The sequence below is a fragment of the Chelonoidis abingdonii genome, chromosome 1 (assembly GCF_003597395.2).
Source record: "Chelonoidis abingdonii isolate Lonesome George chromosome 1, CheloAbing_2.0, whole genome shotgun sequence".
NCBI classification, from domain to species: domain Eukaryota; kingdom Metazoa; phylum Chordata; order Testudines; family Testudinidae; genus Chelonoidis; species Chelonoidis abingdonii.
In genome coordinates, this window is record NC_133769.1 from 791055 (window position 1) to 849837 (window position 58783).

General features: G+C 50.4%; 1 protein-coding gene across 1 annotated transcript; it reads left to right on the forward strand.

Moving 5' to 3' along the window:
- Window positions 1-11351: 11351 nt before the first annotated feature.
- On the forward strand, window positions 11352-50610 carry TSPAN33 (tetraspanin 33). Its single transcript, XM_032780944.2, has 8 exons — window positions 11352-11548; window positions 40025-40082; window positions 40760-40887; window positions 42808-42882; window positions 43586-43681; window positions 44751-44879; window positions 47241-47402; window positions 48173-50610. Exons 1-8 carry the CDS (start codon window positions 11441-11443, stop codon window positions 48272-48274), a joined length of 858 nt encoding a protein of 285 aa, XP_032636835.1. The 5' UTR covers window positions 11352-11440; the 3' UTR covers window positions 48275-50610.
- The last annotated feature ends 8173 nt before the right edge of the window (window positions 50611-58783 follow it).

The following is a 58783-nucleotide window of genomic DNA, read 5'->3' on the forward strand; positions in this document are numbered from 1 at the left end:
CAACCCAGGGAGGCCCACCCCCGCAGCTAACCCCGCCCGGGGAGACACCCGCCTCCGTGGCACCTAACCCTGCCCAAGGAGACACCCCCTCTGCAGCAGCTAACCCCGTCAGGGGAGACTCTTCCACTCCCCTGGCAGCAGCAAATCCCACTTGGGGAGACTCTCCCCCCCCGCGGCAGCTAACTCCGCCCGGAGAGACTCTCCACCTGCCCCCGGCAGCAGCTAACTCCGTCAGGGGAGACTCTTCCACCCCCCCTGGCAGCAGCTAACCCCGCCCGGGGAGACTCTCCCCCTCTAGCGGCAGCTAACCCCACCCAGGGAGACTCTTCCCCCGCCCCTGGCAGCAGCTAACCCTGCCTGGAGAGACTCTCCACCCCTGGCGGCAGCTAACCCAGCCCAGGAAGACTCCCCTCCCCGCGGCAGCTAACCCCGGCCATGGAGCCCACCCCAGCTCACCTCGGCTCTGCCTTCTCCACTGAGCACGTCGGCGCTGCTCTAATTCTCCTCCCCGCCCAGGCTTGCGGGGCTGATTGGTGGAGACTTAGAGCTGGGCTGTGTGCTCAGCGGAGGAGGCAGAGTGGAGGTGAGCTGGGGCGGGGAGCTGTTCCCCTGTGCGCCTCCCCCTCCGTTACTGCGGGCAGCCCTCCCTCGCGTGTGCCCCCTGTACGCCCCCCTACCCAGCTCACCTCCACCTCCTCGCCTGAGGGGGCTTTTAGGTGCCCCCAACCACTAGGCGCCCTAGGCAGCAGCTTAGTTTGCCTAAATGGTTGCACCGGCCCTGGTTGGAGCCCAATCTGTGCAGGCCCTGGCATGCGTTAGAGTTGCCATGGGGTGGCTCAGACTTCTGAAGTCACGGGAGACCTGTGGATTTACACCAAACTGAAAATCTGGCCTCATGTTGTCCTTCCTTTGCCTAAAGTGGGGCTGAATTCATCCGGCGGTTGAAAGGGCTGTTCTGCCACTAGCCAGACACACTCCAGAATCCGTAAGCACCCGTCCCATGCTAATTAAGGATCATGTTTCGAACCGGCTCAGTCAGCTCTTGTGCACTAAAAACTCGTGCGTTTCTAAGGCTGTAGCTACACTAAGCGGCTTTTAGCAGCACGGCGCTGCGACAGTAACACTTCCACTAGGCCACAGACGAGATGGAGGGAACATCGAGCCCCCAGGTGTGACCGTTCTTCCTCTTCCAGTGACAGCCACGGTCATGGGCAATCCTGTCACTGAATAACACAGAGAACAGCCATTTGTGGCTGCGGCATTTAATATTGCTTGGCAATTTGGCTGAAATATGGTATCGCCATGATACATATGCAGCCAAGCCTCCAAATTGTCCACAGGTAGCCAAATGTAGTAGACACTTGCCCCCACCAGCCTGTCCATTACATTGTGTCCTTCATACTATTCCAGGGTCAGTAATTGCCAGCATGAAAATTCAAACATATGAATAGTCAGTGCAGTACAGTATTTGCGCTATGACAAGCATGCAGAAATCAATTGTAAATTGGAACCTGCAGTACAGGATACAGTTGATCCAATAAAAGATATGACCTCAGATTACCAGGTGGTTAGGGGAAACCAAAATTATGCCTTGGATTAGTCCAACCAGGTGTGAAAGTAAAATGAATTATATTGTAAGAATAGAAAGGATTAAAGAAATGTTGTCTGTACCTTTAAGCAAAATTGTTGGAATGTTGCAATCCAGGTGTCAGGAATACAGACATTAACGGAATGTTGCAATCCAGCGTGTCAGGTAATACAGCATTAACCTAAAAAACTAATTTGCACCGTTTAAGTGGCAATTGGTGAAGTATTTAGCGTGTGTGCAATTGGTGAAGTATTAGCCTTAGATCGATAACAGTTAGTAAGGAAGTAGGATATGCATGCTGTGCCCCAGGTGATTTTTACTGTTCAGCTTTCTTTGTCCCTTTGTCTAATTCCCGCTCTTTTATCTGTATAAATAAGACTGTTTGGGCCTTGCATGGCCACTCACATATTCTGAATGTTATTGGCGGAGCGCTGCGCTAATAAACAGAGTGGTCTGCCAAACTGTAAGTCCTGATTCTAACTTTGACACAGGTGACAGGTTTTCTTTTGTGATGATGACAAATCTCGACCGGGGACAGGAGATCAACTTTCACTGGAGATCATATTGAGTGATTGGATCACGGCAACCTGAAAGACTGGAATGTATGGTCCAAATCAATGACACCTGACCAAGGATGGATAAAGCAGAGCAGAAACCAGAGACAGATGGCAAGAACCAGGAAGAATAAAACCCTGTGGAACATGAGCCAAAGTGCTATGTGGAAACCAATACCAGGCTCATAACAGGAGCGGGGAAGATGAATCCCCATTGTTATGGAGTCCTCACAGAAGAATTACCTCCAGCCATTTGGTTCTGCTTGTGTGAACTCCATCACACGCTACTCTGAGTTATTTATAGATGGGGCTGGATTGGGGGATTTCTCCCTTCCCCCTCTGCACTGATTCTAAAGGAGACAGTGATGAAATGAGAGCTGAGGCCAGGTCTACACTACGGACTTACCTCAGTATAACTACTTCACACACCCCCGAGCGACAAAGTAATACCAACCTAACCCGGGGTGTGGACAGTGCTGTTAATGGGAGAGCTTCTCCCCTCGACACAGTTACCGCCTCTCGCGGAGGTGGATTAACGATGCTGACGGGACAGCCCTCTCCCATCAACGTAGGAGCCACTATCTGACCAACCAACCCCCGCGTGAGGACAGTCAGACCCCTACATATACATCTATTCCAGTGACGCTGGGCTGGTGATGGAGGGAACTGAACAGGCCAGTTGTTAAAATCTGATACATCTAAAACACCAGAACATGTGCACAAAATGTTAGAAACCACCACAGGGGCTGAGGGGTTGGCTGCGGTCAGGACTCAACACCGCTGATGGCGTGAGTGGGTCACTTTCCCAAAGTTTGTTTTGCTCCCTGTAAAGGTGCTTTCACCACCAGAGCGGCATGGAACAACTGTACCAGGGCTGAGAATGCAGCCCATTATCTCTGCGGTTAGCACTAGAAGGGGATTTTGCAGGTGTTCAGCTTCTGTTGATGGTCGCTCACGATTTCAGTCATCAACAGCAGCCATCCTCCTGAACAACATGGCAACTCCTTTAGGGCCCGATCCAAGCCCAGTGAAGTCAATAGGAGTCTTTCCATTTCTGGAAAGCCATAAAGCAAATGGCATTAACTGGCCCCCCCGGGATCAGTTCCTGGTCCTGTGTTATTTAACATCTTTATCAGTGACCTGGAAGAAAACATAAAATCATCACTGAAGTTCATCAAGTAAAAGATGTTACCTCACTCACCTTGTCTCCCTTATATCCTGGGACCGACCCAGCTACAGCTACACTGCATACTGTTCCATTGGCAGATGCCACAGACACTGGGGGAGTGGTAAATAACAAAGAGGACAGGTCACTGATACAAAGCGATGCGGATTGCTAGGTAAACTGGGCCCAAGCAAACAAATGTCTACACTGTGAAATTAGGTTGATTTAATAGAAGTCGATTTTTTAGAAACTGATTTGATACAGTCGATTGTGTGTGTCCCCACTAAGCGCAGTAAGTTGGCGGCATGTGTCCACAGCACCGAGGCTAGCGTTGACTTTCGGAGCATTGCACTGTGGGTAGCTGTCCCACCATTCTCGCAGTCTCCGCCGCCCATTGGAATTCTGGGTTGAGCTCCCAATGCCTGATGGAGCAAAAACATTGTTGCGGGTGGTTCTGGGTACATGTCATCAGGCCCCCCTCCCTCCCTCCCTCTGTGAAAGCAATGGCAAAAAATCTTTTTTCACCTTTTTTCCTGGGTTACCCGTGCGGATGACTTGATTACAGTCTATAAATACCTACCTAAGGAACAAATATTTAATAATAGGCTGTGCAGTCTAGCAGAGAAAGGCCTAATGTGAACCAACGGATGGAAGTTGAAGCTGGACACTCAAACAGGAAATAAGGTGTACATTTTTAATGGTGAGAGTAATTAACCACTGGAACAATTTACCAAGAGTCATGGTGGATTCTCCACCACTGACAATTTTAAAATCCAGACTGGACGTTTCTCTAGAAGATCTGCTCTAGGAATTATTTGGGGGAAGATGTATGGCCTGTGTCATGCAGGAGGTCAGAAAAGGATCACAGTTATCTCTTCTGCCTTAGGATAGATGAATCTCTGAAATCCGACAGACATAGGCTGAGATCCTGGCACTGGCTCTACACGGGTTTGGGACAGTAGTCTGGAAATCTCAGCCCAAATAAGGAAAGTTATGTTTTAAATGTGGCATAGAAAGAATTTTCTCCCAGCAGGCAGCTGACCCACCAGGCAATGTCTGTACCTACTGTGGGTGGATCTGTGGTTCCAGAATCAGAATCCTGAGTCATCTCAGGACCCATATGTAAATCTGTGGTAGAGATCACCCTCGAATCAAGGGATTGCCGATGATGATGATGATTTTTCCAACTAAGAGACAGTCAGTAAATGTAGTTATGGTTGATGCCTCTGTGGTAATCTAGCCTCCCAGTCCCAGACCTGAACTTTAGCATTCACAATCTGGTCCTGTCCCAAACCTGGACTTTTGCATCCAAAATCTGGGGGCTTACCTGAAACTCCCCCAAGCTTACTACCAGCTTGGATATTCTCGCTGCCACCAGATCAGGAATTAATGGGGCCTGATCCCCCCTTTCCTCTCTCTGGTGTCCCCAACCCTCCCTTGGGGGGACACCCAGATTCCAAATCCCTTGGATGCTAAAAGCAGGGGAGAAAACCCCTTCCCCCCTCCTTCCCAGGCTTGCCTCTTGGTCTAGCCTGCAAGTATCAAGAAACCGGTTTCTCTGCTTCCCAAGAGATAAGCGTTCTCTACCCTCAGGACAATTGAGATGCAAAATACCAACAGCTTGGCTTTGCCTTTCCCCGTGCCTGCCTTCCCGTGAGGGAGACAGGTACCTGATACAGAGGTGTCACTTTCTCTGCCTTACTAGAAAAAGAAACTTCCACAAGTTTTGAAAAAAAGAAAGCTTTATATAGAAAAAGAGACAATACAGACTAATAACTTGCATAAACATTTATACAGGCTCCTACTTAAGAAAATCTGAATACCCCAGTCTGATTTAAAAAATAGCCAATTTAAATAGACCAGCAATCACACACAGTAAGTACAAAGCAAAGCATATCATAGCCGATTTTACTTTGTTCCCGGTTTGTACTCACTGCCCCTTAGTAGAATGAGAAGAAGATTGGAATCAGCAAGGTAGCTTGTCCCTCACCGCCGAGGAAACAACAAAGACCCAGCAATCCACATCTGTAAATACAACCCAAAGCTCCTCACAGCCGAATTGCTTTGGGTTCCTTTGTACTCACAGACTTTTGGTATAATATTTGAGATAAGAAGGAGTTAGGAGGAAACCTTGTTTACTCACAGCCGAGAAAACAAAAAAGACCCCGAGTATACAAATTCCCGCCCCTGACTTTAAACAATCCAGTTCTCTGATTGGTCCTCTGGTCAGGTGTTTGGTTACCCTTTCCAGGTAAAAGAAACTTAACCCTTACCTTACCTATCTACTTATGACAGCCTCATCCTCTGTAAGTTTCTAGCCTATGATACAGTTACTATTGAGTTAGTAGAACGCAATCTTGGGAGTGTAACTATGTAACTGCTCCTTTAATTTCAAATATCTGCCATTTTGTGTTCTGTTCCTATGCAGCCTGTTGTCCAGAGGTTAATAAACACACTTGCACAGATATAAATGACAACACAAGATGCAGGACAATGAAGACTCAGGCCCCCTAGCACTTAATGGCTGACCTGACCCAAGCCATGAGTCCAATGTTGTGTGTTTCTCTGGAAATAATTGTTGCTGTCACTACAACATAAAGCAATGCAAGGAATTTAGCTCTTTTCCTGCTCTGCGTGTCAGTTGTGTTGTCATTAGTGAATGTATGGGAAACCTAGAATCCTGAAATCAGGGCTCGGTTAGCAGGAAGCTTTCGTTCTTATAGCCCTTTGATCTTTGGAGGGGGGGTAATTCTGGGGTAGACAGTCTAGCCTGATGGAGAGGAGCTGTTTCTCTTCCAGTGGAATCTGTACTGAATGCTGGGTTAACAGTCCCAAGTGACAGCAGACAAGAAGCTGAAATATGGCTGATCTGCAGCCTTTAGTCATAGATTTATGGCTCAAAATGTGAAACAAAAGATCAAACCAGGAGTTATCGTTTTGCACCAGAGCAGAGCCATAAACCATCCTCGGAGACTTTCTTTTGCTGCCTCAGGTTTGTTCAACTTCACGTGTCATCCTTCCCTCCCCAAGAAACTCTCGAATCAGCGGCGCCCGGATTGACTTGGCCCTGTGTGAAAATGCACCAGCCTGGTGTTATGCTGACAGCAATGGAGAAATTCTTAGCTCTAAGCGCTTAGAAAGGTAATTAAAGAAAACCATTAATGCAGCTCTGTGCAAGGTTTAATTTTACTCCAGGTGCAGTAATGGGAATGATTCAGCCATGTATATCCTGGCACAGCGTTTTCAGATGGTGAGGTAACCAGTCCATGTCATCAGGAGGAGCTGGAGTGAGAGCCTGTTTGATACGCACTGAGCCAAAGTTCCTAGATTTAATCCTCAACTGCCCTTACCCCAACCCTCACCCATCTTTTTAAAGCAATCCTCACAAGGTAAAAATTATAGCCTAAAACCTCCAAATTCCTTGTCAGTTACTAATAACACTCCAGATTGTTCAAACTGGGTGGTTTTTAAAACCTAATTTACTTTGCAGCATGCCTCTGCGGTGTTGCTAACTCCAAATCATCCGTCAGACCCCAGACATCTTCATATGGGCTCCAAAATCCTGAGATTTTGAAAAATAATAAACGTGGGGTTCTTTTTATTTTGTCTTCTGATGTCAGAGACTTCAGGGTTCACCCCCCCCGGGGTTTTTATCTGCAGCCAGGAGGGCTGGAAATTTACTTTTTTTGTTTATTGAAAGCTGAGATTTTCAGATAGCAACATGATTTCAGCAATCGAAGGCTTTAAGAAACACACGCCCCACACCCCCGAGTTCCCACCCTAATTGCACAACTCTTGATAACACTGCAAGAGTTGGCAATGCTGCATCTGCAGTTTCTTTACTCTTTTTTGCTTTTTCTCAGCTGGGATACTGAGTCCGGAATGGTAAATGTCATGTTCTTTCTCAAACCAGTTTCACATCCTGGTTCTCAGCCACTGGCATAATGCTGATCCATTTCAGTGCCCGGCGATTGACGTATAAATGTACTTTACATTCAAAGGAATATAAAAACATTTCCCTTCACAATAAGCTTTGTGCCAGTTGGACAACATCTCTGCTTAGGCCATTTCTCCTTTATTAAAGAAAAGGCTAATCAGGATTTCAGATTACAGCAAAGCAGAAGTCATCCCAGCCAAATGCAGCCCTGATACAGCAAAAATCTCTGTCATAAAATTGCTTCCCAAAAGTTTCTGCAGCAGGGACTTTTAGTAAAAAATTCTCACTGGCGCAGCTGACCTGGCGGTAACATCATCTGGACTATTTTGCTAAAATCCCCATGACTGTACAGTGTCCACAAAAGGAAACTCTCCTTTAGCTCACGTCAAGGGCACCGGAACAGAGGGATCAGAGGGCCATGCTAGCCATAACTGTGAGCGATGGGGAGTGAGGGGGCAGAGAGGAGCGAATGGAGATGGGGCCTCGGGGTAGGACCACGGTTTGGGTGCCTGTGCACCCCCCCATACCTTTAGGGTGCTTCTGCCACTCCTGGCTCAGGTCCCAGCGCCCTGAGATGTTGGAGCCGGACAGTCTCTGGCCAGCATCGGGGCATCTGTGAGCCCCAGACAGCAGTGGAGGTGTCTGAGCCCAATTACATTCGTAATAAAGAATGACTGAAGAGAAATACAGAGAGATGGAATTACATTTATTTTAAAAGCTTCCTCAGCCTTAAAAAATCCCCTTGGGCTTATTTGTCTTAGACTCTCAATGGCTCAAGCCCCAGAATTTCTGAAGTCAGCAGCCTCCTAACCCTGTAGTGATTCTCTCATTAACACAGTTCAATTCCAAAATAAAGTTCTACGTCTCAGATCGCTTTCCAGGCCCTGCGTGAAGCGATGGCCTTTGCAGCAAAATGAAGATCTGAAACTTATTTGTACCCATTTTGTATGAAATATCCTTCGGCTACATCCTAAATGCAGCCGTGTCTTAGACGCGGGAATGTACACATCACAACGTGCAGCATGTTGCATCAGGTTTTCTTAAGAGTCTTTACTGATTTTTCAAGGTGCAGTGTCCAGCGTCTGTCTTTATCCCGTTGCAGAAACCTTTCCCTGATTTTGGAAAGTTCAGAGGTACAGTTTGCCAAGAAATGCTCACATGTCCCACTCCCTTACCCCAGTTTTACACCCGTGTAACCCCACTGACTTCACCAGAGTGCCACTGCTGTAGACTGGTGTATACTGAGAGGAGACTCAGGCTCCGTTTGTGGGTTTCCTCCAGGGCTAAATGCAGAAGTGACGGGCAGGGACATGTAGGTTAGAGGAGTTGTAATAATCTGTGGCCACAACAGACCTCATGGCTGCCAGGTGACGCGCACACCACCACCATGTGGACTTTGCAGTTGTCGGCAGGCATGAAACTCAAGTTATTCTGCTCCGTTAACAAGGGAGGCTAATCGTTAGCAGCCATATGCACAGCAAACGTGCCTAAATTGCCGCAGAATCATCATCTGCGATGTAGTGATGCAGATAGCAGAGACAGCAGGGCTAGAACACCAGACTGGGACCTGTATTCTTTGCACAATGTTACTCCATATTTAAGATGATGGTAGCTTTGGTCCCCATGTAAAACTTCCAGGAGAGGAATTTGGCTCATGGGTCTCCCAGTGGCCAATCTCTTGTGTAGAAGAGCACTCTAAATAGCAAATTATCCTGGGGATGGCCGGTGGCTCTCTGGCAGCTGAAATGAATGGGGAATCTGTGGAAGCACGTGAGGATCAAAAGGGGGCGATCTCTTACTCCGGGCATCCCAGGGCACTGCCAGGAGTTGCCATTTATTGCCAGTCATGGTGAAAGTTTGATGTTCTTTAAGCCCTAGCTCCTAGAAGCCTGTGATTATGTGAGACTCACATCTGTTGTTCATTTTTCTTTTAAGTACATTTCTCACCTTGGTCATGGTTGAAGAGCAAAACTTGCAGACATGACCCCCAGAAGCTCAGAAATCAGAAGAATAAAGATTCAAACCTGTATTATTTTTAATGATTTTTAAGCCAACCTCGTGACTTTTTTGAGCCTGAGGCGTGATTTGTTGAACACTTGGGATTGGGGATACAAAGGCAATTCCATAGCCCCCTCACTGTATCGGGGTGACCACTGCTTCTGTTAGACTGTAAGTGTCGCAACGCAGGGATGGTCTCTGCCTGTGTCCTGTACAGCAATGGTTCTCAACCAGGGGTACACATAGTGACTGGCGGGGACATGTCGGGCAGCAGAGGAGAAGCAGAAAGAAGGAAGAAGGAGGGGGAGAGAGAAGAAGCAGAGAAGGGGGCAGACGAAGGGGAGATCTTCCAGTGGGTAAATCAACTCATCCAGATATTTGCCTAGTTTTACAACGGGCTACATAAAATGCACTAGGGAAGTCAGTACAGACTAACATTTCATACAGACAGTGACTCGTTTCTCCTGCTCTATCTACCATGCACTGAAATATAAGTACAGTATTTATATTCAAATCCATTTATTTTACAACAGGGTGGATTTGATTTAAATCACTAGTCAGGAAGACTCAATTTAATCATGGTTTTCTACACAGAAGTGCATTCTTGTTGGTTGTTATAACCTGAATACACATTCTTCATAACTCAGAGGTAGATGTAGGTTTCATTTTTAGAAGGTACATACGATACATTTTTAAACAGTGATTTATTTTAAAAACTTTTCAGATTGGTTTTACAGCTGTATCAGAAAATGAACGATTGTTTGGTTATTTCATTTACCAAAGGTAATTGAAGCAGATATTTATGAAGTCATTGGAAGGTGAACTATCTCCAGTTCAACAGGTTAAACATCAGTATTTGGAGGATTTTCCTGCCATGCTGCATTAGGAGGAGAACATCACCAGGCAGACGCTGAAATTGTTTTAACTAAAGCAACAACGTTAAGTATTCTGGATTTTTTCTACAACAGCAAACATATAATATTTTAACAAAACAAGCATATGTCCCTCGCTTCTCATATTTATCTCCAGACTTCTCCTTGTCCAGATCTATTCCACCCCCAACAACCTTCTATTCATTGAACTTTTTAAAACTTTGCACTTTTAAGAGAATGGTAAGGGATTGACTCTGTGTACACAGATTTTCTGAGGGACAATAGGGTTGAGGTCTGTTATTTCTCACCTCTGTATATTATTTATTTCAAAAGATTTTTGCTGTTAACAGGCATGTTACCTCTGGAGACACAAAAGCACAGTTTGAGAACTGCAAAACTAAGCATCTCTGATGGTCTCTTCTAGACTGAGCACTGAGTCCCATTGGATAGATAGAAAGATTAACCTAAATAATCTATACAGAAGCCCCAGGAACCCCAAAAAATTGGGTCCCTAATCCATAAACTATTGAAACTCATTTACAAAACTTTTCTTAAACATGACATGAATATATCATCTCATACTATAGAATTAGAATTTATCGTCCCTATTCCATGATGAAAGATCTTTGAGCTATAATGTATCAATTAAAACTATCTTTAGCTAGGTTTTTTCCTTAAAAAGCATTTTATCAAAAAATTCCAATTTAAATAAAAAAATCCATGACACTTTTGTATTTTATGTCTGATTTTGTAAACAAGTCATTTTTAAGTGAGGTGAAACTTGGGGTACACAGACTCCGGAAAGGTTGAGAACCACTGCTGTCCAGCTGCCCCGAGATCCCAGTGCACATAGGCAGGCAGAGTTCTGGGCAAAGTGGATCCACAGACTCCAGTGGGGTTCCCCTTTTCCAGCTGAGCTGGTCTGGCACGGGGAACCCCTTCTCCTGGACCTGCAAAGCCAGGACATGTTGCTTCTTTAAGAACTTTCCCCTCCCCCACCCGGGAAGCAGACGCTGCCCCTTTAAGATCTGCCCCTCCCACGGGTCAGAGGCGGGGCGGAGCTCGCCTCGCAGGTGTTGCCAGACGAGATTGATACAGAGCGTTCGGAGCGGGGAGGGGCCGTGGCGAAAGTGGAGTGACGGGGGAGAGCGACCAATAGGAAGGCAGGCTGAGAGGTCGCCAGGCCAATGGGCGGGCGAGGCGGGCGGGACCAGGCAGGGGTCTGCCAGCTGGCGCTGGCGTTCGGGGTCGGTCGGTCGGTGGCAGCGACTGGCCAGGGTGGCTCCGGCTTCCATGGGCCGGCAGTGAGTGAGCGGGCCCGAGGCCATGCCCAGGCGGCTGGCGGGGCCCCCCGCGGGTCCCCACGGGGAGGATTTCTCCTTCGTGAGCCCGCTGGTGAAGTACCTGCTCTTCTTCTTCAACCTGCTCTTCTGGGTGCGTGGGGGCCAGAAGCGGGGCGCGGGGCAGCTGGGGCAGGGGGCGGGCACCTGGGGGGGCACCTGAGGCAGGGGGCGAGAACCGGGGTGGTGGGCACCTGGCGGGTAGTCCCATCCCTTGTCAGAGGTGTGGAGGGTATGAGGGGCGATTCCTCTGTCTGGTGCATGGGGGGTCGGCAGGGCATGGGGCTCCCAGGGTATTGCTATGCCTGGGGAGCCTGGCAGGGATGAACTTTCAGGTCAGAGGTGCTTGGGGATCTGGAGGAGAGGGTCATGAGATGGTCCATGGGTGGAGAAAAATGACCCCATAAAATCCAACCCAGCTAATGTTCTCTTCATCCCAGCTCTGCACAGGGCTCACCGCTCTTTAAGGAGCATGGTCAGTTTCTTTTTATCCATGTAATGGAGGAAACACCCCGTTTTCCCCTCTCTCTCTTTGCCTGCTCATTAATTTTGGCTGGCGGGATCGTGATATTTTTACTCCTAACAAAACCAGGAGCTGAGATGCTGTCCAGACCAAAATTGTACATGTAAAAAACCCTTCTCTGAGTTTCTGAAAGGAAAACCGAAAGAAGGGGAAAACTCTCATTTACTTCACCAGCACCTGAAAGGGGACTGGCTTCACTTTTGCTGTTGTGTTCAAATGTTAAAATCCAGGAAACGAAAAAGAAAATGCGTTTCTAGTCTCAGTAGGTTTCGTAAAACTGTCTGTCTCCCCCACTCCCTCCAACACAGGTGCAAGTATGGTAAAGGTTGTCTCTAACCTGCATTGTGAGATGTATCCCTTTAAGAAGGGAGTGGTGCTTAGAATATCGGAAAGGTCACTGGATAGTGATCACAGTTTGTTCAGCCTGGATACAGTTATAAAGACAGCAACTCTAGCCTGGTATGAACTTGGCTGAGAATTGGGGAACAGCAGATAATGCTACACGTAAAGGGGCCTATCTGTAGTTTTGGTGGTTGTTTAGACTTCGATTATTGTGTGAAATCGGTCAAAAGCGATGGGGGGGACGTGCAAAGGAAATGTCTCACTTGCTCTGAGTAGTTGGAAAGAAATGTGCTTCCTGGACCTTCAGCCGCCATCAGCAGTGGTGTCATGTCAGGGTATGCTGTCCCTTTGGATAACTAGCTGAATGTAAATTTGGACACATTTTGTCTCTGGTGTTTGTTGCTCTATGTATTTCTATTACACAGGGACCTGTGCGGTGCTGCATTGCTTGAGACTGTGGAATGGGGTTGCCAGTCAGCTATTGGGTGACTTCTTCCCATATCTCATATACTTGTCTGGCTTCTTTTTTCCTTCAAAAAAGATCTTTTAATTAAGGGAGGTAAGAGGGGGAAAAAAATAAGTATCCCTGTTCTCCTTGCCCTTCAGAACATGTAGAATTTACTGAGACGTTGACTTTAAAAATCACATATCCTTCTGGCTTTTTTTTTTTTTAAACCCACTATGGAGCTTTGTTCCTGTCTTACACAATCAGTTTCCACTTCTGCTTTATATGGGTTTTCTTGAGACTGGCAGGCCAGAGACAGAGATTCTTTCTTTATTTTTAAAGGAAAATGCGGTTGCTGCGCGGCAACCTTGGGGACGCTCTTTTGAATATTTTTAAATCGACTGTATTTCCAGCTGATGTTGCCTGTTTGATATTAGTAGTAACTTCACTTCGCTGTACTAACTGGAGTAATGTCTTGGGATAAAAAGAAGGGGCTTTTAGAGCTTAGAATGACTACACGTTAGGACTGTATGCCCAGACCTACCCTGTAGGCACCGTCAGGTTGGCTGGCTGTTTCCAGTGCTGCTGAGTGAATTTGTTGCCATGTAGAACATCCTTTGCAGTTCAGCTGCTTTGCTCTCTTTTTCCCAGGTTTGTGTAGTTCAGACAAGTGTTCCGAGCTTACTGGAGTTGCCATAGTCAGAATATCTTTGCTAGGGATAGAGGCAGGCCAGAGAACAAATCAGAGCAGATCTTTCTATCTGGTCAGCCGTGTAAACAGCTCCCTGATCAGATGTGCCTTCCCCAATGAACTTATGAACCTTACAGCTGTGCCCAGCATACAGGGGGGTGGTTGCTGGTTGTCTCCAGCACTGTCCTTCCTCTTAACTGGCGAGTCTTTGTTCGCTGAACTGAACATCAGGTTGTCAGTCTCCGCAGGTAGCATTGTGTAGAGAAGACTTGGAGATAAAAAGAATTCCTGTAAACTAGCAGGGGCTTCAGAGGAACACTTTTGATCTGCATGCCAGTGAGGGGGTCTTGTGCTAGCAATACACACTCATGCACGTACTGTGGTGCTAGTGAAAAGGGTTTGCGTAGCTGCCGAACAGGAACCGCGTGGACAATGGCAGCCTTCCCACAGCCTCCTGCCCATGTTCTCCAACCATGTCCAGGGCCACCTTGGAGTAAAAGCAGTTCAGTCTCCGTGGTACGTTCGTTCCTTGTTGCCTCTGCTGAGATTGTTGGTTAGATAGGTGACTTTTTCTGGGGTGGCCGCCTGCCCCTTGGAAATGAGGCTGAGATCCCATCTCCTTTCCCAGTGGCCTCCCAAATCCATTGGTGGTTGGCTTTCTCTGCCTGTCTTCATGCTGCATTGCCCTCTGCAGTCCTGTGCAGCACCTGTCCCCTCTGAACATTACGGTGTTATCTCCCTGTAAAGTCCCAAGAAGAAGAGGAAGCATCAAATATGGTAGTTCCACAAGTTAATCTCGTACATCTGAATGGACTTGGGCTAGCTCAGTGTAAAAGTAAAATTAACTGACTTCTAGCATAGGATAAATGTACAGCTGTAAATACCTACTGGGTTACCCATTTTTCTCTCTCCACACACTTCGAACCCTTCCTTGGCCAATGGTGTTTTCTTTAATAGCTGAGATCCTTAGAGTGGTCCTCTGACTGGGAAGCAGGACCTCACAGGGTTGTCACTTGTAGCTTGCCAGGAACTGCCCCAAAGCCCCTGTACTTCCAGTCTTGCAGAATTCTCTGCTTCTAGCTTTCTTGCCTTGATCTGTTTGTATTGGCCCCCTCTTCAGTGAGCATCTACATCGCTGTCTAGTGGTCAGAGTTGGGGGGTCTGGGAGTCAGGTGATATTCCTGGATTTGTTACTGGACTCCCAGGCCTTACCTACAGAAGAAGGGGTTTTCTGGTATGCTAGCAAAAGGGCTTGCATCCCCCAATATAACTGCATCTACACGGGGTTTTGCCAGCATGACTGTATTCTGTAGAGATGTATTTATTATTTTGTTCACACTCCGAACCAACATAGCTATTCCAGTTCTAAATACACCTGGCACAGGCCACAGTAGGTCACTTTCCCTGCCTGTAAAACAGGGATTTGACTCCAAGGTTGAGGATTAACTAATTGTCCCTTGCAAAGAACACAGAGTTCTTCTGCCAGGAGGTGCAACAAGGTCAAATGACGCTCGCTCTGATAAAGGCTTCAGACCCAGCCTAGCCAGGGGGACATCTGTCACCCCTGTGGGTGCAGTTTTGGCATGATCGGGACCAGAGGGAACCTGCCACTGGAGAGAATACCGCATCGAGGAGACAGTTTCTTTTCTCTTCTTGTTATAAGGCACGTCCCTATGTGGTGCTTGCTGCTTTGTCTGGTCTGGTGAGCTTTCACCTCGACGCGTCTCTCCGCCCTGATTGCGCTGGATTTAGAGACTGGAACAGTGGCGGCAAAACGTCCAGGCTCAGTATTGTAGTGGGAGGAGGGAGCCAGCAACGTGGTTGCCCTTCCCCTTCACAAAGGGGAACCAGTGTCCCTCAGGGGGGCTCCTTTCAGAGCCCACCAGCCCTGCCCCTTGGTTAGCTGGCACTGCTGCTGTAAATGGGCACAGCAATTCCTGGTCAGAAGTACAAACGCATTCCAAATGCGTGTGCAGGAGCCCCCCCGCCCTGTCTGCCCTCTTGTAATGCTGCAGAAATGCCAGGGGCTGGAGTGGTGCAGAGCAGGCCATGGGCCAGGATGAGCATTGCAGACCTCGCCACCGGCCTTCTGAATTCATGCAGCCCTGTGGAGTCTGTCCTCGCTGCATGCCCCAGAGAATGATGGGAATTCGGGGGCCGCTAGCTGGTGGGGATGGAAAACGTGTGATTTGGGGGATGGCAAAAACCAGAGTAGGGGGAGGCTGCTTCAAAAGCCCCACCCCAAAAGAAATACTATCAGCATGTTTCTAAGCAGAGACCTGCCAGGCTGGGCCAGCCGTGCCAGGGCTTCCTGTGCCGCTTGCACGCACCGTAATTACTGCTGCCTGCGTTATCCAATTACCTGCCTGGCACTTTCCTTTGCAGCTCCTCTAATCTGGTCAGTTGTCGGCGTGATTGTTTTTATTTGGCTTGCCTGGAGAGGAGGGGGAACAGACACGTCCCCCCACTCCCCCGCATGCCCATTGCAAATAGCACAGGTGGGAAGTAAAGAGTTAAATCAGGCTGGGTGGGTTTAGAGGTTAAGCCAAGGGGCACGGCAGGGGGATACATTCATTGGGGGAAGCCGTCCCATACCGGCTGAACTACCCCATGGAGCAGGGCTCTGGTGTGTAACGACTCCTTGGTTCTCAGCAGAGGCGGGCAGAGCCCTGGCCTTGAGTGGAAAACCCGGCTTGTGTTCCCTGCTGGGCCGCTAATTGAATTATAATCCCTCTGGCCACCCAACGGAGAGGGTGCGTCCCAGCCTCGGGATGCAGATTACAGCACTTTATATAGCTAATGAGCAGCGCTGGCGGCTGAGCAGAGAGTGTAATGAGCTCGGGGAAGAGACCGGGCCCCTGGAGGAACATGCTGGGAATGGGGTGATTCCCACGGGTGTGACTCGCTTTCCGCTGACTTTATAATGAGAGACACTGACTGGGTGGCTTTGATTATTTTAACTTCCACGGGAGGGAGCTTTGCTGGTGGTGCAGTGAATATTAATGCAGCTGAGTTCTGGTTTACTGCCCCCAGCCCCACACACAATTCCTGCCCAATCCTGGGCCCTCCACCGCATTGCAGTCCCATCCAGGCACTACTGGCAGTTTGAGGAAGAGGGACCTGCTGTCTTGTGACCAGGCCCCTTTGGGGAAGTGCTGCCACCTGAATGCAGTTAAAGAAATGCAGAAGCAGGAGAGGGAAGCATCTATATAGAATTCCCCTTGCAGAATCTAGCTGTAGAATCTTCCATATATTGCGGGGAGGTGCGGGGACTTGGATGCAGGGGCGGCTCTAGGGGTTTGACGCCCCAAGCATGGCAGGCAAGCTGCCGGGGAAAGCCTGCCTACCACCCTCGCGGTGCCAGCAGAGCGCTCCCCGCGGCTTGCCGCCCCAAGCACGCGCTTGGCGTGCTGGGGTCTGGAGCTGCCCCTGCTTGGATGCAGTTTATAAAACTTAGGGACCTGTATTAAATAGGAAAAATTCCCAGTTTCTCTTGCCCCTAACCCACGCCAAGCCCTGTGTGTAGAGATGTGGCTCTGCTCTCAGCAGAGTATCGGGGGTAGCCGTGTTAGTCTGTATCCACAAAAACAACAAGGAGTCCGGTGGGACCTTAAAGACTAACAAATTTATTTGGGCATAAGCTTTCGTGGATAAAACACCCACTTCTTCAGATGCATGGAGTGAAAACTACAGCTGCAGGCATTATACAATGACACATGAAGAGAAGGGAATTACCTTACAAGTGGAGAACCAGTGCTGACAGGGCCAATTCGATCAGGGTGAATGTAGTCCACTCCCAATAATAGATGAGATGTTGTCAATTCCAGGAGAGGCAAAGCTGCTTTTGTAATGAGCCAGCCACTCCCAGCCCCTATTCAAGCCCAAATAAATGGTTAAATTTGCAAATGAATTTTAGTTCTGCTGTTTCTCTTTGAAGTCCCGTTTCTGAAGGGTTTTTTTTTTTTTGTTCAAGAATAGTGACTTTTCAATCTGTTATAGAATGTCCAGGGAAGCTGAAGTGTTCACCTGCTGGCTTTTGTATGTTACCAGTCCTGATGTGTCATTTGTGTAGCTAATCAGTCACCATCTGCCTTGCAGATTTAGGTGCTTGGAAGAGCAAACCCAGGCGAGAGAATTGCATGCAAAGGATTGACCCCGGCTTAGCGCTAAGTTACAGCAGTAAGGGGGGAAGTTAGGGACTGATTCCCAGACGGTGCCCCCAGCTCTTATGGACTTCAGCTCCTGTGACCTGCCTTTGGGCATTGCTTTCTGAGCAGGTCACAGTGGGTCTGTCTACACGGCAATAAAAGATCAGCGGAAGCAAATCTCCTGACTTTGCCTCGCAGGGCTCAGGCTTCAGGGCTAAAACAGCAATGTAGAAGTTGGGGCTTGCGCTGGAGCCCGGGCTGAGAAACTTTGCGAGAGTGGAGGGTCTCGGATCCCAGGCTCCAGACTGAGCCCAAATCTCTACTCTGCCTTTTTAGCCCTGCAAACCTGAGTCAGTTGACCCTGGTCTGAGTCGCTGTGGGGTTTTTTTTCTTTACAGCGTAGACGTACTCTGTGGTCCATGCATCCCCGTGTGGGCGGGCGGGAGATGAAGTGTGTGAAATTATCTCATCCAGTGGCTGAGGCTTCATATAAAAGAAAGAACCACCCGAACTCTACAGAGTGGCTGTATTTTGTATATTGCAACCAACAAAAACTTTCTCACCAAATGCTCTGAATGTTTAATTGTCTATTGTTTCCTGCGATGCTAGATGTCCACCTTGGGATTCCATTTTTCCAGTGCGTTAGCACGTCAGAGTCCTTGGGGCTGTACAGACACCTAGGAAGACACCGTGCTTGCCCCCAGGAGCTTATGAACTTTACTAGACAAAACAGACTTGCAGAAATAGGCAGGCACCATACACACACTTTGTCTGAGGGGGTGTTAAGGCATGTCTAACCTGTGGGGTTTGGTTTTTGTGTCTCACATCCCTCTCCCCTTTACTGGCCAATAACATCATAGATTTGGGGGGGAGCGGGATGGGGAGGAGAAGCAAAATCATACAAGTCACTTTCAAAAACATTTGCGTGGGTGTCCTCGATGTCTGCACGGCCAACTCCTAACTTCCTAAAGGGTCTTGATTTTTCTGAGCACTTTCCTCTGTAAAGGAATGTTTACGCTGCAGCTCACATTAAGCTACCTGGCCCAGCTAAACAGACTCATATTTCTGGGGTTCGAAATAGCCGTGTGGATGTTGGAGCTCCAGCAGAGACCCCTGAGCCGCCCGAGTTCAAGCCCACCAACCCCTTAGGCTTAGTTCAGTAGCTAACCTCAGTCTCCGCTGGAGCTGCAGCATCCTCGCAGCTAATTTTAGTGTGTTAACATAAGTGGGGTTGAGGTTACAGACATGTCCTCAGGTGTCTTAAACTTCCCAATCCTCCAAAATCGCTAGCTCACTTGAAAATCTCAGCCACTGACATTTTTCTTTAGATCAACTTCCCCATGACGCACTGTCAGAAGGTGGCTTTTTTGAATTTTAAACCCCAGGTCGGCTGACAGTACCACGGCTCTCCTGATTGCAGGTGGGGGCAGTGGGGCATGCCTGTCCCCTGAAAATAATTACAAATAGAGCCGTGTTGCTGAATAGCCCACGTTCAGCACTGGCTTTACCGAAGCTGCTGCTCCCGGATGATAACAAGTCCCCCTGCCCTTTTGGGATGACTTTAAGCACCGGACAGAGGCTGCATGTGTAACTTACATTACTGCCTCCATGGAAGACGTCTTTGTAACCCCAGTAATTTCAGTCTGTTCAAAATATTGGCAAAGAAAACGAATCCTCTAAGGCAGCAGTTCTCAAACTTTATCAACCTGAGGACCCCCATTTTGATTTAAAATTTTTCGTGGACCCCCAACCTGACTTCTAATTCTTCCCGGGGGTGTTCAACCCCCGCTTGGCTCCAGACCCTGCCCCCACTTCACCTCTTCCCCCAAGGCTCCTCCCCCGCTCCTCCACCTCCTGCACCTGCTCCACTCCGACCCTCCTCTTCCCACCTCCTCCCCCAAGCTTGCCCCATCCCCGATCCTCCTACGCTCTCTCACCACCTCCTGCGCACCCCGGAACAGCTGTTCTGCGGCATGCAGGAGTCACTGGGAGGGAAGGGAAGGAGTTGATCAGTGGGACCAGCGGCCTCGGACATGACTTACGGCCCCCCTGGAGCCGGACATGACTCGCAGACCCTTGGTGTAGCCTCATGGACTCCTAGGGGCCCGTGGACCCCAGTTTGAGAACAACCGTGCTAAGGAGATGCGTTAGGAAATAGAACGGTGGTTTTTGGGGGGAGATAGTGAAGAGGGCTGTCAGTAGCATAATGCCCAGCACATTAAAATCTTGTAAAGGATTTTACCAAAAAATGCTGGGTGAATTTCAGTCCCTGCAGAAGACCAGCATATGGTGTCTATATATCCCGTAAGCCCCTTATTGTTTGCAAAAAGAACGAGGAGTACTTGTGGCATCTTAGAGACTAACAGATTTATTTGGGCATAAGCTTTCGTGGGCTCACACCCACTTCATCAGATGTTTGCAGTGTTCCATAAGCACGAACGCTTGTCTGTCTCACTGACAAAAGTTGGGGCAGTAAAAGATGTTTACCTCATCCGCCTTGTGTCTCTCGAGCATAGTGGAGGTAAAGTGACACACAGGAGACCGTGCATTAGGTATCTGTGGGGATGGATTTGATTAATTATAAGTATAAAAGCTCTCATGAAATGAGGAGGAAATGCGTGAGAGAGTTAAAGGCGTGCACATGCACGAGAACGGGCAGCTAGTGACTGCAGTCTATACAATGCAAATGACTAGTTTGCTCTAGTTTAATGCTAAATATGGCATGAAACGCCCCTAGCAAAGTAAATCAGGCTTTGCTAAAATGTTGTTTTAATAATCTAACCAAGGGAAGGACACTCTGTGAAAGGACTTGTATTTAGGCAGTGTCACTTTAAAATTGAAAGCGTGGACTGCCCCGAGCGCTAACGCCACAATGATCTTTCTCCTGCTGAGCGAAGACTGCTGTTGGATGTCTCTCCCCAGCACAGATCTTTCCTCTTCTGAGAGCCATTGTGCAGGCTGAATCGCTCTGGCTGCCTTCTGAAGAACCCTGGCATGTGTGTTTGCCTGCTGCTTCCCCTCCACCACCTCCAGACTAGTTCCTTGTGTTTTCGTCTTCTCTCTGGTTTATAAACGCTCTCTGTGTCGGGGCTGCCTGATATTCCCCGGCAGCTGCAGCGGCCTGCACCCAGGTACTGGAGCTGGGTTGTGGTGTTCACGGGTGCAATGGGGGAGGGGAAGGGTGCCCCACAGAGGTGCTGGGCCCTCAGGCGGTGCCAGGGTTTCTTTGGTCCGAGAGCGTTGAATCCTGGACGTGCTGTGAGCGTGAGGCGGGTGTGCAGCGTGCCAGCACTAGTGAGCCAGGGAGCACGTAGCGTAAAACGCAACGCCCTGGGGGGTAAAATTCTTCTGAATGGGACGAAGAGAGATTGGCACCGGAAAAAGAATCTTGGTTCATACAGGATGAAATGAAACTGCAGCTGGAATTCCTGCTGCAGCTCGGATGCTGTCCTGGCCTCACCCTGGCTGTTCTTCCGGCCTTTCCAAGCTCCCTGCTTGGATTGGAGATGCTTATAGCTCCATCCCCTAGGGAAGCGGTCAAGTCCTGTTGGGGATAGGGCCCTGCCTGCCCCCGCACACGCTCTCGCAACAGGTACCGGCTCCTTTCAGCCACTAGAGCGGGGACAGCTCTAAACTCAAGCCGTGTGGGCCAGTTTCCTTTTCAGCTCTTGTGTTTCTCTCCTGCCTGCTCCTCTTTGGCCAAGAGACTCCAGCCTCGGGCTGCTGTGCCTTGGGGGGCAGACTGTGCCCCTTTGGAGGTCTCCCAAGGGGAGCAGGGCCCCATCCCATGGTCTCCAAGGATGCAGTCGGGCCGTCGCTGCTTCTGAGCTGGGAGCCTGTTGGTGCGTGCAGTGCACCTGGGTGTCAGACCCTGCTGACTTTGGAGGAAGCAGGATCACCCAGAGGATTCAGGGGGCCTGGGGCAAAGCGGGGGAGCTGCAATGCTTATACTAACCCAGTGGCAGTCCAGGTCTTCGGCGGAGGACCCTTTAGTCGTTCCGTGTCTTCAGCAGCACTGAAGGGCCCCCTGCTGCAGAAATGCCGCCGAAGACCCGGACCGCCGCCAGGCCAGGGCTCGTGGGGCCCCTGGGGGGCCTGGGGCAAATTGCACCACTTGCCCCCCCTCTGGGTGGCCCTGGGGGGAAGCGGAGGGGACTGTGTCACTAGCTGCCTATGCATCCCACCTCGCTTGTCACCCCTAGGAGAGTTCGTGAAGTGCCTCTGAGTTGCTGCCACAAGCTCCATTCACTTCACTGGCCCTGGGTGTGATCCGCCCTATGACTCTTGTGCCAGCACCTGGGGTCTCTGGTTTATCCCTCTCGTGGCCTATGGGGCCATCTGGGGCTGGAGACGTACATGGGTTCCTGCACCGAAATCAGCAAGGGCCATCAGGGGCTCCGAGCCGTGTTGCTTTGTCAGTGAGTTTGGCTGGAGGTAGTGGGCGAGGAAAGAGAACGGAAGATAAAGGGCGCCCGGGCACGGTCGCACCGCAGCAGGCTGGCAGAAGCATCTGCAGTTCAGACTGGGTAGCTGAGCCCATGATCCATCACTCAGCCATGTCTGTATTGGAGCATTAAAGCAGGCACCGTGTGCAGTTATCCAGAACTCAGTACGTGAATGGCTGGGGCGAGGGCTGAGTCATTTACATACATTTAAATGTCACTTGTCCCTGACGTAACTTTGCATCACTCCAGTGGAGTTGGGATTTCTTCTGACCTGGGTTCAGATAGCTCCACTGCTACAGGAGGCGTCTGGTACGGGGTAGGCGCAAGACAGCCTTCCCCGGCATTTTAACCCCCATGTGCCCCAGGCCTGCTCTCTGCAGGGTTAGCTGCTGAAGCGCCGGTGGATGCTGATGCAGATGAAGGCACTAGGGGATTTTTAGGGAGGGGAACGGCCTGGCGCAGATACAGCCCACAGTGTGACTTGCGTGTGAAATGACTGGCAGTCTGGAGGCATGGGGAGCTCTCAGCATCTGTGGGTCTGTGTAAAGGGCTCTAATGATCAAGAAAAGATGGCACTGTGGGGCTCTGCATTTTTTTTTCTTTCTATTAGGAAATTGCTTCTACTTGGAGGTCTTCAACTGATTCTTTTCCCCCCGTTGCCTCCCCTGTCATGTGAAAACCCAGCCGTTCTCTTTGCCTCGCACATGATCCCAAGTAACCTGCCGTCTGAACCTAGCTAATGCTTCAATCGATTTGATTATTCACTTCTATTTAATAGCCCAATGTACTGCATTGCATCCTAGTGCTAAACGAACATGTGCTGTGCGAAGCCAGCTCTGACTGCTGTCCTGGCAGCCCAGCTACGCCGTTGCTGGGTAGGTCATTGGCACCAGAGATCAGACCGAAGACTCTGGATCTAAAAGCCTGGGCCTAACGGACCTCAGGTGTGTAAGCTAAGGCTGTGACAGGCTCGTCAGTGTCTATATATTGCCCAGCCATCAGCAGAGGGGAGCAGACCACCGCATTGAGTAGGTGTGGATAACGCTAACACTAATTCAGGTGGAGCTGAACCAGTGGGAACAATGCTGAGAAAGTCGTGCAAAAATCTGTCTAGTGTAGCACAGACTCCGGTGCCGCCTTACCGAGCAGGTGGGGTTTGCGTGGCAATTGCAAGGAGCAGAGAGCTTGATCTAAACTGTGTGTGTTCCAGTTGTACAGGCCATAGGGGCGCAAGCAGGGAAAACTTACTGGGGTAGGAAGCAGAGCAGATTTCCTCCTCTAGCTGTCTGGGTTCTGCAGGGCTGACAGGGATAAATACATGTATGAAAACCAATACAGCTGAGAGGCTGTGTGAAAAAGGTCCCTTTTCTCTTCTGCTTGTAGCTGCACTTCAGATCAGACTTAAGTCAAAATTTAGACTCTGTAAAAGTGTGTGTGTATATTTCTTATTTTCCTAATTGCCTAGTGGCCCCAACCAAGATCGAGGTCGTGTTACAGTAGGCGATGGCCTTTGTGCTGAAGAGCTTGCAAGCTAAATGGACACGACAGGAGAAGTGTGGGAGGGGAAATGGAGGCGTGGAGCAGGGTTGTGTTACACCTGTGGTTGCACAGAGGCTCAATGGCAGAGCTGGGGGGTGGTAGGATTTTTTTTAAAGTCTGCGCTCCTCCAGGCAGCGACCCTGTCCATCGTGATATGGGGCTGAGTGTGTAGATGGTGCTCAGATAATAAAGGGTGTTTAAAACACCTAGATTAAGGTTTAACATGAGGCTGTCCTGTTTGAAATGTAAACACTGAAGGCTGTTTTTACTTCCGTGTTGCTCTCAGAAGCAGCAGCAAAGCGTAGCCCCTGGGGTGAGGTGGGGGTTCCTTCTAGGGTGCTTTAAACCCCCAGGACCTGTTAGTCTCCTAACTCCACCTTAGGCTTCCCAGGAAAGCTGTCCCACTTGCACGCAACTGCCCAAGGGCCTCGGTGCTTGGCTCCTGCCCGTTCAGCCGGGCTGCCTGGCGTTACTGCTGGTTTCAGTATAAGGCCGGGCAGTGAGCTCTCGGGCTTCATCTAGCCCCCTGTCCCATGTGCCCGAGGGCTGGGTTGGCTATTTACCAGGGCTCAGGTGGCCGGGAGGTGTCTGAGCCCTGGTCTATGCTATGAGTTTACGTTGAATTTAGCAGCGTTAGATCGATTTAACCCTGCACCTGTCCACACGATGAAGCCGTTATTTTTGACTTAAAGGGCTGTTAAAATCAATTTCTGTACTTTTCCCCCAACAAGGGGATTAGCGCTGAAATCAACCTTGCCGGGTCGAATTTGGGGTAGTATGGATGCAATTTGACAGTATTGGCCTCCGGGAGCTATCCCAGAGTGCTTCATTGTGACAGCTCTGGACAGCGCTCTCAACTCAGATGCACTGGCCTGGTAGACAGAAAAAGGCCCGCAAACTTTTGAATCTCATTTCCTGTTTGGCCAGCGTGGCAAGGTGCAGGTGAGTGCAGATCTTATCAGCAGAGGTGACCATGATGGAGTCCTAGGATCACAAAAGAGCCCCTGCATGGACCAAATGGGAGGTACGGGATCTGATCACTGTATGGGGAGACGAATCCGTACTATCAGAACTCCGTTCCAAAAGACAAAATGCCCAAACATTTGAAAAAATCTCCAAAGGCATGAAGGACAGGGACTCTCAGCAGTGCCACTTGAAACTTAAGGAGCTGAGGCAAGCCTACCAAAAAATCAGAGAGGCAAATGGCCGCTCCAAGTCAGATCCCATACATGCCACTTCTACGCTGAGCTGCGTGGCATGCTAGGGGGTGCAGCCACCACTACCCCACTCCTGTGCTTTGACTCCGTCAGTGGAGTAGCACGCAACATGGAAGCAGGTTTTGGGGATGAGGAAGATTACTCACAGCAAGGAAGCGGAGAAACCATTTTCCCCGACAGCCGGGAAAGTTTCTCCCCTGGGCCTGGAGTAGGTACCCCCTGAACCCACCCAAGGCTGCCTCCTGGACCTGCCAGGCGGAGAAGGGATCTCTGGTGAGTGTACTTTTGTAAATATTATACATGGTTTAAAAGCAAGCGTGTTTAATGATTAATTTGCCCTGGCATTCGTGGCCAGTACAGCTACTGGAAAAGTCTGCTAACTTGTCTGGGGATGGAGCAGAAATCCTCCATGGACATCTCCATAAAGCTCTCCTGGATGTACTCCCAAAGCCTTTGCAAAAGGTTTCTGAGGAGTGCTGTTTTATTCTGTCCTCCATGGTAGGACACTTTACCACGCCAGGCCAGTAGCATGTAGTCTGGAATCATTGCATAACAAAGCATGGCAGCATATGGTCCCGGTGTTTGCTGGCATTCAAACAGCATCTTTTCTTTATCTCACTGTTATCCTCAGGAGAGTGATATCATTCATGGTCACCTGGTTGAAACAAGGTGATTTTTATTAAGGGGACATTCAGAGTTGCCCACTCCTGCTGGGCTGTTGCCTGTGGCTGAACAGAGATGTTCCCTGCTGTTAGCCACGTGGTGGGAGGAGTGAAGCAATCATCCCAGAGAATTGGGCGTGGGGGAGGGAAGGGGGCTTAGTTGAGTTTGTGCTGCACATTAACCTGAAAACCGCAGCCCCTCCTCCTTTTAAATGGCCAACGGCTGCTTGGTATGTGGAAACCATTCCCACAGGTTATGAAGGTTAAAGAAACCAGAAGACTGTGTCTTGTCTTGGCTGCCTGCAAGCCAAATTCTGTTGCCTGGCCCTGCGTAAAAGATCTCTCACACCAAACAAGAATACTCTCAGTAAGAGGCAAAAAGCGACCTTGTACTGAAAGCACATGTGCTATGTAATATTAACAGCAAGGTTTACCATGAAAGTGTCTACCCATTGTTCTCTAAAATGTCTTTTTAACTACCACTCTCCCTTTTTTTTTTTTTTCTCCACCAGCTGCAAATGTTTCAACGCTCACACTATCTTCTTCCCAGAGGCTAGCGAAGATTAGAAGGCAAAACGCATTTGCGATGAAATGTTCTCTGAGCTCATGCAGTCTTCTCACACTGAAAGAGCCCAGCAGAATGCTTGGAGGCAGACAATGTCAGAGTCCAGGAAAGCACAATATGAACGCGAGGACAGGTGGTGGGCTGAAGAGGATAGGTGGTGTCGGCTTGGTGACAGAAGGCAAGAGGCAATGCTGAGGCTACTGGAGCATCAAACTCATATGCTCCAGCGTATGGTTGAGGTTCAGGAAAGGCAGCTCGAGCCCAGACCACCGGTACAGCCCCTGTGTAACCAACCACCTTCCTCTCCAAGTTCCACTGCCTCCTCACCCAGAAGCCCAGGAACACGGTGGGGGGGCCTCCGGCTATCCAGCCACTCCACCCCAAAGGACTGCCCAAGCAACAGAAAGCTGGCATTCAATAGGTTTTAAAGTGCAATGTGGCCTTGTCCTTCCCTCCTCCCCAACCCCTCCTGGGCTACCTTGGCAGTCATCCCCCTGTTTGTGTGATGAATTAATAAAGAATGCATGAATGTGAAACAATAATGACTTCATTGTCTCTGCAGGTGATGAGCAAAAGAAGGAGGGGAGGGTGTTTAGCTTACAGGGAAGTAGAGTGAACCAAGGTGCAGTGGAGGGGGAGTTCATCAAGGATAAACAAACAGAACTTTCACACCGTAGCCTGGCCAGTCATGAAACTGGTTTTCAAAGCTTCTCTGATGCGCAGTGAGTCCTGCTGTGCTCTTCTAACTGCCCTGGTGTCTGGCCGCGTGTAATCAGCAGCCAGGCGATTTGTCTCAACCTCCCACCCTACTATAAACGTCTCCCCCTTACTCTCACAGATATTGCGGAGTGCACAGCAAGCGGTAATAACAATGGGAATATTGGTTTCACTGAGATCTATCTAAGTCAGTAAACTATGCCAGCGCGCTTTTAAATGTCCAAATGTACATTCTACCACCATTCTGCACTTGCTCAACCTAGAGTTGAACAGCTCCTGACTGCTGTCCAGGCTGCCTGTGTATGGCTTCATGAGCCATGGCATCAAGGGGTAGGCTGGGTCCCCAAGGATAACTACAGGCATTTCAACATAACAATGGTTACTTTTCTGGTCTGGGAAGAAAGTCCCTTGCTGCAGCTTTTGAAACAGACCAGAGTTCCTGAAGATGTGAGCGTCGTGTACCTTTCCTGGCCATCCCACGTTGATGTTGGTGAAACGTCCCTTGTGATCCACCAGTGATTGAAGCACCATGGAAAACTACCCCTTGTGGTTTATGTACTTGCTGGCGTGGGGCTCTGCTGACAAGATAGGGATATGGGTTCTATCACCCCACCACCCTTAGGGAATCCCATTGCAACAAAGTCGTCCATTATGACCTGCACATTTCCCAGAGTCACTACCCTTGATAACAGCAGCTCTTTGATTGCATTGGCTGCTTGGATCACAGCAGCCCGCACAGTAGATTTACCCACTCTAAATTGATTCCTGACTGACTGGTAGCTGTCTAGCATAGCCCTCTGGAAGCTTGCAATCTCCACTCACTTGTGAACTGTGAGGACTGCCCTCATCTTGGTATTCTTATGCTTCAGGCCAGGGGAAAGCAAGTCACAAAATTCCATGAAAGTGCCCTTACGCATACGAAAGTTTTGCAGCCACTGTGAATCGTCCCAGACCCGCAACACTATGCGGTCCCACCAGTCTGTGCTTGTTTTCCGCATTCCATAGCGTGAACCTGCCCCATTAACACCATGATGTGCACGTTGCCGGGGCCCGTACTTTGAGAGAAGTCTGTGTCCATGTCCTCATCACACTCGTCACCGCGCTGCCTCTCCTGGTTTTGCTTTTGCAGGTTCTGGTTCTGCATATACTGCAGGATAAAGTGCGTGGTGTTTACAGTGCTCATAATTGCGGCGGTGACCTGAGCAGGCGCCATGCTTGCTGTGCTATGGTGTCTGCACTGAAAAAAGGCGCAAAACAATTGTCTGCTGTTGCTCTGATGGAGGGAGGGGCAACTGACGACATGGCTTACAGGGTTGTCACACAGACTGGCCCCTTCAAGGATTGAACTCACAACACTGGGTTTAGCAGCCCAGAGCTCAAACCATTGAGCTATCCCTCCCCCCATTATTCATGGGGGTGGGGGGGCTCGAGACAAATGAATACAAAACAAATCTGGTCTCTTTATTGTTTTGATCCACTCCATCTCTCTTGTACATCTTAGGCTGGCAGCAGACAGTGCAGTGCGACTGCTGGCCATCGTCATTTCCTGGCTGCTTACCAGAAGACGGTGAAGTACGACTGCTGGCCATTGTCGTCTCCCATTGTGTCCAGGCGCCCCTGACCAACCTCACTGAATTCTTCTAAAAGAGCACCCAGGAGACGACGACGACGGCTACCAGTCATAATGCACCATCTGCTGCCAAAAGGCAATGAGCTGCTGCTGTCTAGCAACGCAGTCCCACATCTGCCAGCACAGGAGATGTACAGTGATGGTGAGCTGAGCAGTCTCCATGCTTGCCGTGGTATGGCATCTGCATGGATAACCCAGGAAGAAAGGCGAGAAACAGTTTATCATCGCTTTCATTGGCGGGGGGGACTGATGACATGTACCCAGAAACCCGCGACAACGTTTTTGCCCCATCAGGCAATGGGAGCTCAACCCAGAATTCCAATGGGCGGTGGGAACTGTGGGACAGCTACCCACAGTGCAATGCTCCGAAAGTCGACACTAGCCTCGGTGCTGTGGACGCAATCTGCCGACTTAATGGTCTCAAGTGGGGACACCACAATTGACTGTATAAAATCAATTTCTAAAAAATCAACTTCTATAAAGTTGACCTAATTTCATAGTGTAGACATACCCTATGTGATGCACAGAGCAGCTCTGGCCTTGGGCCCAGCCCAGCCTCTGGTGAAATGCTGACAGCACAGTATAAACCAGAGAGTGAACTCTCCTCTGTGTGCCTGGGGATGGGCCTGCTGTGGACCAACTGGACAAGGAGCCAGGGATGCCTGCTCTGAGACTGCCGCTCCCCAGCCCAGATACAAGGCAGAGGAGCCATTGCTATGCAGTGGCAGCAGACTGGCTCTGCACCCTGCCAGGGCTGGGTGGGATTGTTATGGCCGCCAGGAGCCCTCTGCTAGGGACTTGGGCGGTTTGGTGATGCGCCCAGCATCTCCTGCAGGAAAGAAGGGGCTGCTGCCCCTCCAGCCATGTAGGTGAAGTGAGCCCAGGTAAGTGGAGGATGGGGAGAGGCCACAGCTGTGGGTGGGTGGGTAGATGGGGCAGAGATGTGACCAGCCCCAGAGGGAGGGATGGTCACTGCTTCAGCAGGTGGGGCAGAGGGTAACCTCATGATTTCAGGAGTGGCGAGCAATTTTCCATCAACTGGTTTGCTCTAGCCACTAAAATGGCCCCAGCGAAGGGATGCAGGTGCCTGGGCCTGGTGGGGGGCCACAGGAGCTGCTGTTACGACGTAGGTCTCCCCTCCTCTCTGCCCTAAGGCCTCGACTCCTGCCTGGGCTAGCAGGAGCCTCCTGCATCCAGGCTAGTGAGGCAGAGGAGACGTGATGTGTCCCATGTCTGGCTCTGGTGGTTTTCCAAACCCCGCAGAGTCTTTGGGTGGGGGTGAGAGGTGCTGGAAGGAGGTGGACTGACTCCATTTCTGGAGGGAAGCAAACACCCCCCTGGTGCTGAGCAGTTCCCCAGCAGAAGGAGAAGCCACAGAAGCTGCGATTTCCCTCTGCCCCTCCACGTACAGGCTAAGGTGGCATTTTGTGCAAGGCCCAGTGGGTGCACGGGCCATGAACTTGGGTGCCGTGGGGTCAGGGAGAACGTCCTCTCTGCATCATCTGGGTGTGCCAGGCCAGTGCGGGCATCGGCCTGTTCGAGTGAATGGCTGGTCCCTGCTGGGGTGGTGGGCGTGTGGCTCTCCCATCCCTGGATGGCCTGGGGAATGGGTCACTGTGCAGGGCACGGCCTGGCCCTATGCTATTTGGGAGAACTGCTTCAGGTTGCGGGGCTGACTGGACAGCCTGGGAGATTTCTCCCCTTTTCCAGCCCCCGGTGCTATAGCTGTGGGGCGGGGGGTCAGCTCCCTGCCTCCCTCACCAACTCCTCCCAAGAGTGGGCGCCTCCCTGTCAGCCGTCTTGTGGCAGTCTCTGTTTCTGAGGCTGGTGCCCAGGGCTCCTTCAGGCTGAACAGCCGTCACGTCGCCTCCGACCCCTGCTCACAGCCTCCTTTCCGTCAGGAGAGGTCCCCTGTGCCGAGGTCCTTGGGGGAAGCCTGAGTCGCCGCAGAGTGTCCATCTTCCCCTCTCCCCATGGCGGCCACGGCTGGGCAGAGCGAGGCACGTCTCCCATCCCTTGCTTGTGATGCATGAAGGACAAGTGCCTCCATTTCCAAGCATCGGCTCTGTGCGCCTGGCATCTCTCGTGTCTCGGCTCAGTGAGCCTGGCTAGTGCGCTCCGCATGAGGGGATTATAATGGGTGGTTAGCTGCTGGGGGGGCTCTCCTTGCACCCCTTATCCAAGCCAGGGCACAGAGGGGGCAGCTGTGCTCTGCTTTCAGCCACGAGGGGGCAGTGGAGACTGGACTGCACCTGGCCCCTCCAAGTCAGAATGAGACCCGTTAGCTGGGCAAGGGATGTGCCGCTTCCCCTGCACCTGCTCTGCGGGATAAGAGGCCTCCCTGCCTGCGTAGGAGTGGCCCTGTCCTCCAGGGAGACCAAGTTGCTTTCTGTCTGGGAGAACAGACAGGAGGGGATGTGCATAAGCTGCTGTGTGAAGGGGGAAGGCTGGAAGCCATAGTGGGGAGAGCCTCTGGCTTGACTCTCCTTCCCCAGCCAGGGCCGCCTTTGTGGTCCTGATAGACTTGTGTGTAAGCCATCCTGCTCCCAGTCCCTGGGTTCGGAGCTGCCAGGGAACAGCGAGCGGCATGTCTTATCGGGGCAGAGATGCAGGGCCCACAAACACAAGAGAAACTGCCTGAATTCACGAGCCTCCATCTGTCTTCACCGTCCGGGCTCCGGGAAAGGACAGCTGTGGTCGGCGCAGGCCCTGCAGCGACGCGTGGCTCTTGGGAGCAGTGCAAAAGGCCCTGGAGGGGTGTTGTATTAATTTAGAGGGAATAAAGGGGTTGTCCTAACCCAGTCGCTGTCCATCACTGAACAGTGTTAAACAAGGCTCGCTATGCTAAGCCCTCAGCCGGCTTAGCGCCATGGCAAACGCACCATGTAAAAAACATTGGATTTAGGAAAGGTAAAGAAAAGAAGGAAAACCAGCTAAAGCTTTTGAAATGTAAAGTATTGAGTCAGGCTTCATTTTAACAGCCTCCCTTGTTCCCTTTCCCTTGAGCTGCCGAGAGTTTGATGGAAACTTCCCTTGTTAGAAGGTTTCTTTGATGGTGTCTCAGATGGTGATAACCATCCTTCTGGAGAACAGAGACGAAGTCAGTCGAGATGCTGCTGTTAAAGTCCGATCCCGTTTCATCCCAGCGGGTGTTCAGGATTCACAGTGCCCAGCAGAGGTGGCGATGCCCTCTGGGAGGGGGGCGTCCCTCTCCCTGGCCTGGTCTGGTCAGGGTTAGGAAAGAAGGAATCTAACCCTGGAACTTGGCCCTGTCATTGATGCCTCCTGTAATGAGAGGCCAATCCAGAGAATCCAGCCTGAGAGGAAGCCTTGAGGGACTCTGTTACCTTCCAGCCGGCAGGGGGTAGGTCTGCCCTGTGCCAGCTGATCCAGGCTAAGGGGCAGTTGAGTTGCTGTGTGGAGGCTCAACTGTTCCACCTTGCAGGATCCTAGAGCCCAGACTCTGGACCAAACCCAGATGGCTAAACAACGCCTTAGTCCAAGCCAGCTGGCCATGGGTTTTTAACGGCAGTGTGGACTTACCATGCGAGGCCCAAGTGAAGGAAGTGGCTAGCAGAGGCTGCGCGGTCTGGTGGACTGAGCACTGGGCTCTATTCGCAGCATCGGTCACGGGCCAGCAGCTTCACCTCTGAGCCTCAGTTTCCTCCATCGACAAAAAGCAGGCTAGTGCTAGTGAAGGCCTCTTGGTAACCGGTTTTAACAAGGCTCCTCCCCCAGGGACTGGAGGGGGCCAGGCTTGGTTCTAAGCCTCCTTTTGCAGTGGCATTTAGTGATGGAGCTCAGCGGCAAGCCACCTGCCTGCTGCCCGCTTTCCCTTTCCCTCCCGTGGCTGGCGCCAGCTTCCCCACTGGGTTTGCTCCTGCCTCGCTAGGAGTCTGGTTAGACGCAGGAATCAGACCTTTTCCCCTGGGCATTGATACTCGTCTGCCAGTGCAAAGCATCAGGAAGCCTTTTACAGAGCAGTAGGCAAGGGGGCTGTAAGGTCTGCGGATCGACCTGCCTGTGGAACAGAGAATCCACTTCCACTCCTACCGCCTAGCTCCTGGCTATGGCGGTTGGCTGTTCCAGGATGAACAGAGCTGTGGGAGAGCAGCGTTGCTTGAAATGCAGCTGCTTTATTCAGCCAGCCAGGCGTGGTGTCCCTGAGTGGGAGGGGGAAGGTGTGTGCGGCTGTGTATGTGAACCTGGAAAGTATATGGCACCCACCCCCCACACATACACGGCTTGGCTGCAAAGCATCACTCCAGGTGTTGATTCCATGGGTAGGTGGGAATCCAGAGTTAGTGAAAGAAGCTGGCTGATGGCCTTGCTGAGTGAAGTCCCTGCCTGCAGAGAAGGAGATGACGCTTCCCCAGTGTACTGCCCCCAGCCCTGCTTGGATCCCCCGTCAGTGTGAGAGGGGAGTGAGTTCTGTAGGGTCCATCCAGCCCTTGCCGTCCACCTACCGGGGAAACTGAGGCATAAAGTGACTCATTCAAGGACACCCAGCAGACTAATAGCAGCTGTGGGTAGAGTGTCCGTGGGCCCTATCCATGCTGCTTAGTGTTAGAGGGCTTTCCCGTCACCCTCTTCCCCGGTTCTTGTCACGCACACAGCAAGCATGATCCCAATTTCCTGTTTGTTTGACCCCCGTTTATATAGTAATATTTGTTGTCAGTAGCTTCCGGTGTGGTGCTCTGCTCTTGTTCGATGACGATCACAGTTGGCTGCGTGCGTGTTCCCTCTGTATGCTGCCCCGGTTCTGCACAGGTTGCTGACACAGCAAACCCCGAGAGAGCCCCAATGACCACAGACTCTAGTAAGGTACAAAGGAACCCGAGCCAGGTTTATTGTCAAATGAAGCACAGTGATAGTTTCCTATAGACTCTACAAGACGTACTATGAATTTGTGCCCTCTGGCAATGGAGCGGCTCAGTCAGTGGCAGGACCCTCCACTGCCCCCTAGGCCAGACAAAGATGCGCACTCCGGGCCCTATTTTTTTAGTTACAGGACAGATTACTCACCTCTACTGACGTATTGAGGTACAGCCCCTTGGCTCATTGGGGTGCTGTCTCCCCTTTGATCATGTTGTTTCAAACAGATCTCTCCATCATGCTGTCCTTTCGACTCTGCCTTTAAGGTGCATCTGCCTGTTCCTTGTTATCTCTGTGTCATCTTGGCACGAGTTCCTCTTATAGACTCATAGACTTTAAGGTCAGAAGGGACCATTATGATCATCTAGTCTGACCTCCTGCACAATGCAGGCCGCAGAATCTCACCCACCCGCTCCTGTAACAAATCCCTAACCTACTGAAGTCTTCAAATCGTAGTTTGAAGACCTCAAGCTGCAGAGAATCCTCCAGCAGGTGACCCATGCCCCATGCTGCAGAGGAAGGTGAAAAACCTCCAGGGCCTCTGCCAATCTGCCCTGGAGGAAAATTCCTTCCTGACCTCAAATATGGCAATCAGCTAAACCCTGAGCATGTGGGCAAGACTCACCAGCCAGCACCAGGAAAGAGTTCTCTGTAGTAACTCAGATCCCACCCCATCTAACATCCCATCACAGACCGCTGGGCATACTTCTGTGATAATCAAAGATCGTTCCAAATGATTGCCAAAATTAGGCTATTACCAGGATATACATCCTCCCCATAAACTATAAGCTAGTTTAAGCCATGTAAGGCTTTGCCATCCACATTCCCCTTGGAAGGCTGTTAGAACTCATCCTCTAATGTTAGAAACCTTCATCTAATTTCAAGTTTAAACTTCCTAGTGTCCAGCTTATATCCATTTGTTCTTGTGTCCACATTGGTACTAAGCTTAAATAATTCCTCTCCCTCTTGATAAATATGTCAGAGGGATAAATATTAAAGAGCAATCGCACTTACGTGTGGATGTACCTGCTTCTAGCAACCCTCTTCTCACCAAGTTCTGTGAGTGGGGCCTGCCTCTGGCTCACAGCCCAGCTTTTGCTTCGCAATGCCTGGAAGTACTTTGGTTCAGGCTTCAGGCCTCAGACTGGGCCTCTGACACAAGAGTTTATGTTTCAGGGCCTCATCTTACTACCTGCCCCCACTTTTTGTCTTTTTATGGGGAGGATGTTTACCCGTCGTCCCGGAAAAGCATAATGCACGGACTAAAGATAACCCAGTGGGCTAAACACTGTTATATGGTTACCTCCTTTTACCATCCATACACTCGTGCCCCACCTGTCATTCACTCTGCACATCCCCTCGTACGACTGATAGACAGATTTTATTATTGTGGGCCTGGGAATGTCAGGCCCGGGCCCTCGACGAAGGAATGCAGTTTTATAATTGAGTCTTAGGGGCACTCCCAATTAGTAATATGGATATAGTGTATATATTTGTAGTGTATATGGACATATATGTATAGTATGTATGTTTACAGATAGCAACACTTTATATCCAAGCAGAACAATTCTTTTCCAATCTGTTGTTGTTGTTTGGCCGTTGTGGCACCGCAGATAGCAACCCACTTTGATTAGGGCAATTACAGTTACCATCTGTAGCAGGTTAAGTGTTTTGAAATACTGGGATGGGGATTGCGATAATGTACCCCACAGTGCTATATATGTGAGAAGTAGAACAGAAATTTGGAGTAGTAACGCTGCCACTGAGGCCTTTTTTATATATAAATATGTTGTGACTAGTATTTTATAATATTGCAACTTTTTTTTTTATGGAAGGGACCCCCGAAATTGCTTTGCCCCAGGCCCCCTGAATCCTCTGGGCAGCCCTGAACAAGATTGTTTTAAATAACGCGCCTCAGTTAGGATGCATTGTCACCGACCCAAATTATGACTGGCAATTTGTTGACCCAATTTGTAGTTGCTATGTAACTTTTTGTTTGTTTACCGCTTTGTTTTTTCCTTGCCTTCACGTTGTTTGCTGTCATTTGTTTCATTTCTACCTGTGTGTTTGGTTAAACAGTTTAGCAAAGTTATGCACGTTGTAAATGTTGTACCGCAATAATACAATACAGTAATACAACGGTACAATGGTAATACAGTAACACAACAATAATACAGTTGTTTTTACACCGTAACCAAGTTGAAATTAAATGATGGCTTATCCTGGTCCAGCTAGTGGTTTTTAGCTGATTGTTAACTTAATTATCCATGTATGGTAGGTAGAGGTGTGTTTGACCAGTCTCTCATTTATAAATCACTTCGTATTTCTTTTCTTGATGCTGGGGGTTTCTTCACTGTATCCTGATATCAACTGGTATCTTCAGGGTGTGATATTTTCTGGTGTCTGTGGGATGCAACTTAAACAGCTAGTTAGTTAACATAATAAAGGGGGGTTTTTTAATTTGGTTTTTTGTTTTGTTTTCAGTAACCCAAGCTTAATACACGGTTTAACTTAGTTTGTTTACAATGTAGTAGAGACCGAGTCTTTTATAACACAAGCTGTACTTTTGCAATTGTTGTACAGACATTCGTTTTCCTTTGGGGTGCATTACTGATATTTCACAGTAAACGTAATGCTGAACGGCTGCAATAGATGCTCACGATGTTCCAAGCGAAGGTGTATTGCTTTCCCTTGCTGAACACTTTGTTTCAGCAAAAGAGTTAGTAACATAATTTTAACAAGCTTTTTAGAGTTAATTTGCTTGTGATACCAACTTCACTCTTGTTAACTGTTTAGAAGCACAGACTTGAACAACCACTGCTTCCCATTAGCTTAGCAGAAGAAAAGCATATACAATTAAACCAACTATAAAATTAAACCAAAATAAATTTTCAGTACAGGTCCATGCAAATACTTTGAGGATATTAAACTTTCGTGATGCTTTGTTGTGTTTGGGAGCCAAAGGTGGAAACCTGTTGAAAACGTGAAAACCTGTTGACATTTGATTAGCTTTAGGAATACAATTTTTGCTGTCACATTCTTACAGCTGTATTTAAAAGTACAAACAAGTTTATAAAAAGCCCAAACAAGAAATTGACATTTTGTTAATATTCTCTTTACCTTGATGTTACCTTTTTTTCTTTGAATAACAATACCAAATACTTAAAAAACAAAACCGTTTTCAAAAAGAGAATTATTTTTATTGGCAATTGCATTATTTGTTGAAGCATAAATATATGGACATATATTTGTAACTGAAACCTTTTTGATCTTTGCACAAAAAATAGGTGGTGTTAATACTTTCTATCCCAACCACGATTGTAAAATAGTGTGGTGCCACATATATGTATATTTTTTAAAAAGGGTGTAAAATTGACTTTTGTTGCAACAAAATAAAAATAGTCCCGTGACACACACAACATACAGGACAAACTTACAGTTAAAAACAAATGGTACCAGAATTCTATTCATAACTATTACAAAATAAGGCAAACACAATAAAAAATAAAATAAAAAGGGTTAAACATTTGAATAAACAAATTATGACCTTCTTTAAAACTTGTAACATAAAGTGATAAAAAAAAATTCATATTTGCCAAATGTATTAATTTGGTAATGAGGAACTTTGCATTACTTTATATTTAACATTATTTTCAAACTCTGCTATATGGAAATAAGAAAAGTTCATGTTTTAAATATTGGTTAGTGGTTAGGATTGGAAGCAGAGAGTGCATTTCTGTTGCTTGGCAACCATATCTTCTAGAAAGTTGGGAATAATTCCAGCTGTTGCATTCCTGATGGGTTAAAATAATTAATTTACTGGATTTATTTAAAGTTTTTACCTTGTTTTCTTTTTGTGTCTTTAGTTCTGTTTTCAACTGCTTTATCCTTTGAAGGTTTCTGTAAAAACTATAACTTTTAAAACAAGTGAGAGAGCCGAAGTGAGGAGAGGAAGGGGGAAAGGGGAGGTGAAAAGCAAACTAGGAAGGTAGCGAGACCTGAGCCAACAGAGATTAACTCTATCAAGGTGTTTGAAACTACAGCCGGCAGCAGCAGCAAGTTTAGCAAACTGAGAAAGCATAGAAAGGACAAAACTTAACCGGTATGTAATATTTGAGAAAGAAGGTTATATTTTCAGATATGAGCACAAAGTGTGGTTCCGTGGGTCAAAGCATTTGGGAACCTGCACAGTTGGGAAACGTGCCCCTGTTTTTTATCCTGGCTTTGAGAGGAGAGGGGAGGTAGTTACCTGCTCTTGTAAAACCTGAATTTGTTCCCCCAGTGTCTGTTGCGTTTGTGTGCATGCTAGATGGATGATGGGAGTGCCCTTTTGTGTTGCAATTAACTGTTTTGGGGCAACTCCACGTGTTAATGCATCAATTCTACCCACTTAATTTTGAGTGTTTACTTTGAAATTATTTTTTATTCACTCCCCTGCGATCGAGTCGCAGCTCCTGTCTCCTAGTGTGCTCTGTGAACTGTTCCATTTTTCTCCTTCATTTGATTTACCAATTCAGTGACAGTATTGGGTGCTACTCTCCTTCCGTGCACTTACTTCTCCCGTTCTGACGGACACCCATCAGGTCCCGGTTTAGGTTGTACCAGAACCTGGCTGTTATCATAAGATGGTGGTTGCACTGCAATGGACCCTGTTTCATCTTTTAATTTTACTAGGGCCACGTTTTTCCACAGCTGTCCCCGTGATTCAGGCACAGGGGAGCTACTTGAAGCCTGGTATTTACCACCAATATTCATAACAGGGGACGGCACTTGTATTTTTTTTTGTCGGTTCCTTGCGGTTGCTTCCAGTGTTTTACTCTGTTCCTGTGCTGGTTGTCTCCGGGTTGCTGGCCACCCTGCAAGGGGAGTGGAAGCATTCTAGGGCTGTGTAACTTCTTTTGATTCTTTTAACTCTTTCTTTATTACTGTTCCTTGTCCCACCGATTGTGGGGTGCTGTTTTACTCATTCAACAGCCCTGGTTATAGTTTGCAATAGTTTACATGTTAAGGCTACAGTCTCAGTTCTAGCCTTACAAATTACATGACATGTTTCTTCCCCATTATATATTTTAAACTCTGTGGGGATTTGCAGGGAGGGTTTAAGGGGGTTCCCTAGCTCGTGATTTTCTGCCCTGTTAGATCGCGATTCCTACAGCGGACAGCTCGCTTACTCAGCAGATCAGCGGTCGGGGTCACCAGTGTTGTCAGTAGCTACCGGTGTGGTGCTCTGCTCTTGTTCGATGATAACAGTCGGTTGCGTGCATGTTCCCTCTGTGTGCTGTCCCAGCTCTACGCAGATCGCTGACAGCGCAAACCCCGAGAGCGCCCCCAGAGACCACAGACTCTAGTAGGCTACGAAGGAACCCGAGCCAGGTTTATTGTCAAATGAAGTACGGTAATAGTTTCCCGTAGACTCTACAAGACATACTACGAATTTGTGCCCCCTGGCAATGGACCGGCTGAGTCAGTGGTGGGACTCTCCTCTGCCCTGTAGGCCAGACAACGATGCGCACTCCGGGCCCTATTTTTATGCAGTTACAGGACAGGTTACTCATCCCTACTGACGTATTGAGGTACAGCCTCTTGACTCATTGGGGACTGTCTCCTCCTTTGATCATGTTGTTTCAAACAGATCTCTCCATCACATTGTCCTTTTGACCCTGCCTTTAAGATGCACCTGCCTGTTCCCTGTTATCTCTGTGGAGTGTTGTGGTGCCATCTTGGCACAAGTTCTTCTTATTAGCACTTACATGTGGATGCACCTGCTTCTAGCAGCCCTCTTCTCACCGACTTCTGTGAGTGGGGCCTGCCTCTGGCTCACAGCTCAGCTTTTGCTTAGCAGTGCCTGGAAGTACTTTGGTTCAGGCTTCAAGCCTCAGACTGGGCCTCTGACACAAGAGTTTATGTTTCAGGGCCTCATCTTACTACAATAGTCTGTTAGACCTCAACCCGTCCTTTTACTGAAATTTAACTAACTAATCCCAACATATTGTAACACAATTCTGTAACTAGTTATATCCCACTCCCCTAATTAACTTACACCTAGCAGTCTTAATTATACAGCAGACAGAAACAATTAGAGAACCAGACAGATTAACAATAGAAAAGTGGGGGCCATAAAGATAAAACAATACAGAAATGAGGGTTTCACAACCACAACCATTGAGAAGTGATTTCTTGCCAGACAGGCTGCTGTCGAACTGCGTTTTCTTTAACCATCTTTATCTGGTGGTGATGGGCGCTATCAGGAAAGGATCGTCTTCCTAACAGCCCAACACCACCTTATTTCAGTGTGGCTGGTTTGGGACAGGAGGATGTGACCGTTCGCTTGCCGACTTATGGCTGCCCCTGCTGCTTAGCCAAAGGCCTTAACCTAAGAACCAGACCTCAGGCTCTCCTAGTGAGAGAAGGCCCAGACACAGGCGGACTGAGATTTTGATTCTTTGTTTTTATACCCTTGTAACTAGCTAAGTGATAAAAATACACCTAAGTTCTTAAAGTATAGGCCTATGCAGGCCTGAATTCTATATTCTAACACTTAGCAAGGCCCCAAGCACCCCTCAGATGGTGGTAACTTTCAGCTTTGGCTGGGCTGACCGGGATTTGATCTCATGCCTGTGGGGTGGGGAGGGGGGGTTTCTTATCTTATTGACGATCGCCTGAGCCCTCTGGAGGCCCCCAGTACCCTCTCTTCATTTAGGGACACTGCATGTGTGGGTTGAAGTGCCGAGCAGGTGGCTGGTCCTGAATCTCCATGTCCTGCCTCTACAGATGATCTCGATGGTGATGGTGGCCGTAGGCATCTACGCCAGGCTGATGAAGCACGCAGGTGAGCGACTGGCACCTTCCCCTTGCCCCAGGTCTGTTCTGGGGCTCTGGGATCTCTCCTTCCGGTGGAAGGCGGGAGAGGGCCCCGGAGACTGGCTGCCCTGGAAGCAGACGGGTTTGAGGAAGAGAGCAGAGCCGTTCCCTGGATCTGAGACTGGAACGCAGTTAAGGGGGGGTGAGGTCTCTATGTGGGGAGCACAGCCCGCTGCGTGCGGCAAATGTCGCCTGCGGTGAGAGGGGAGAAGCTGCTGCTCTTGTCCAGTGAAACGGGGCTTGGACGCGTCCCCACCCCCACCCCCACCCCTGCTTGTCACAGGCCTGCTCAGATCTGGGACCATTGTCCATTGCCAAATAAACCTCTGGTCTCGGGGCCGCGTGGAGTTACAGCAGCCTGGATCTGAGCTTGTTCCTTCTCACCCCTGGGCCAGAAGCACTGGAGAGCCGTGGGGAAAGGTGTCTCTAGTGGCTGGCTGGCTGGTTCTGGAGGGGCCTGTTGCAGAAGAGGGTAGAAAGGGAAGGGGGTCATAATGGGAGAGGCTGGGGACCCAAAGGATCTTTCCCTGAGCCCCACCCCATAGAGCCGTCTCCTTTGGGTTCCTTTAGCGGGCAAGGTGGGGCCGCTGGACTAACAGCTCTCGCGTCCTCTCTCCCCTTGACCTGTCTGCTCCCGTCTGGCAGAGGCGGCTATGGCTTGTCTTGCAGTGGATCCCGCCATCCTGCTCATCGTGGTCGGCATCCTGATGTTCCTGATCACCTTCTGTGGCTGCATCGGCTCCCTGCGTGAGAACATCTGCCTGCTGCAGACGGTGAGCGGACGGGAGGCTGCGGGATCCACGCCTGGGCCAGGGGGGAGAAGGGGACAGTCGTATGGGGGTTATAGCCAGGGCAGGAGATGGGAAGCCTCATGGGGACCCCGCTGTCTACCTGAGCCTGCAGAAACCGCCAGGAGTGGGTTTGGGGTCCCCCTGCCAATGACTGGCATCTCGGGCAACCGTCAGGACTGATGGGACCCAGGGTGTCTCTGCTCTGTCTCCGATTTCCTTCTCCCACCCATTGGTGCGAAATCTCCACTGGTGCCCAGCCATGCTGACAGCGGGAAAGCTTGTGGCTCCCTCTGGGGGCCAGAGCTGGGGAACTCCTGCACCCCAGGAGATACCCCAGGAAACGGACCCTTTCCAAAGTGTCTTGAATGGCACTGAGCCAGGCGTCTCGGCTAAAGAGGGTTTCTCGTTCCTTCACACATCCAGTCAGTTGTTGGCAGGAGCTGCTTGCATAGCCGGGCGGGGAGCAGACGCTGGAGTCTGTACAGATCTCCTGTAGTTACATACAGCTCTCAACCCTCAGTGTTTGCCAGCACAGACATGGGCAATCCTTTAGAACAGTGTGGCAAATCCACAGGAGGTGGGTTCTGTCTGATTTAGCCCTGAACCAGTGACCCAGCTAGGTCCTACCGGAGCGCTGTGCTCCAAGAGGTGCCATCTTCCAGAAGAGATGTAAAACCCAGGTGTCATAAATAGATAGCTAAGGGTTAATGTTTCTTTTACCTGTAAAGGGTTAACAAAGGGAACCAAACACCTGACCAGAGGACCAATCAGGAAACTGGATTTTTCAAAGTCAGGGAGGGATTTTTTGGGGTCTGAGTCTTTTTTGTCTGTCTCTCAGCTATGAGAAGTTCTTTCTATCTTCTAATCTTCTGAGTCCAACTTGTAAGTACAGGTAGAAAAACCATATAGGTTTTATGTTGTTTGGGTGTAGTTACATGTGTGTAACTTGCTGGAATGTTTCAAATTGGATATCTTTTTGAATCAGACTGTTTGTTCATATTTTCTTATTGCAATAGCCCTGTATTGTCACTTGATGCAGAGTTTATATTCTTAGTCTTTTTCCTTCTTTTTATATAAAGTTTCTTTTAAGACTTGTTTGAGTTTTCTCTCTGGGAGGGTAAGCTCTGCAGCACCAGGGAGTTGGTGGGAGGGGGAAGAGATAGGATCATCTCTGTTTCCTTGTATTTGGTTTGTCTCTTTGTGGAATAGAGGGAACATGCTTCTTGGTATTGTGATGTAAAGAGATTGCATCAGTACTCTCAGGTAGCCAGAGAGGAAAGTCTGGATGGAGAGAGAGGGGAAGGGAAGTGGGTTATTTCCTTGCCGGTAAGACTCAGAGCTTCTGAGTCTTGGGGTCCCAGGAAAAGTTTGGGGGACCAGAGCGAGGCAGGTGCTGTAATTCCTGTCTGGTGGCAGCGAGATAAGATCCAAGCTGGTAATTAAGCTTGGAGGTTCATGCTAGGCACCCACATTTTGGACGCTAAGGTCCAGATTTGGGAAAGATGCTTATGATACCAAGCTCTGAGCACTTTGGGGTGATCCCAGAGCATACTTTGCAAGAATGAGGTATTAACTCCACTCTGCCTCTCTGACGTCCCCTGCAGTTTCAAAAAGTGACTGTTTCTCTCTTCTTGTCCCAATCCTCTGTGCAGTGTTAGGCAGTTGCTCTGTTCCACCCCAGAGTGGCTGCGTTTCAGTGCTGGGTAAAGTGGTCAGTAGATAGGAATCAGTAAAAAAGGCACTACAGGAATATAAGGTGATGGAGTCCTGCTGCCCTGGGACCTTGCAGCTTCAAGCGCCCCTGCTTGGGTCATGGTGGCGCAACTCTGGCTCTGTAAAAGGTGGTGCGTTGTTGCCTCTTCCGTGGCAATTTGTTGATGGTAGTTTTTCTCTCTCCTGCAGTTCTCAATCTGCCTGACCGTAGTCTTCCTGCTGCAGCTGGCAGCTGGAGTGCTGGGCTTTGTCTTCTCTGACAAGGTGAATACAACAGAGAGCTGGGGTGAACATTGTTCTTTTGGGGGAGGAGGGGGGGAAGGATGCCCCAGCATAACTGGAGGACCAGTCCTGGATTGGCAGGGAGCTGCCCGGGAGGACAGAATAGATTTCTTCCCTCACTAAGCTGCAATTCTCCGGGGAAAGGTGGTTCCACGTGGGGACGGAGGGCCAAAGAGGCTGAACCACAAATGGGGGGCGAGATGTCTGGGCATGAACAGAGACTGTTCTCTCTCTTTTAAATCTTATTTAAATGAAAAAGTGTGTTTTGATCCAAGGCTTCCCCAGCAGACTTGGAGACCCAAACGCATCAGCCTTGTGCTGGGGCGTCGGCACCACAGTACAGCTGGCTGGGTGGGTCCGCCCCAGGGTTTGGTCCTTGACCTCCTTGTCTGTGTCAGTGGCCAGCGTTTTGGTTTCCAGTATGTCCCCACCTCGCCCTAAACAAGTGGAGGGGGCAGGGCAGGATGGGTTGGGGTGAGGCCACTGGCCTGCAATTCAGGGAACATGGGTTCAGGTCTCTGACTCCACATATGATCTAGAAACTGGGGGTGACGCCTGCCCATCAGGCAGCTGTCAGGTTAAATCATAGGGGAGGAGGCGCTCAGACACTGCCATGGTGAGGGGCGTGCAAGCACCTAGGTAGGAGGGAAATCTCACTGGTGACCTCTCGGCGTTCCTCCCCCAGGCACGCGGGAAGGTGAGCGAGATCATCAACAATGCCGTCGTGCATTACCGGGATGACCTGGACCTGCAGAATCTCATCGACTATGGGCAGAAGGAGGTGGGACCCGTTAAAGAGCCCTCGGCCGGGTCTCCTGCCTCCTATGGGGTGACTGCACCTGGGCGAGTTCTCTGGCCTCCTCTGTGATGGGGATGGCTGGGTCTCCCAGCCCCGTAGCAGGGATGGCTGGTCCTTGGTCAGGCCTGGGGTATAGTCCGGGCCTCCAAACTCTCTCTCGTGCTGTTCCCCTCTCTTTAAAGCATCCCTGAAATCGTCTCTCCTGCCTTGACCCAAGTTCCCTTTCAAAGCACCTAACACGGTCTCTCTCCTTGCCGAGGCTGCAGGACCAGGATCTGCTTCCCTTCTCAGAGCAGTGGGCGCGGCTGTTCACGGGTCTCTGGTTCCCTTCCATTGTCCATCAGACTCCATTCCACTAGTCCCACATCTTTCTGCTTCTTTGTGGGCCCCCATCTTCCATCGGGAGGGCGGTGCCATCGCAGACCACACCCCTCCCAGTTTGAGTCCAGTCGTGCTAATCACAAGTACCCGCCAAACTCTCTCGTGTACGCACACATGATTCTGTGTTCTCTTGCCACGGGCTTGGTCCCAGGATGGTCGTGCAGCTGGCGTTGCATGTCTGGAGTCTAAATATACTCTCACCCCTCTGCTCAGAGACCCTTATTAACCCTTTGTCCCCCAGAGCCCTGTTCTCCCATTTCCATTGCTGTCTGTAGGCCATGATTGGGGATGGAGGCTGGAGGGAATGGGAATGGGAATGGGACTAGCGTTAGACAAATACAATCATGCTTCCTTTAGAGTTCCCTGTCTTTTGCTTTCGCCCATGGTCTAACCCTGGCAAAGCATGAAGCCCCGTTACAAACAAGTTTAAATTTGACCCAAACTGACAGTCTCTCTGGTTCTTAAGATTTCTTCTCCATGGGGAGTAATGTATTTATTTAAGTCTTTCATTCCCCTGCTACATCTGTTTTTAAGCTGTTGTTTATGTAGGGCCTACTAAAACATTAAAAACCCATTCAAATTGACCTGGCCTCTCTTTAAAGACACACCCTTTGAGATCTGCCCAATTTCCCCTTCCCTGGCCCTCTTTGACTGTGCGCTCTCATTACAGTTCAGTTGCTGTGGGGGTATCTCCTACAAGGACTGGTCCCAAAACATGTATTTCAACTGCACTGCTGACAACCCCAGCAGGGAGCGCTGTTCTGTGCCTTATTCGTGCTGCTTGCATGCAGCTGACCAGGTAAGAGCAGCCGCACTGTTCTGCTGGGAACAGGACTTCTCCTTGCCAGCCTGAAGTTCTGGTGACCACCCTGCACCCAGGGCCAAGGAAGTCTCTAAGCCGGATAGCTGAGTAGCATTGGACTCCTCCTCCACGTGCCCTCTGCCATCCATAAAAAGGGAAATAAGGACAACCTGGGGAATTACAGACCAGTGAGCTTAACTTCCGTACCTGGAAAGATAATGGAGCAAATAATTAAGCAATCAATTTGCAAACATCTAGAAGATAATAAGGTGATAAGTAACAGCATGGATTTGTCAAGAACAAATCATGTCAAACAAACCTGATAGCTTTCTTTGACAGGGTAACAAGCCTTATGGATAGGCGGGAAGCGGTTGACGTGGTAGATCTTGACTTTAGTAAAGCTTTTGATGCTGTCTCACATGACCGTCTCATAAACAAACTCAGGAAATGCAACCTAGATGGAGCTACTATAAAATGGGTGCAGAACTGGTTGGAAAACTGTTCCCAGAGAGTAGTTATCAGTGGTTCAGTCATGCTGGAAGGGCATAACAAGTGGGGGCCCACAAGGGATCAGTTCTGGGTCCGGTTCTGTTCAGTATCTTCATCAATGATTTAGATCATGGCATTGAGAGTGCACTTACAGAGTTTGCGGACGATACCAAGCTGGGAGGGGTTGCAGATGCTTTGGAGAATAAGATTAAAATTCAAAATGATCTGCACAAACTGGAGAAATGGTCTGAAGTAAATAGGATGAAATTCAATAAGGGCAAAGGCAAAGTACTCCACTTAGGAAGGAACAATCAGGTGCACACATACAAAATGGGAAATGACTGTCTAGGAAGGAGCACTGCAGAAAGGGATCTGGGGGTCATAGTGGATCACAGGCTAAATATGAGTCAACAGTGTAACGCTGGTGCAAAGAAAGCAAACCTCATTCTGGGATGTATTGGCAGGGGTGTTGTAAGCAAGACATGAGAAGTAATTCTTCTGCTTTACTCCGCGCTGATACAACCTCAGCTGGAGCGTTGTGTCCAGTTCTGGGCGCCACATTTCAGGAAGGATGTGGACAAATTGGAGAGAGTCTGGAGAAGAGCCACAAAAATGATTAAAAGCCTAGAAAACATGAGCTCTGAGGGAAGATTGAAAAAACTGGGTTTGTTTAAACTGGAGAAGAGAAACCTGAGAAACTGATGTACCAACATTTTACGTACTTGAAAACTGTTATGAGGAGGAGGAAGAAAAATTGTTCTCCTTAACTTCTGCGGCTAGAACAAGAAGCAATGGGCTTAAATTGCAGCAAGGGAGGACATTAGGAAAAACTTCCTAGCTGTCAGGGTGGTTAAACACTGGGATAAATTGCCCAGGGAGGTTGTGGAATCTCCATCATTGGAGGTTTAAGAGCGGATTAGACAAGCCCCTGTCAGGGATGGTCTAGTTATTACATGGTACTGGACTAGATGACCTCTCGAGGTCCCTTCCAGTCCTGGTCTGTGAGTCATGTCCCCCATGTGATCCCTGTGCCAGCTCCTCTTTAGTGACCTTTGCAGCTGGACAAACTGTCATGCCACTAGGGGGCGCTCATAGCCCAGTGGCTCCTACAGCTCCAGCTGACCAGGCTGCAGCCATGGCTGTCACCAGGCACAGGCAGGCTGGGACCTGCAGGGTACTGGCCCCCGTGGTCCCCGAGTGGGTCAGGGAGACAGAGGCTGTGCAAGGGATGCATATCCTCCTCCGTCGCCCCCGCCAGCCCCAGCAGCTCCTACGAGGGAGAGACCCTCGCTGTAGATGCTGGGTGGAAAAGGGATCCCATGAAACTTGTATGGCTTGTGTTGGTAAATGCCCCACGGATGTGCGGCAGGATGGGAAAGCAGCTCACCTGGGTTCCCGTACGTCATGGCACTTTTAGCTGCCTCGCCCGTAAGAGATGGGATCCCCTCTAGTCCGCCCGTCCCATAGCCAGACAAGGTGATGCCCTGCAGCCTAATCTCCTGAAAAGTCACAAGCAACGGAACTTCTGCCCTTTCCCTAGGAAGCAGCACTGCCACTCTCCCAGCTAGGAGCCCAGACGCTCCCGTGATGGGGGAACTAGGGAGGGCTGGGGGTTGGGCTTGCGGGGGAGAGAGCGTACAGGGAAACCTGACGTTAACAAGGACATGTTGGCTGTCCATGGGGCTGTCCCACGTGCCATTAGGCAGCGGCTCAGGAAAGCCCGACACCCCTCCTCCCCCCATCCCACAGGCATGAGAGGGAGCTGGAGCAACTTGCACAGCCTGTGGCGGTGTGTGAGGTGTGGCCGCACCAGGCTATCCATCCCCTGGCACCCAACTCACTGTCACCTGCCCCGGTGCTTTCCCACAGGCTGTCATCAACACCATGTGTGGCCAGGGGATGCAAGCCATGAACTACCTGGAGGCCAGCGAGTTCATCTACACCAATGGCTGCATCGACAAGCTGGTGAACTGGATCCACAGCAACCTCTTCCTGCTGGGGGGCATCGCGCTCGGCTTGGCCATTCCACAGGTAGCCCCCACCTCCCCCGGCTGTGCTCTGCTGGGGCCAGAGGGTCTGGTGTTTGACTCAAATTTGGGGGGGGTGAGAGTTTCTGCCCCCCATTAGCTCTGGCGGAAGGGAGCAAGGGAGAGGCCCAGCCTGCTCAGCATAGCCCCCACACCCCTGCAGGATAATGAGAGCCACCTTATATGGAGCAGGGGTCGTCATCTGGATGAAAAGGGAATGGCCCCTTATCTGAAGCCAGGGGACTGGGTGCTCCTAGATCTGAGGGGGATAGTCTGTAATTTGTGCGTACGCTTGAATTCACACCCCCAGCATTCAGACTGGGAAGGACTGGTTCCCCCGCCCCCCAGGTCTCGTTTTGACTTTGTGCATGTAACCGGGGGGAATCCTAAGGAAGCCTCGGATCGCACTGGTGCCCTGGGCTGAGGAGCGTGGCAGAGCTGTGTGGGGGAGCCCGGGGCTGGAACAGGCTGTGGATCGGGATCGTCAGAGTTACTGGGGGTGGAGGGAGCCCTCGCCTGGCCTGTTCACCCCTTTACCGGCTCCAGCCTGGGCATGGCTCTCTCTCCCGAGCACCAAACGTAAACGATGGATATTCTCGTCAGTAGCCATGCATTTGTCCCTTGGCGAGAGCTTTCTGACAGGCTTAGCCTCAGGAGGGGAGTGCACCAACTGGCCAGCGAGGATACTGGCCATTCCCGGTTGGAGCAGCAAGCTCGCCTGTGCCTGAGCCCTCCCAGGTGCGTTCAGCCTGTGGTGCTCTCCTCTCCTTGCAGCTGGTGGGAATCCTGCTCTCCCAGATCCTCATCAACCAGATCAAAGACCAGATCAAGCTGCAGCTCTACAACCAGCAGCACCGAGCAGATCCTTGGTACTGAAACCCCACCCAGAAGAGCGAATGCCTCTCGTCCCGTGGCAGGGAACGGCGTGGGGAGGGACACGCCCCCCAGGAGGAAGAAGAGACCTGCATTTTTCCCTGCTATTGCTCACCCTGCCCTGCAGGGGACTGGACAAGGGGATAGCCCCCAGGAGAGACCCCCAGGCAGCCAGCGAGAGGCTGCTGTGTCTCCAGCATCATCTGTAGCATCCCCGCCCAAGTAACTGACATCTTGGTCCCCCTTTTTTGGCAGCTTTTTTTTTTTTTATTTTTATTTAAAGAGGGAAAAGAGCAAAATATTTCCCAGCTGCCCCGGCCCTCTCAGGGAATTGCCTTGAAAGCTGCCTTGGCTGCATCTTCCCCTAGAAGGCTGACGCTCTGGACCCGGGCTGGGCTGGCTGGTACGGAAGGGAGGTACGTGGGGGGGTTGGCGGTATAATGCAGGTACAAGCGTCTTTCCTCCTGTGTGGTCTTGGAGTATTGGGAGGGGGGCCTAGCCAACTTCCTGCCCCCCAGGCCTGGACCAGCTGGCTGTATCCAGATGGGAGTGACACCAGACAGGAGAATGATCAGCCTCTGACCCTGCACTGATCTTTACTGATACACTGAAGCCACAGGAGCATCAGGAGGGGGCTGCTAAGGGGGGAGGGCTAGTGGCCAAAAACCAGACCAGGGGGTGGGAATGGGATCTGGAGCCCAGCCCTCCAGGGCACTGACTCCACTCTGGGGGGCTTCATCTGACTCTGAAGTGAGTCTTGGGCACGGAATATGAAGCCTTTCACTGCTAGGGCCTCCAGGCCACGCCCACGCTGACGTGACAGCCGCGCCGGGAGTGGTATCCCCACAGCACGCAGCTGGGTCACCTCGGGTCCGGCCGATGTGCCTGCAGCCCCAGGTGCTTGGCTGTGGGAAGGGGCCAAAGCGGCAGATCCTCAAGCGTAGAGCAGAGACAGCAGTGGAGTAGCATGTCCCGTTCTGGGCATGGAAGAGTCCAGCTGTCAGGGCCATTAGTGTAACAGCTTCTACCAGTCTGACTATACTGAATTCAGTTCCCCCAAGCCTTGAATTTAGGGATGTTTAAACCCTCAGAGCAGCTGCTCTCTTGCTGAGCTCTCGCTAAGCCGTATGTATAACACTGCTCCTGAATGGATCCATCTGCAGGGATTGAACCTGCGATCTCTGGCTCTAGAAACGTGGCTGTGACTGTCTGAGCTGACGGACCAAGTCTGTTAGCTTACCCGGTAACACTCGTAAACCTGTGTACGCGGTGTCACCCCTAAGGGAGACGAAGTCGCACCGTTAACACGTGGCAGGAGGAGGTAAGCAGTTTTGTATCCCAACACTCTGTGCCTATCCAACATTGTTTGCAAGAGGGGCTCACCCCATTGTGTAAGGCAGCGATGAGGGGCCATGTGGCAGGAAGCAAGCGAGGTAACAGGCGTTTGCAGTCACCAGCCTGGCGTGGGTGAACCAGGCAGGGTATGACTGAGAGAACATGAATGAAAAGCAGCACCCTTTTTGCAGAGGGTTTGCTGCATCCGAACCAGTGGCTGATCCATCTAATTAGTTACCTGCATGGGCAGAAGATACTTGCTAGGCTCAGGAGCCCTCCACTATCAGGCAAAGGTGGAACACAATCCAAGGGCTGGGAGTTGGCAAAGTTAAAACTGGAAATATGGTGCAAATTGTTACCGGTGCTGGTAATGGACCATTAGAACAGCTTCCCCAGGGATGGGGCAGCTTCTCCATGCGGTGGGCTCTTTGCATCGAGGCGGGGTGGCTTTCTAGAAGATGCCCCAATTCAACCACACGTTATGGGCCTGATGCAGGCATCACTTGGTGGAATTCTCCGGCCCGTGCTCTGCAGGAAGTCAGACGAGATGTCCATAACAGTCCCTTGCAGCCCTGATGCCTGTGGGTAGCTTATCTTGGCCAGAAGCTGGTGCCAGGTGGGTCAGAGGAAGGTATAACCATCCTTCCTCTCAGCCAGTAATGCTCAGTCAGCGCGCGCCCTGCAACCACCACCAGCTGCACCAAGTTGGAAGGTGAGACCACATGATCTGCGTGTTACCTCTGTGGATGGACATCTGCCCATGTGCTCCCCTGCCCCATGGAGAGGCAGCATCTCCTCCTAGCATGGAGAGGCTGTAACAGTCTTCTTGGAACATGCACAGATATATTGAACACTGTACAAAGGGAGGGATCGGCAGAGACTTCTCTCTTTTGGGATGTTTGTAAGTAACACATGGGTTCTATATTTATCTGTGAAATTAACTCCTCTGTGATGTGTTCCCTTTGCTTCTGTGGAGAATAAAATCAAATCAGGTTCTGGCTGAAGTTATCTGGTTTTCTCTGTACTGCGCCTGCCCGGAAATAAAATGTGTGCCTGTGTTTGCACTGCCCTCTGCTGGGTGGAATCCTAACAGCTCAGCTGGGTCATATGCACTATATTGCCCTTGCAGATTCTTCTTCAGTTCAAGGAGTAGAGTGCTCTGCTTTTTGGAGCAGGAGCATCCGAGGTCGTCTTAGTGGACAGGAGCCTGCTACATTACTTGGGTTAGTGCATATAACAGAACTGCTGTCTCTCAAGCTGGTGGGGTGGCGCTTGTCCCAAGTGTGTGTTGCCCCTGTGGGTAGGGGCATGGTGTAGAAGCTGTTCAGCTCCCCCCCCCACACCCCTGGCCTGACTGAACAGTATTCTGGGAAGGGGGATTGGTTGCTAGCCTGGAGCTGTGCATGTTGCAGAATCTCTCCTTTCCTAACGCCATCTGTCTGTTCTGTTTGTACAGCCCCGAATACAACGGGCCTGGCTGGTGACTGGGGCTCCTTGGTGCTATGGAAATGCAACTTGGTAACAGTGCTGGGGACAAGACAGCAGCTCCAGCCCTACTTTGATGCCGAGCTCTGGTCTCAGTGCAGGAATGGCTGGGTGAAATTCGAGGCCAGCGTGATGCACGTGATGGTCCCTTTCCACGCTATGAATCCATCCTGACGTGCTCCTTGACCTGTGCACCTACGTGGTGGAACCAGGGGTGCTACCCCCTCCTCACCCCTCGGCTTGAAGTGGTTTCCATTATATTATATGCAGGGTTTACAGTTTTGGTTCAGTGGCGCTCAGCACAGAGCGTTCCAGCATGCCTGCCAGGGCAGGATTGTGCCATTTACGAGGCTGGCCTGTCTACTCATAAGTGCCCCCAGCCCAGCAGACCCCTCACTATCAGGAAACTCTTCCTTCGGGTCAGCCAAGCTCTTCCTTCTAATTGTGGCCCATTGCTGCCCTGCCGGGCCGCAGGGGACCCTTGTCATGGAGTGTGGGGGATTCAGGACCTTGCACCCTCCACTTCCTGTGATTCACCATGACTCTCAGCCAGCCAGTAAAACAGAAGGCTTATTAGACAACAGGAACACAGTCAAAACAGAGCTTGTAGGTACAGAAAACAGGACCCCTCAGTCAGCTCCATCTTTGGGGATAGGGAGCCTAGACCCTGGTGCAGGGCCTTCTGCCGTTTCCCCAGCCAGCTCCAAACTGAAACCCCCTCCAGCCGTCTGCCCCCAGCCACACACCCCGGCTCCTCCTCCAGCCTTTATCCAGATTCCCGGGCTCAGGTTGCATGCTCAAGTATCATCCCTCAAGGGGTCACACCCTGATATCCCACCACTATCAGTATTGATGCAGACAGTAAACTAGTAAAACTCTCACGCAACATTACCAGTTTAATACTCCCTACTCCATCACATCTCTTCCCCCGCCCCTTTGAGACTGAACTGAGTGGGGTCACTCTAACCAGTGAGCTGGGGGAGTTCAGGTCCCCCTCTCTGGGGCAACGCATCAGTTATCACATTGGCAGTCCTCTTCACATGGACCACATTCATGTCGTAATCCTGCAGGAGCAGGCTCCACCTCAGGAGCTTGGCATTGGCTCCTTTCTTCTGGTGGAGCCAGGTCAGGAGGAAGTGGTCAGTGTACAAGGTGAAGTGTCGCCCAGAGAGAGATGGCTCTAGTTTCTTAAGGGCCCACACCATGGCCAGGCATTCCGTCTCGATGGCTGCGTAGTTTCGTTCCCAAGGTAACTTCTTGCTCAAGTACACAATGAGATGCATCTCCTCCTTTTCATCAGCCTCTATAACACTGCACCCAACCTCATGTCTGAGGCATCAGTGAACAGGGCTTGTAAAAGTCTGGGTTTGTCATAACTAGGCCACTGACCAGAGCCTCTTTCAGCGCACATAGAGCCCTCTGGCACTGCTCAGTCCAGACCACCTTGTCTGGCTTCTCATTCTTGCACAGCTCAGTGATGAGGAGGGCTATGGAGCTAAAGTGTGGCAGGCACAAATCTTTGATAATATCCTGCCATCCCAATAAAGGCCTGGACCTACCTTTTGGTTTGGGGAGAGAGACAGTCTCTGATTGCCTCCACCTTGGCTAGTTCTGGCTTTAGGCAGCCGCTCCCCACCCAGTGGCCCAGGTAAGATACTTCAGCCATCCCCACCTTGCACTTCTCAGCCTTTACGGTTAAACCAGCCTCCCGGAGTCGGTCCAGGACTTGTTTAACCTGGGACACGTGGTCCTCCCAGGTCTGGCTAAAGACACAGATGTTGTCAATATAGGCCACGGCAAAACTCTCCATCCCCCTCAGTAGCTGATCCGCCAGGCGCTGGAAGGTGGCCAGCGCTCCCTTGAGGCCAAAAGGCAGGGCCAGGAATTCAGAGCCCCAGAGGGGTGCTAAAGGCTGATTTCAGCCTGGCATCTGCATCCAGTGGCACTTGCCAGTGGCCCTTTGTAAGATCCATGGTGGTGAGGTACCGAGCACCTCCCAGCTTGTCTAGGAGCTCGTCAGGCCTGGACATGGGGGAGGCATCAGAAACAGTGATGGCATTAAACTTCCGGTAGTCCACACAAACTGGATCGACCCATCCCTTTTGGGGATCAGCACCACAGGTGAGGCCCAAGGGCTGGAAGAAGGCTGGATCACCCCCAGAGCCAGCATGTCCCTGACCTCTCTTTCCAGGTTCTGAGCAGTTTTCCCCGTGACTTGGAATGGGGAGCATCTTGTAGGTGGGTGCGATCCTGTCTCCACCTGGTGGACAGTCAGATTCATGAGTGGAAAACAGCTGTGGGTACAGATGCAGCACCCATCTGATCTCAGCTTGCTGGGCCGGGGTTAGCCGATCAGAGAGAGGGATTGCTTCCAGGGAGGAGCCAGCTCCTGTCTCAGGAAATAGATCTACTAAAGGGTCATCTTCCTGCTTCTCCCAATGCCCACACGGACAACATCACATTCCCCCTGTCATAATATGGCTTCATCATATTTACATGGTACATCCGGTGGTGGTGCGCCTGGTTCGACAACTCCACCACATTGTTTACCTCATTTAGTTGCTTGACAGCCTTGCAAGGGCCTTCCCAGGTGGCTTGTTTTTCTTATGGGGATGAGAATCATCACCCAGTGGCGTAGGCGCGGGCCCACACCATGCGATGATACCAGACCTTCTGTTTCCTCTGGGCTCTAGCCAGATTCTGCTTGGCTAGGCCCATGAGCTCAGCCAGTCTTTCTCGGAAGGTCAAGACATACTCCACCACTGATTCTCCAGCGGGAGTGGCCTCCCCCTCCCATTCGTCTCTCATCAGGTCCCTTGTCATTCCATATAACGGTTCAAAAGGCGAAAACCCAGTAAACTCCTGGGGCATTTCCCTGTAAGTGAACAGCAGGTGAGGTAAGTACCAGGTTAATACTCCGTACTCCGTCACAGCCCTCTCCTCCCTGACTGGTTACATGACGGCAAAGTGAGATCATAGAAGTACGATTCTCTCTTCCCACATACCCCTTCTCCGGCCCCATCCTCTGTGAAATGGGGATAAGAAGGGGCTCAGGGTCTTGAGCTGAGATTGCTCCTTGGCATCCTGACAAACTGGGCCCTGGGCTGTTTGGAAGCGGGTCAGCAGCTGCACAGGCTCCATCTCAGCTGCTTCCTACCCCACCCCCCCGCACCCTTTGCAAGTCCAACAGCTGGAGCTGGCCCCAGGCCCCCTCCCTGGAAACAAGCCCCTTGGTGCCTTCCCTGGCTCTGAAGGCTCCAGCCCTGCTGCAGTTTTTCAGCAGGCCCCGCTCGCTGTGAATGTGGGTGGGTTTTTCTTCGGCTGGCTCCATTCAGCTTGCTGGGAAAGGCAGGGAGGGCTCAGCCCTGGCTGGAGCTGCCAGCATTGGGCTCGGTGTGTGGTCCCCCTGCGTGTCTCCTCTTCCCCCTCCCCCCACCCCAGCTCCTTGGCGAGATTTCAGCTCCACAAGCTGGGAGAGACTGAGTCAGGGAATCTGTGCTGGTGTCTCCAGGGGGCGAGGGAGACTTAAACGAGTGTAAAAGAGCAGCGTCCGGTCCGGCCTTACTGCCAGCAGATTTTCTTGATGGAGAAAGCTAGATCATCTCTGTGCAAATGACTGTGGGGGTGGCCTGGGGGGAGCGCAGCACAAAAGCACTGTGTGTGAGTAAGGCAAGGAATGGCCGAGTCACACTGCACACACCTATCCTGGTGTGCTAATGCAGGAGCCTCTGTTCAGGGCTAGGAGGAAGGCTGGACTGAAGAAACAGCCATGCTTCTCAACGCCCTTTAGAGCCGACAAATTGTCCTGTAAGCCTCCATAGTCCCACAATCCTTTGCAGCAGGGATTTGCATCCTGGCCGTCTCTTTTCTGCCGTTTTGAGGTGTGGGGGTTGTGGCCAGTGAGCATCCCCCCTGCATCCCAGCTGGATCCTGTCCCAGCAGATGAGTGGCCCACGGGTAGAGAACAAGGCAGCCTGCATTTCAGAGTTCTGCTGGGGTGAGACCGGGCTCAGAAGCCAGGACAGTAGAACGGGGCTGATTAAAGGACTGTCCACAATCAGGGCTGAGTCCTAGGGGCAGCAGCTGTGGCCGATAACAATGGACAATCTCCTGTAAGGAGGAAAACTTCCTTCGATGGATTTTCTTGTGTTCCCTCAGGGGAGCAGCTGTGTGCCTGTCTCCCTACATCATAGCCCTTGTCACCCCAACCTAGCTGGACAGGTGTGGGACTTCAGGCGCGGCCTCCGAAGGAACAGCTGGAGCCAGGGCTGTCAAATGAGATAAGGGAGGCCTAGTTCAGTGTTACAAGGGGGATAGCTCCTGACCAGACATGGGAGGCAGCAATACCCACCCCTGAGGCCTGCACCTCTCTCTCTTGTTAGTCTCTGTAACTCACAGACGGGACAAGCAGGAGATGAGGTCTCTGTTGAAGCTGTTCCACTGCTGTCCTGTCAATTAAAGGCAGAGAAAGACCCTGCTCCACTTATCTGGTTCTCCAAAGAGACCTCCAGAAAAACTGGGCAAAGCCAGACTGGAGGTTTCTAAGGCAAGCACCAAGCAGGGAGGAAAAAAATAATCTTCCACATGCTCCTTAGACATCCCAAAAGCCACAACCCAGCTCTTGCTCTTTACTAATCACCTATAAGGAGCAGCTTGATCTGCTGTTTGTATGAATAGGGCCTGGAGAGGCCAACTGCCCTCAGAGCCTCATTGTGCTAGGAGCTGTGTAAACACACAGTAAGACCCCCTTCCACTCCCAAAGAGTTTGTCAAGCTGCTTGGAGTGACTCGGGGTGGGGGAGGGGGGTACCAACCTCAGGGCAGCCTGTTAGGTAGTAAGTTACACACCCCAAATTGGCTGTGAGTTCTATAGATAGATTTCACCCTGTATTTGGTGTGAACTCTGGCACTACACCAGCCTTAACACGGTGTCACAGTCCCCATGGAGGCTTGCTGCCTGGCACTGTAGATTAGCAGGTTGTTGGAGCACCAGCATGTGTAACCCACACACCTCCTGGTGTGGTGTTCTGTCCTGTTTAGTGGCACCAAGACCACTTAGAGAGAGATTAATGAGTCTACTCTACAGCCTGAGCACTGTGGTAGAGGCTCATGCACTAAGTTCTAGAGGGCCCAGGTTTGATCCCGCCTGCCGACATCTGTGTTGTTGGCGTGACAAATGCAGCTTGTTTCAGGGGTGGTACATTTGGGTCTGTCCTGCCATCCCTAGGTTTTGTGGGTTGCTGAAGGCCCCCGTGCCCTAGCATTTGTCTATCCTGTCCATGAATAGTGCTCCATGGGCAGCACCCAGGGAAACTAGTGGGGACCAGACCCTGCCGGTTTTTATCCCCACGTTGTCCACAGTTGCTCTGAATTGGAGACAGTGGTAAAAACGTCCATGCCGCCTTCAGCACTACAGGCAGGGCGCTGGTGGGCATGTCGAACAAAAACTGGGGCAACGGCAGCCTGGAACCAGAGGGGAAATTCTAGTGCGAAGGGACTGTTGGTTTTTTATGTCTACTCTGTCCAGCATCTAGCACAAGGGTAGGCAACCTATGGCACGTGTGCCAAAGGAGGCACGCTAGCTGATTTTCAGTGGCACTCACACTGCCCGGGTCCTGGCCACTGGTCTGGGGGGTTCTGCATTTTAATTTAATTTTAAATGAAGCTTCTTAAACATTTTAAAAAACATATTTACTTTACAGACAACAATAGTTTAGTTCTATATTATAGACTTATAGAAAGAGACCTTCTAAAAACGCTAAAATGTATTACTGGCACGCGAATCCTTAAGTTAGAGTGAATAAATGAAGACTCGGCACAGCTCTTCTGAAAGGTTGCTGACCCCTGATCTAGCACAAGGGGGCTTAAAAGTGGCTTGGACAATGCACAGGAGTATGAATGAGCTAATACATCACTCTTCTATAGGTAAGTAATAGTTAAATAATAATCTATCACATTAATGTGTAATATATATGTTTAAATACATTCTGGAGTGATACAAAATCCACTTAAAGGATTTAGTGGACATGGACAATCACAGATCTGGGCCGGAGATGGGGAACTTCCAAAAACCTTAGGTTGATGGGGGAGGGGCATTAGCAGCCCCAAACTACTGCCCTAAATCAATGGTTCTCAGCCAGGGGTATATGTATCCTTGGGGGTACACAGGGGTCTTCCAAGGAGTACTCAACTCATCTAGATATTTGCCTAGTTTTATATCAGGCTACGATAAAAGCATTAGTGAAGTTAGTACAAACTACAATTTCATACAATGACTCATTTATACTGTTCTACCTACGATAGACTGAAATGTAAGTACAATGTTTATATTCCAATTGATTTATTTTATAATTACATGGTAAAAATGAGAAACTCAGCACTTTTTTCAGTCCTAGTGTGCTGGGACACTTGTATTCTTATGTTTGATTTTGAAAGCAAGTAGTGTTTAAGTGAGGGGATATGCAAGACAAATCAGACTCCTGAAAGAGGTATAGGAGTCTGGAAAGGTTGAGAACCACTGCCCTACATCAAGGGGAGTTCAACCTTTTTTCATGTGTGGACCCCTAAAAATTTTCAAATGGAGGAGTGGCCCCCTTTGGAAATCTTAGACTGTCTGGGGACCCCCAGGGGTTCACAGCCCACCACTTGAAAACTATGGCCTGGGAGGGTCTGAACTCTGCGAGCCAGAAAGGGTCTGCAGACAAAGGTTTTGAATGGAGGACAGATTTGCTGCAAGGATTCAGATGGAGACTGTGGCTTTTTACATCATAGACCATCAGGGTTGGAAGGGCCCTCATGAGGTATCTAGTCTAACCCCCTGCACAAAGCAGGACCAATCTCCAGAAAGATTTTTGCCCCAGATCACTAAATGACCCCCTCAAAGATTGAGCTCACAACCCTGGGTTTAGCAGGCCAATGCTCAAACCCCCAAGCTATTCCTCCCCCTTCATGAACTCATGGGTGCCAGTTGTTTTCCAAACCTGGGTGCTTCCAGAACTGGCCTAGATGACCTTCGAAGGTCTCCTCCAACCCTAAGAGTCTCTGATTGTATGAACCTGGCTTCCCTGGCACAGGGCAGGGAGCAGAACCCGGCTCCGATGCCGAAGGGCAGTGGAACAAACTGGAGTTGGAATAACACACACACACACACACACACGATCTGGGGCACTGTGCTGTCCCTTTGTTCTGCCCAAAATGTGCCAGAAGAACTCAAGCCACAGGGGCTCCCTCAGCCTGGGGTGGGGTGGGGGGCTCCGGCTTGCTTCTCCCTGCCTGCTGACCGCTCCCCGATTGCGGGGAGGGGGGCTCCGCGTTACTTGCAGCCAGATCCTGCGGCTAGGCAGCCAGGCGAGGGGCTTCCCTTCTGCCGCCCGCGGCCGTGCGGAGCAAAGGGAGGGCCCCTCTCGCTCGCTCTTTTGGGCTCCCTCCAGCCTGCGCATTCCTGAGCCAGGATCCAGGACAACAAAGGAGGCAGGAAAGGAGAAGGCGCAAGACAAGTTTCTAGCGGGAGGAGGAGGTGGCGGATTCCTGGGGGCGGGGCTGTTTCCCAACTTTCCTCCTTTCCCCGGCAAACTTTTTTGCAAACTTTTCGGGTTGTTGCGCGCAAGAAAGGGATCGGGGGCGGGGCGCGTTGCAAGGCCCGTCCCGCCCTCGCGCGGGCCTTTTTGGGGGGCTGGGGAGCCGGCCCCGGGGC

Coding starts and splice junctions, on each gene's coding strand:
- TSPAN33 (XM_032780944.2), top strand. CDS start 11,441: ATGCCCAGGCGGCTGGCGGGGCCCCCCGCGGGTCCCCACGGGGAGGAT. Junction 40,083..40,759: donor CAGGCTGATGAAGCACGCAG/GTGAGCGACTGG, acceptor CCCGTCTGGCAG/AGGCGGCTATGGCTTGTCTT. Junction 42,883..43,585: donor GCTTTGTCTTCTCTGACAAG/GTGAATACAACA, acceptor TTCCTCCCCCAG/GCACGCGGGAAGGTGAGCGA.